The following is a 72,089-nucleotide window of genomic DNA, read 5'->3' as shown; positions in this document are numbered from 1 at the left end:
TCAACGCAAACAGTCAATTTAATGTAGTTTGAATACTGGAATCATATTAATTGGTCCTCTTTAACAAATATTTAAACAGGTTTTTTTTATTTTTTAATAAAATAAAGAAACTATATCGACAATATTAATACCTGTACTCTTTAAAAATTTGGTACATCTTTAAAAATATCTAAAATGTCAGTTTTCCATGGGTATATTGATAAATGAGTTCTAAATTACAAGAAAATGCATTTTCTACGGAAACTTGAAGAGATAGGTAAAAAATGGTATAATACAATATGATAGACAATTAAATTGTGCATCTGATTCTCATAGAATATACAGGGTAAAATAAAAACACTAAATCACCACAATACACCAAAACACTTTTACTTTTACACTGGACGCGCGTTTCGCTAACCATGTTAGCATCATCAGCAGATGATTATAAACTTCAAAAAACAGGGTGTTCCATTTAAATTAAACAAGTTATTGCCGTTTAAAGCTAGTAATTATTTAAAATAAAATTTTAGACACTCTGTACAAGGTAGTATAATTTTTATTATTGCGACACAATAACTGATCAATAAATAAACTTTAATAAATATTTAGTATTAAAAACTTTGATACCCTTGGAGAAATGAAGCCTTAAAATCTTGATTGCAATTTTACAAAATTGAAAATATTTCAAAAACGGTAAAATTTAAGTGTAATAAATCTTTATCAAATTTACCTTTATTTTAATCGTAGAAACTAAAAATGTAATAATATACAGGGTGTTCCATTTAAAGAACTACAACTTTGATATTTTTTATTTATTTGGGACACACTGTATCTTGTAAAAATATTTTTAAATTGTAGCTCTAATAGTCCTTCAACGAACCCAAAACTTACAATTTGTAAAAATCTAATCATTTAGCTACAATACTCCGTGTCGTATGTGGTGAACAACCCTGTATATCGGTCACAGTCTTGATCCCAGGAATAGGTCCTTTGAGAAACCGGGAACTAGTTCCTTCCATTCTGTGGTCGGAATAGTTCATTGGAAGTAGTTCGTTCACGAACTACACACCTCTAATAAACAAAGTAAGTTGGCAGCCAGTCTACTTACATGGATGTTACGAAGCTTTCCAACTCAACTTGAATAAAACAGTTGATACGACCCAAGCAGCGTACGTGATACGAGCGCAGCATCGAAGTGTACTTAATCCAAGTACACTTGTACCGTGTCCACAGGGCTTTAAAGAATCGAGAAAAAGGTTAAAACACTCATTATTTTATCAAAATTACTGAAAAAACAAATTTTCTTAGAGAAGGTAAATATTTTTTGTTGTATTTTCAACAAATTTTATATAGAGTTCAGTGTCCCGATATTTCCGAAACAACAAAAGAACATTAAAGGAAAAACCTTTAGGGTTTATTCGACCCACGATTATTGTACTTTTTGCGATTGGCTGGCACGAACGAAGTGTGAGGTAATCGCCGGTAAGTATCTATACAATAAAAATACGAGATAGAATCTGCCGTTTTTATACAACATCGCAAAAGTAGCTCGGTTTTTCCGATTCGGAGAAAAACATCAAAACGAATGGTAGAGATCGAAAAAGTAATATTTTTTACTCAAGCATTCTCTCTGAAAATGTAACACATTTTCTATATAGTTTTATCGAAATGCTTTCGGAAAAAAATCTTTTGTTTTATTTTGCTACATGGTGGTATTTTTTTTACGTTTGTAAATAGAAACTAAAAAAGAACGCTAGAGAAACAGATTTTAAGAGTGTTTCAAAGTGGTAGACAACGACAGAAAAAGAATAATTCAAAAGGATAGAAGAATTTTAGGTATAATCGAATTATCTTTGTACCGAGCAGGCGCCACTCATTACAAAGACTAAAAAAGGGTTATACGGAGGTTAATCACCATTGGGATCTCGGAAACGGTAATATATACAGAGTTCAAATTGGGGCAAAATTGCGTATATTGACCAATCATTTTCCGATACACTGAAAAAAATATAAGTAATTTCACTAAAAAAATATTGATACATTATAGTATTTCTAACAAGAAAGTTGTAAAAATAATATATTTTTGCATAGTTTCACAAAAAAAAATGTAACTCTACAAAACAGTTTATTAATAATAAATGATTATTACTAAACGATATTATTTTTACAATAAATTCTGTGAGTTTAAAAATTAAATTTAAAACATAATTACAATCTTGTAGTAAAATTCCATGTTTCTAGACATATTCACAAAACTTTTGTGAAGCTACCATAATATATTTAGTAAAAAACGACGCCACGTTACGTGACTTCTTGTGAAGCGCATGCGAATTAAGTAATCGAATGAAAACGAAGAACATTTTAATCTAAGCAGTTTTTTGAACAGGTAGAAGTCTTAGTGCGTGGGTGATTAGCGTTTTTATAATTTAAGGGTAAGTATTGTAGCGTTTTTTAAACAACTACCACTGCGAACGGCAGCTTTTCATCGGAGAGCAGTCGTGGATAAGGTATTTCACTGGAAAGAAAACTAATTAAGAATAATAAACAAAAAAATAGATATTGGGCGCCAGGCATGTACAGAGAAAGAAAACACAGTTGTATAATACTTAAAACTAATGACTATATTTATTCGTGATGAATTCTGATGGTAAATAGCATTGTACAATTTTAATAATTATTATAGTGGTTATTTATTGAGTAAAACCATGTATGTAAATAATATTAAATATGTTCTATGAAAAGACTATGAAAAAAATACAATGCGTGTAACGTTATAGAAGTTATAAGAAGAGTAGCATTACTTTAATTAAATTGTTAAATTTTATGCGGTGTTAAATCCGATGTGTTGCAACCTGTAGATTCTAGAATCTATGTCTCGTTATTCATCTGTTAATATAGCGCAATATTATCTATAGAAAGTAATACTATTACAAGGCGTAATATAATGAAACCTAAAATCTAAATCACATTGTAACTACTGCATCGACATAAATGTTCTTAATAATCTAACCACTAAATATAGTCTGTACGATATTATTTAAAATGTACGTTACTGTTTAAGACTGAAAATATAGAAAATCTAAAACATAAAACTAGAACGTAAATCTACACTTAGCTGTTCTTTATGTAATCTTGCTTCAAACAGTAGCAGCGTGAGGTGGTCTCGCATCTCTGTACTCAGCCATCCAACACAACCAAAGGGGCCAGCATGAGACACCATAAATTGGTACAGCCGTAACTAACTAGCTTACAGCTGGGAACGAATCAGCATGGGACTCAAGCTACATCCACGCTGTGGCACTTAGATGTAAGAAAAAATCGTTCTTACTGGGGACACTCGTCCACTGTACATAAGATAATGTCTGTACATAAGACACTACCCGTACCTTGGAAATAGTCCGTACCTTGGACGCAGTCCGTACCTTGGAAATAGTCCGTACCTTGGATACAGTCCGTACACTGGACACAGTCCGTACCTTGGACGCAGTCCGTACCTTGGAAATAGTCCGTACCTTGGATCCTAAAAATATGAACCTCTTGTTTAAAACCAAACAAGGTCTAATAAACAAAATAAACCTACCTCGAAATACTTCCGAGGGTTCAATAAATAATAAACATGTCCTTTCTTCCATGTGACATTCTGGAGGACAAAAGAAAAGGGACGCCAACGTGCCAGCAAAATACAAATACAAGTTGGGACATCCGTAACTCTACCCTAAAAATATTCAATAATAATATCGAATCGATAAAAGGTAATAACTATCTTTACCTGTAGCCTCGAAATAGCAGCTGATTCAAATTATACAGCAAGATTTAAATAATCACCATTTCTAAAAAGCTGGGATACAACAGAGAGTCAAAACAAAGTGAGGTTAAGCACGGAGAGTTGACAGAAGCGATGTTGACAGCGCGCGCCTCCACAGAATAGTAACAGGGTTGTGTCGAACGATAACAGGGTTGGCGACTAGGGAACGTAAAAATTACGCGTCAAATAAACTATCCGGCCTGAACGAGAGGGAATCCGGTGATGATAGGCCAGACATCATATATTATATATAAAAAAAGACATGTAACGAACTAAAAACGTTACAATACAATTGTCGTTATTAGCTGTCAAACAGTCAAGGTAAGTTTAGTCAAAAAATATTCCATACAAATATTTGTTTTTAAACAGTAGTTAAAAATAATTAGCTATAGGACTTGGACACTTTTCTTTTTTAATGTGAAATGGAAACTTTCAGATTAGGCGAGTTTTATTTATTATTACACATTAAATTATTATTTACGTCTGTGAACTAAGTGAGTAAATGACACTTGTCACATCAGGCCTGAACGAGAGGGAATCCGGTGATGATAGGCCAGACATCATATATTATATATAAAAAAGACATGTAACGAACTAAAAACGTTACAGTATATTATATTAATTATTTTATATGTAGTTTCTGTAAATATAAAGCCAACTCTCTTAGAAAACACAATCTCCATTTATCTTAATTATTTGCATTTTAATTTTAGCGATTTTTACGTAAACATAATTGTTTCATGATCTCTCTATATATCAACATATCCCTAAGTATTATTTATTCTTTCAGACTGTGTTTCGGAGGACAATTCATGCACGTTTTGTATTTAATGCCAATTTTGTTCCTATTTTGATTATGCTCAGAATTCCAGTAAGGTTCTTCTACACAAGAAGCGATGGCAACGAGTATCTCACATACATAAGTCCTGTTTTGTGACTTTTTATTAACAATTAGAATAAATATTATAATTATAAACACGTGTTTTATTAAGTTTATTAATATTTACCAACGCTTTGTGAATTTACAAAAGTAATTGTAAATTCACTATAACGAATGTTTTAATTTGTTGTTACTCTTTAGTAATAGTACAAGAAGTTGACGATTTTAAAAGATAAATTTACAATGAATAAGTAACTCTAAAACAAACATTTTTCACATAAATTCACAAAGAATATAGGTGAATATAAAGATATATTATAAAATATTTACAGACATGCCACAAATTAGCTATACAGCGATTTTTCAAATGAGTTGTAAAACTGTAGTGGCTAGAAATAATCATCAATATTCACAAATTAATTTTTTCAGTGTAGTTGAACTTATCTTTGACAATTCCGGAAATATGGCAGAAAAATATTTTATAGCAGCTACAATGTGTTGTTCCGGAGATATGCACCCAATATTGCAGCAGCTATAAGGCTAGGAAACTGGCGGCATTTAGATTGCTTTGCACATAAGATTTTTTTAATAATTTTTTAATTTAATAATTTGCACATTAATTTAATTGTAGAAGGGTCTTAAAAAAGACTTTTTTTTAATAATTCTTTAAAAGGAGTTCTCATGCTTTAAGCAGATTTAATCAAAGTCAGGAACAAATGGGTCTGCCATTCTTTAAATTAAAAAGTGATGTATATACCCGTTAGATTTCTACCCTCGACATGCTAAAAAGATCTTATCGAAAAGATAATTTAATATCAACATTAGCTCTACTAGCTCTTTTAGAGCATGAAGTAGCATTAAATGCGAGAGAATGGTAAATGATGAAAAATTACCATTTTGGGAATATTTAATGACAGATATTTCTTTTTACAAATTCAAAGGAAACTCACATACATGATTGTAAATTTGTAATAACAATAAAAGAATTACAGCCAATGATGGATATTTTATTGAATGAGATCAAAATTAAAAAAAATCAAGATTTTAAAATATCAAATATAATGAAATTATATCACAGGCCACATTATTAGATCCTCGTTTTAAACAATCTGGATTTGCAGATAATAATAAAGCTAAGGTAACAATTGAAAATTTAAAATTAAAAATTAGGGCTCTTGCAGCAAAAAAATACTCAACAAAACGAAAGACTTTGATGAAAAAGTTAAAAACATAAAAACTCCAAGAAATCCAACAGCACCTACAATAAATGAATTAGATAAATATTTGAACGAACCTTTATTAAATAGACAGGAAGACACATTAACTTGGTGGTTTCAAAGAAAAAATATATACCCTATGAATACGTCAAAAAAAGACTTTGTGTAATGGCTACATCTGTGCCATGTGAACGGATTATTAGCGAAACTGGTCAACTTTTTTCAGAGAAACGCTGTAGATTAAGGAATACTAAGTTAGGTAAAATTATATTTTTACATGTTAATATGTAAATACATGTTAATATGAGATATGAAAAATAGAAAAACAGCAGGGAACGACTGAATAACAGCTGAAATACTTAAGTACGCTGATAGGAGAAATTGGAAGCAAATATATATGTACCACCCGCCTAAGAAGAAAACTTCCACTAGCCATACCCTTTATAGACTTTGAGATGGCTTTCGGCTCGATATATCCTAAGGCAACAATAGAAGCCCTAGCGAAACAAGGTATTGGCAGGCCTAATATAGAGACTCTCGCCAATATATACAGAGAAGCCAAAGCAAGAGTAATGATATAGAAAACAACCCCAGAGTTCCCAACTAGCAAAGGAGTACAACGCGATATCTCCAAAGCTATTTACAGCAACACTAGAAGAAATCTTCCGTCAACTGGACGGGATCAACCAAGGATTAAAAATAGATGGAGAATGCATTAACCACCTAAGATTCGCTGATAACATAGTCCTAATTCCCAACAGTCCTGAAGAACTGCAAGCAGAAATGAATGAACTAAATACTGCTAGCAATAAAGTGGATCTCAAAATTAATTTAGCAACTAAAGTAATGTACAACGAACTAGTGGAAAGAAAAGACAATCTAATAAATAACACAACACTGGAAATAGAAGAATATATATATTTGGGACAACTAATACAGAGCTCGGGATCTCTACTACCAGAAATCAACAGAAGAATTAAGTTAGCATGGAGTACTTATGAATGCAACTCTATCTAAACAAGAAAACATTCGACCAATGTGTACTACCAGTCATGATCTATGCATTCGAAATCTGGACACTGAATAGGGACATCATAAGGAAACTGCAAAAATAAAAGAATAAAGTGGATACGATTAAAGACCCAGGTAATGGATGTCATCCACGGAGTCAAATCGGACAGCAGATGGACCACAAAAATTACAGCATGGTACCCACGAGGAATTAAGAGACATAGAATAAGACAGAACCTGAGATGGGACCATGATATTAGAAAATTTGCAGGGATAACAGCATAGCCAATAAGTCTATTGCTGGTTACAATGGCCGAACTACAAAGAGAGTATCTAAATATGTGAGGGAGGGTACACAGTAAGGGTTGAAATCCCTCACATACTCTTTGTAGTTGAGCTCATTGTTGTCTATTGTTGGCTGTGCGGGTCTAAGTTATCCCTGCTAATTTCCTAATATCATGGTTCCATCTCAGGTTCGGCCTTCTTCTAGGTCTTTTAATTCCTTACCACGCCCTTTCTAATTCGAAGTTCAACAAAACACAAAGTTTAGTTAATCTGGATGAGTTGCATAGAGGCCACTAGCTTTTAATTTTAACAGCCGGGTGGTCGGGGTTCAAAGATCTAATAAAAGGGCGCCACGAGATTATACTCTATGAACTCGGCATAAAAGACGTTACTATTAAGTAGACTTCAACACTAACCTCGAACTGGTGAGTGTAACTACCATGAACTTCAAATATACTATAATTACTTGAACTTAAGTGACTCTAACTTAACTGTGAGACTAGACTGTAAATAAGACTACTAAAAATATTTAATCAATTTATTAAACTATGAAAAAGTTAATATATATAAAGTAATGAATGAAATGTAAGAGAAATGAAATGTGTTAAGAAAAGCAAATTGAAATGTACGAAAAGAAGATAGAATTTAAATCAAATGAGAAATAGCTAAACCTATGACGTCAAACCCCCTTATCTAACTTAATACTAGATACAATCAGGGTGGTTTATACCCATAAATCAAATCTAAAATTATACAAATATCTAAACAGTCTTACTCTACTCGATGTGATATACTTGAAAACTTCCTCCGGCTGAGTTACGGCGTATAGCTACAGGGTTGCTAAGGCGGTGTACAGCAGCTCGGTGTACTGTCACTGGAGCCCACGGATGTCAGCAGAGGTACAGGTAAAAGGTAGGTGTTGAGATTTCAAATGGTGAACATAAAAACCCTCAACGAGGGTTTATGATGTCCAACGGGTAACTCTACACACGGGCAACAGGAACATTCTGGACTGTTCTGTGCTGTACGGTCTGGATCGGTCTTCTTGCTCTTGGAACTGTTCGGGGACTTCTTGGGCACGTGGAATCGGAATATCTGTCGGAAAATTTGGCTATTTTAATCCCATTGCGGAAATTGGTCGGCGGTCCATAAAAATCATCAAAATCCAACCACGTCTCTGACCTAATATGTTTCGGAAGCCTTAATCCTTCTTTACGAAGACCTGCTATTCACCAACAGGGAATGCTTCACGAAACGGCAGCCAGTTCTTCACGACGATATTCTCGGTCGGGGAGTACACAAGAAGTCATGCAAGGATTCGATTTCCTTCACAAAATCAGATTTCAACCGGAAATCTCCCTCCAGGATATAGATAGAGAACTATATATCTTGACTAGTCCAACTCACAAAAAGGCATAAATAAAAAATGATGTTTTCTCCTCAGCCATATTCCATATCCAGTCAATGAACGAACTAAACTCAGAAATTCCACAATTAAATGAACGAATTGCACACTGCGATCCTCATCAAAAATAACCAATTTAACTACGAAATTTTATCTGATAATTATAAAATTTCAATAACCAAAACAAAGGATAAATAAATCTAAAAACATCTGATTTGATCTCACAGTGACAAGTGACGGAGGTGATGATCAGAAATATAGAGAGATGAACAAAAAGCCTACTGCTGGTCGGCATCAGTGACAATATATATATAATATCGCGGTGTATATCGGGTTGCATAATCGTAAAATTTAAATAAAATAATATTTAACAATAAAATTATAGTAAACATGATGCAAAAATAATAGCTATTTGCGATATTTTATGAGCTAGCACACAGAGGTCGTTGCAGGAAATTTGACTGTTACATCCTCCTGAGTACCATGCTGTAATTTTTGTGGTCCATCTGTTTGTCCGGTCTTCTTGCCAGGTGTCCTACCCATTGCCATTTGGGGGATTTGACTCTGTGGATGACATCTATTACCCGGGTCTTTTGTCGTATCCACTCCGTTCTTTTACGGTCTCTCTTGGTCATTCCCAGCGTATTTCTTTCCATATATTTCATTTATATTCCATATATTTCGTTCCATATATATTCATATAACTAAAATTAAACTTTATATTTACAAAGCCTGAACATTAACTTATTCTTAACCTCATAGTAGTTCCATTATAATCACAATGCGGAGTTTCCTTCGAATTAGCTAAACGATTTTGACGGCATTTTCATTGGTTAGACTAGATGAGAAACTCTATTTATTATTATATGACGCCGCATCTTCGTTTGGAGCCGTATAAATAAAGCCTCGCGACGGGCGCCGGCTTAACAACGCCTGTGTCACGAACGAAGTTGGAAGTAATAGCTGGTGTATAATAAAGATGTGTAGTATATAACAAAAATGTGACATAGAACTGCGGTCTTAGGCCATTTAACAAAGCTAGCCGGGCTTTCACGGTCATGGAAAAAAAGCAACAAAAAAGAATGGAAGACACCGAGAAAATACCTAATATTTCTTTTGGTACTGTATTCTTTGTTCAAACATATCACGTTTTCTAAAATATTTTACGGAAATTATATACAGGGTGTTCTTTAATGACATGCTTATGTTTAAAGGGGCGGTTCTTGAACATATTCTAAGAAAAAAACTTCATGTGAATGTATGTCTTAAGTATCTAAACTTTTGGGTAAACACAGGACGGTAAAATTTTCTAAAACTTCTTTCTTTTCTTGAACACGTCTTCTCTGCATCAAAATGCATTTTTTGATATACAATATTATTTGTATCAACAAGTGGCGTTCATGCGGGTTTTATACTGAATATTTTTGAAGAAGAAATGATAGGCCACTGACTTCACTGAAAAAAAATGATTAGTTAAAAAAAATTAGTTATTTTCAAAATCTTCATTAATTTCTAAACAATTTTCTTCTCTCGATTTTTTTCGTCCGACGCGAAGCATAGTATTTGCTCTAAAATTTTAAAGTTTCTTTATTTCAGGATCCAATCATTAAGAAAAATCAATTAAAGAAAATCATACCTACATAATGCCACTTTGTAACAATAAATAAACTTATATGATTAATAGTTTAACTGTTCTCTTGTATAAATACGTTTAAATCATGGTGTTTGTTTACCGTTAAAATGAATAGGAAAAAGAATGGCCACACATTAGTCACATTTAGAATTGCCCGTGCAGTGTAATTACCTTTATCTAATACAATTAGAATTGTCTCGGTAACTTTATTGTTTGGGTCTAATTTATGGAGAAAGGATCTGACATGAATGCGCCCCAAGAATATAAACGACGAAAACAAATATGGCTGCTGTGTGTTAAACATGCCGGAGGAGCGCAAAATATTTTTGTTTTAAATATTAAGAGATAAATAATATATGAAAAGTACGGCAACATGTTTACAAAGCCTACCAATATTAAATTGATTAAAAAAACGAAAATTGTGAAAAAAATAAAGAACTGAATTTGTAGGAGTTTTTGTCTACTTTTATTTTGTATAGAGGTATTAATTCTGAAAAAATTTTACAGGGTTGTTCACCACATAATACGGAGTATTGTAGCCAAACGATTAGATTTTTACAAATGTAAGTTTTGGGTTCATTGAAGGACTATTGGAGCTACAATTTAAAAATAATCTTACAGGATACAGAGTGTCTCAAATAAGTAAAAAATATTATAGTTGTATTTTTTTAAATAGGATACCCTGTATATTATTCTATTTTTAGATTCTACGATTGAAATAAAGGTAAATTTGGTTAAGGTTTGTCACACTTAAAACTTACCGTTTTTGAAATATTTTCAATTTTGTGATATTGCAGTAAAAAATTTAAGGCTTCATTTCTCCAATGGTATTATAGGTTTTAATACTAAATATTTAATAAAGATTATTTATTGATCAGATAATTTGTTGCAATAATAAAAATTATACTACCTTATACAGAGTGGCCAAAAATTTATATTAAATAATTACTACCTTTAAATGGCAATAACTTGTTTAATTTAAATGGAACACCCTATATATTTTACGTGAATCAGATGCACAATTTAATTTTCTATCAAATTGTATTATACCATTTTTTACCTATCTCTTCGAGTTTTCGTAGAAAATGCATTTTCTTATAATTTTTTGTTTATCACTATACCCATGGAATATTGACATTTTAGATTTTTTTAAGCAACATATGTATGTACAAAATGTACAGGTGGTAAAAATAATAATATTGCAAGCCCATTTGTATACAAAAAAAATATTTAAACCTTTGTAATAGAGTATACCAATTATTACTAATTATTAATATATCACCATTATTTCTGCCCAAAAATTAGTTAATTACATACCTACTGTGGATTTGACTCAGAAATCAATACAATAATAAGTTATGAAAATGAATGTCTCTATTGTTATAAATAAGCTTTCGTCAAAAAAATTAAATAAAATTTATAAGGTGTTACTTTTTACAACACTGACTAATACACAGACAAAATTCAGTTTTTAGTATTTGGAACAATTATTATTAATCAACGCAAACAGTCAATTAATGTAGTTTGAATACTGGAATCATATTAATTTGCCCTCTAACAAATATTTAAACAGTTTTTTATTATTTTTTTTTTAATGAAATAAACGAACTATATCGACAATATTAGTATCTGTACTCTGTACGTACTAAAAATTTAAAATTTGTTACATCTTTAAAAATAATCTAAAATGTCAAGATTCCATGGTTATATTGTTAAATGAGGTCTAAATTATAAGAAAATGCATTTTCTACAAAAATTTGAAGAGATAGGTAAAATATGGTATAATATAATATGATAGACAATTAAATTGTGCATCTGATTCTCCAAAAATATACAGGGTGTTCTTCTACTTCTTCCATTTTAATTAAACAAGTTATTGCCGTTTAAAGCTAGTAATTATTTAAAATAATTTTTAGACACTCTGTATAAAGTAGTATAATTTTTATTATTGCAACACAAAATTTTAAAAACTTAAATACGCCAAAAGAAATGAAGCATTAAAATTATTGAATGAGGTAGACAATGATTCAGTATTAAAACTTTGTTATTAACAAGTGTTAGACAACTTACTTAGTTAAGACAACTCTCAGATAGACAACGCTTAAGAATCAAATGGTTGTCTTAAAATGTTCAAGTAACACAAAATTTATTTAGTTCAATGCTACGGAAAGGATGATAATGGTTATCGGAAAATGGATACTTTAACAGTAAAATTTTGATTTTTAGGACTTAGAAAAAAGATTTTCATGTTTTTATTAGTTTTCTCTAAAACGGTATGGAAATTTGGAAAAGTATAAACGGGATTAATCATTTTACAATAAGCAAAATTTTTTATGAAGAATGCATTTTTCTCAAAATGTTAATAATAAAAAAACTGATTCCTCTTGTAAAGACAATCCGGGGTTCTGATTAACTGAATTAATAATGTTCTGATTAACTGAATTAATAATAAAAGCAGAAACTCACTGTATCATATTTTTTATATAGAATATAAAGGTGCTTCAGTCTATAATCAAATTTTCACAAACGTGTATAAAAGTAGGCAATGTTTCACAGTCTTTTAAAGTTGATTTTCTTCTCCGAACTTCCTGACAAAGAAAAATGACTATATTTTCTTAGCTCTGTACCGTTTTATAAATCTCAGCCTAGTCTGGTTGACGTCGAAATAACACAGTTCTTGACGAATAAATAGTGAATAAAACATAACTCTAAAAATATGTAGTAAAAATGAGTTTAATATGTTTGAATGTTTACTAATTATCGATTATGTTCCATATCCATAAAATGTACAAGATGGTGTAGTAATAGAGAACCCCGCACAGTGGTGACTAGTCAAAAGTCATTGGGAAATTTTAAAGTGGTTTGAAACATTTTTATACATATCCAAAAGAAGAAAACAGACTCAAAATCTCGGCGACAACATTATGTAGAGACTAAACCAAAGTACCGAGACTAAAAAAAGAGCCAGATTACGGTAACACAAATGACAGAAACACAGCCCGTATATAATCCAAGGCTGGTAAACAAGTTTAAAGCAGCCAACAACAATAAAAAAAAAATAATTATAAAAAAATTAATTATAATAATTTCCAACATGATCTTGAATCATTGCCATGGGTGCAAATCTTTGAAATAACTGATATAAATGAAAAAGTTCTATTTTTCACTAACAATTTGCTACAAGTTTCTGATAGATATGCTCCAAGAAAAACCTTTAAACGGAATCGAAACCACAAGTACGCTCCATGGATAACAGAGAACATAAGACTTCTTCAAAAATTGCGAAACAAAGCATTGCATAAATTTAAAAAAACCAAAAACCCTGAACACTATGCATATTATAAGCAACTACGAAATTATGCAACTACAGCTACTCGCAATGAGAAAAAAAGGTTATTTAAGAACTAAGTTTACTAATAATATATCTAGCAAGGAAACCAGGACTGAGCTGAGAAAATTAAATGTTATAAAAAATAAACGACTGTATTCCGGTACACTTAGCTAATGTTAATGATATTAACATTTTTTTTTACTTTAACCAGTGCTAATCCTCAACAACCAAGTCAACACGTGCTACATTTTTACAAAAACTTAAAAACTGATTCTCTTAATCTATTCAAGTTAAATGAAGTAACAGAAGACGAATTGACGAAAATTGTTCTTCGATAAAAAGCAAGACATATTAGACCGAGAGCTGGCTACATAAAAAACCTTATCATCGTTAAATGGCTAATTTTTTGTGTGAAGTATCCTTTTGTGTAGCCATTGTGAAATAGTCATGTCTGCCAGCGCAATCCCGGGGCTTAAAGCGGGGGCGGCCAATCGAAAGGGTGAAATTTTGACACTAAAAATATTATAAGGAACACGAGTTATAATTGCTAAATAGCTTTTATTTATTATTAGGAAATGTGTAAAATTGTTGACAGACATTTTTCTCGTGGCTGAAATGCCGGCAGACAACGCGAAAGAGGCATATAATTTTGACAAAAGTAAATCATCGCATACATGCATGTCGGTTGGTGGAATGTCATGTTTATTGTTAATTAATTTAAAAAGCCGTATGCAAAAGGGCAGACAAAAAAATCGTTATTGAAATAATAAAAAAATATATTTATAATATAATCGTATATTATATTTGTCTATACTTAATTGGATGAGGCGGCCAGCGTTCCCTCAATAAAGCGCTAGAGTAATATCGCGCTTTTGATAACTGTCTGCAGCTGATTAAGCCACGATCTTTTTGTCTGCCCTTTTGCATACGGCTTTTAAAATAAATAAATATGACATTTCACCAATCGGCATGCAAATATGCCATAATTTTTTTCGTTCTTCATATTTAATTTTTTAATAATTTTTAAAATTTCATGCCTCTATCGCGTTGTCTGTCGTCATTTTAGCGACTAGAAAAATGTTTGCCAACAATTTTCCACGTTTCTTAATAATAAATAAAAGCTATTTTCGCAATTATAACTCATGTATCTTATAATATTTTTAGTGTCAAAATTTCACCCTTTCGCTTGGCCGCCCCCGCTTTAAGCCCCGGGATCGCGCTGGCAGACATGACTATTTCACAATGGCTACACAAAAGGATACTTCACACAAAAAATTAGCCATGTAACGATGATAAGGTTTTTTATGTAGCCAGCTCTTAGACTATATGGGTGTGATGACCTTAATATAGAATTAATACAACTTTGTTGCCCTTTCATCATTCCATATCTACTTCATGTAATAAATGAATGTTTAAAGAATTCATTTTTTCCAGACAAGTGGAAGCACGCTTATGTCACACCGCTGCCGAAAATTTCCCAACCAAAAGAATTTGGAGATTTGCGTTCAATAAGCATCCTTCCCACCCTTTGTTAAGTTCTGGAAAAAATTGTAGACTTCCAAGTCCGCCAATTTTTAGATCAAAATAATATTCTACCACCAAAGCAAGCAGCTTTTCGAAAGGGATATAGCTGTGCCACAGCTGTGGCAGACGTAGTTGATGATATACTCCGGGCCTGGGATGACGATCAATTTACTGCACTTATTTTACTTGATTATTCCAAAGCTTTTGACTTAATTTGTTACGAAATTCTCCTAGCAATTTTGCAATATATAGGGTTCTCAAATGAAGCTATAGATTTTTTAAGTCCTTTTTAAGTGATCGTCTACACAGGTTCTTTAGGATGGTTTAAAATCGCCGACTGCGTTCTTGAGTGTTTGAGGGCAGTATATTGGGACCATTGCTATACAGGGTCCGGCAATAGTGCGTCAGGCATCTGTAGCTCCTAGAATAAAAAACTTGAGAATTTTGTTTTAGTGCAAACCTAAAGTATGTACCAGGATGTATTTCTGAAAAATATTTTAACTTCTATAGGGTGGCTCAAAAAAGTGTGAGCGGACCTGGATGATTTTTTTTAAATGGAACACCCTGTATATTATTGCATTTTTGGCTTCCTTTCAGATCACTTTACATAACCCTAAGATATAAATAAATATATTTCCATAGTTTCAGAGATATTAAAAAATAAATCAAAAATATATATTTTTCAGCCTTTCTTAAAAAAATTATTAAAAATACAAGAACTGTTCTGAAATCAAAACCATATTAGGTATTTACTTTAGATGGTCTGTTCTTACTTTGCTATAAATATAGTAATCGTAATTCGTACAGGATGTTCAATAATCTACGCCAAACTTTCTAAAATATAAAATATGTTTTCTTTGTTTTTTTAAATGGAACACCCTGTATATTACTTTTTTATTAGATGGAGAGTTTAAAAATGAACATTTTTTGTATTTAGAGTATTTCAAAATTTTTAACGGTTTTGCAGGTACACGCAGTATTATTTCATATGGCGCTTTCAATGCTAAAATACGAGAGAAAAATTATTGGGTGGCTTTGATAAAAAATTACTGTGAAAAATGCCATATGAAACATAAAACCGCAAATATCTGCGAAACCGATAAAAATTTTGAAATACTCCCGTCTAAATTAATTCCCGTCTATTGAAAAAATAATATACATGGTGTTCCATTTAAAAAAACGAAGAAAAATAATTTTATATTTTAGAAAGTTTGGCGTAGAATTTTGAACATCCTGTATAATTTCCGATTTTCATATTTATAGCAAAGTAAATACAGACCATCTAAAGTAAATCCCTAATATAGTTTTGTTTTCAGAACAGTTCTTGTATTTTTAATAATTTTTTTAAGAAGGGCTGAAAAAAATATATTTTCGATTTATTTTTTAATATCTCTGAAACTATCAAAATGTATTTATTCATATCTTAGAGTTATGTAAAGTGATCGGAAAGGAAGCCAAAAATGTAATAATATACAGGGTGTTCCATTTAAAAAAAATCATCCAGGGCCACTCACACTTTTTTGAACCACTCTATAGAAGTTAAAATATTTTCCTGAAATACATCCTGGTACATACTTCAGGTATGCACTTAAACAAAATTCTTAAGTTTTTTATTCTAGGAGCTACAGATGCCCGACGCACTATTGCCGGACCCTGTATACTATTTATACAAGTCAGTTTAAGGACTTTTTGAAATTTTACTTTATCATTTATATGCTGACGATTCCCAATTATACTTTCATTTTCCTCTAAAGGATCTGCTGATTGCAGCAAGGAATATAAATTCTGACTTGGAAGATTTAATGAAGGTTTCAATGGATCATCACTTAAAAATTAATAAGAGAGATAAAAAACTTAGATCAAGAGTAAACAAAGGCCTTAATATACAAATAAATAATATTCCCATTCCTATCACAGATACGTCAAAATCATTAGGCCTTATAATAGACCCTGATCTTAGATTTCATGAACATATTACTGACAAACTAAAAAAAGCTTATAGTGCGCTTAAATTGATCTATAATAAAAGAAAATATTTAAGTAAGGACATAAAAAAAGTTTTATGCGATTCTCTAGTCCTTTCGAACTTCAACCATTGTGATGTCGTTTATGGTCCTTGCTTGGATCAAGTTGATTCTCGCAGGATTCGGATGGAACAAGATTCATGTCTCCGGCTTATTTTTGTGATTCGTCGTAGAAATGGTATGTCACATAAACTTAAAGATATAGGGTGGCTTAATATGTTTAACCGTAGAAAAATGCATACCATTTCTATGAGCTATAAAATAATTAAATATAAATCTCCAAAATATGTTTAACGATAAAGTGAACTTCAGAAGAAATATACACCATAGAAATCTCAGAAATATGCACCGCATAACAATCCCGAAACACCGAAAAGAGCTTTTCAAAACCTTGTCTCAAAGACGATTCTGTTCCCATTTAAATTACATGGGAATTAGTCACTGTTTGCAAATAATTTTGTTTCTCTTGATCTTGTTCTCTCAAATTCTATACAATTTTTCGATCAACCTACTCCTTCAAAAGTTATTCACGGTTAAAATTAACCACTCGGTAAATTACTAAATTTTTCAACTTTTTTGACAAAATTATGATTACTTTTGAAAAATTTAATCTATTATTTGAAAAAAAAAACAATTTTCATGATACCATGATACACAATATTGTCATGGAAAACAATTGAATGCATGACAGGTACTTAATTCTAATACTTATTATTTTTGAGCTTGTGCAGTACTTAATTAACTAATTTTAAGTAAGTTCGGTAATTTTCTGTTATTTTCCTAATATTTTTTTTCTATTGCGTTGACGATTTGAATTCCTTTTTACAAACATTCTTGCCAACATACGGATTTTTTCTACTCAAGCGCACTTCAACGCAAAATAATCAGTTGAAGTTGAAGAATTTAGGAATTTACCGAATGGTTAATTTTAACCGTGAATAACTTTTGAAGGATTATCGAAAAATTGTAAGAGACCTTTTTTGTAGAACGTTCAAAGAGATCAAGAGAAACAAAATTATTGGCAAAAAGTGGCAAATTCCCATGTACAGGGTGGGTCAAATTCGACGCTTTTAAATGGAAACACCCTTTTCTATAGGAGATAGACGAAAACTAATATCGGTGTCTGGAGCTCAATTTTCACCAAAAACATGATGGTGAAAATCTGTTACCGTTTCGGAGTTACGGGGTGTTTTTCAAAAATGTGCATTTTTAACAAATCGCTGGAACTTTTTTGCTATGGAAAATTTTGTATTTCTATGAAAACATTTCCAAAGCATCTTTTTACGTAGAATTTAATGGTTTAAGTATAATTTTTTTAAAATTAATTATTTATGAGTTATCAACAGAAAAAATGATTTTTTATTTGGGACACCCTCTATATTTTTAATTAACTGAAAGTAATTTAAAATTATCTTTCCAAAAATATACCAAACTTGATATTTTGTTATAATCCCCTTCGAAATACAGAATTTTTAAAAGTTCGCCACTTTTAACTAGTAGGCTTTGGACCCCCTATTGATGATATGCCCTTAATGGAATTCGAAAACATATTTTTCCAGCAAGACGACGCACCGCCTCCGAACGCTGAAGTTATAAGCAAATTTTTGCAGCCAAATTCAAGAATAATTGAATAGCTATCCCAGATCCCAGCCGTTGGCCGTCGAGGCCGCCTGACTTAGTGCCCATGGATCTAATCCTATGGATATATTTGCGGAAGAATAAAGGTTCCTTATTCTTCCGTATAATCTAGACAAGAATTACAAATACTCAGCAGTTATGAGAGGGTATCTTTCACCCCTACTGAGTTAGTGAATTCCGCGAGAAATGTTCAAAAATTGCCCCGTCTGTCCATAACAGAAGACGGTCGATATGTCGAACACCTGCAGCAAAATTTCATGTCATGATTTGCTATTTATTTTTATTGTTATTAGATATAGTTTAAATGTGTTGATGTTGGTTAAATATATTTGAAATTGTTATAAAATTCTGCATCTCTCATAGCAAATATTATTTTCGTTTTAATTGATGCTCACTGCTAGAATTTTTTTGCATTACAGCCGAGCCGGTGCCGTTCAAAGCCTACTTATTTAAAGCGGGCGAATTTTTATATACTCTATATCTCGAAGAGGAATCGAGCAAAATATCAAGTGTGTTATATTTTTAGAAAAGTAATTTTAAATTCTTTTCAATAAATTAAAAATATACACGCTGTCCCATCTAAAAAATCAAATTTTCTGTTGATAATTCTTAAATTATTAATTTTAAAAAAATTATACTTAAACCATTAGATTCTACGTAAAGAGGTGCTTTGGAAATGTTTTTTTATAAAAATACAAAATTTTCCATAGCAAAAAAGTTCCAGTGATTTGTTAAAAATGCATATTTTTGAAAAACACCCCGTAACTCCCAAACGGTAACAGATATCGATATGCGGTTTTCACCATCATATTTTTGACAAAAATTGAGCTCCAGACACCGATATTAGTTTTTGTCTATCTTCTATAGAAAAGGGTGTTTCCATTTAAAAGCGTCGAATTTGACCCACCCTGTACTTTATATGGGAAATGAATCGTTTTTGGGACAAGGTTTATTGTGAATATTAAGGGTTTACAATAATCTGTTATTTTTTTTATACAATAAACTAAGAATTTAGAGGGCGTCGTGATCAACTTTGTAAACAACGGACACCCTAACGAACAGGCAATTTGCCTAATATAGAGTAGGAAGTAGAAAATACGTAAGATAATTACAAATAGTAACGAAAATCGAGCATTATCACCCTTATGAAAGTCAACTTATCACCAGTAATTTTTTTGTCTCGTTAAATACCTTTTGTTCTAAGTAAAATATTTTGGAACTTTAAACAAGTATTTAATTAATAAATAATTTTGTTCACATATTATTCTGCAAAAGAAAGTAATAAAAACTAGTATAGTATTGTGTAGATACTAATAAATCATTAATATTTACATATCAATATTTCAAATGTTACGTACCTTACAAAATACAAGTTCAAGAAGTAAATTTAGCAATTCTAAAAATAAGCACATTTCCACCTATTTAAAAAGTATAAACAGAAGAATATAAACAGTCTCCGTGGAACATAGTTTAAAAAAATGAAATCAATAAAAAATACGACAAACTTATTATATAGTTTTTTTACTTTGTATAATTACTAATAAACAAAAAAACTTTTAAAAAAATATTTCTTTAGAAATTCAAAAAATATTCACTCTTTCACCTACCTTTTCAGAAATGTAGCTATCGAAGAGAAAAAAAAGTCGAGTAAAAATACTTTCCGGGAAAACAATAACAAAAACAAATTTTCAGAACCGTATATAAAGCTACGCGATCTCTAAGTGCTGCTCTAAACTAGTTCGTAGTGACGTACGTGCGAACGGACGCGACTCCACCGTCAGACTATCGCGACGTCGTCGAACGTCGCGACGCTCAATCTGCCGTCGCCGTCGGCCGCCCAACTTTCAAAGTTACGGTGCGCCGAACGTCAGACGCAGTGAGAGTGAACGATTTTCCGGACGCGAGACGTGGAAATTTATTTGTGTGGGCCGACAAAACACGTTACATATTTTCCAGGCTTGGGGAATTCGCGCCCGTGTTTTGCTCTCGATCCTAACGTTCCACCGTAACGCTTATTGCGACAGTAATCACACCTGCTGATTAGATCGATAGCTAGATAAGACGTAAAGCCGCAACTATTAACTAATATTAATACCATTAAAATATTGTGTAAGCTTGCAATACCTTATAGTAGATTTTATGGGAGAGAGGGCGTTAATCACCGCCCAAGTAGCATTTTTGAACACATTTTAGGTAATTTTGGAAACCTATATATTTTATATGGATTTATTATGGTTACATGTGTTTCCAATGTGGTGGCACTAGCCTAACTTCTCCTGAAATGTTTAGATGTGGAATCAAAACTTTTAGAGGAAATGTTTTGAAATATTTTCTGAAATTTGTGTCCAAGATGTTCCCGTTTTCAGCAACCACTGTCTCTAAATGTGAAGAAACAAAATACCAAACTAAAATGATCTATGTCTGTGTGTTGATTTCAAAATGAAAACAACCATCAACAATGTCGGCCTCCGCCATAATTTTTTTGTCTTAAGATCTTTGTTTTTAGGTTTACTCGCACAAAAAATGTTTGAAAAACCAAATTCATCGTTTAATTTAATAATGTACTTTACATATTTTTAGTGCCCCTTCTATATATCATTATTTGTTGCTACAAAATATCTTTGTTTGAAATATAGATTTTTGTTTCTATATCATGGTTCTAAAAATAAAAATATATAAATTAATGTAAGTAGAACGCGTTCTTATAAGTTTGAAAGCTTCTTCTTCTTAGGCCGCCGTCTCCCTTCGGAGGTTGGAGATCCAACTGGCTATGATGGTGCGTGAAACCGCACCTCTAAAAATTTCAATTGATGTTCTTCCGAACCAACGACGCAGATCCTTAAGCCAGGAGTTTTGCCTTCTTCTCACTGATCTCGTGCCCTCAATTTTGCCTTTGATGACCAGTCTGAGCACCTCGTATCGATCACCCCTCATGATGTGACCGACGTACTGTAACTTCCTTTCCTACACTGTTGATAGGCGCTCTTTACCTTTGCCCATCCGCCTGAGCACCTCCTCATTTGTCACTCTATCCACCCAGGATATACGCAGCATACGACGATACAAGAACATCTCAAAAGCGTTAATGCGGTTTTCCAATGTCTGATTGAGTGTCCAACTCTCAGAGCCGTAGAGAAATACTGGAAAGATGTAGCAACGCAGCATACGTATACGCAGTTCGAGGCTTAGATCTCGGCTGGAAAAGAGAGTTTTCATGGAAGCAAAAGTACGTCTGGCCTGTTCGATCTTAGCTAAAATTTCACTTTTGGAGTCGCTAGCGTCGTTACGAGGCCTCCTAGATACTTTATGGACGATACTTGTTCTACTACCTTGTTGTTAATTCCGAGGACTTAACATTGTTAACATTGATGTGTAATCCGTACTGCATGCTATGTTCAACGATGCAGTCCATCATGTTCTGAAGGTGTAGAATGTTGCCAACCAGTACAACCGTATCATCTGCGATGTTGAAAAAGAGAGGGGATAATACACACCCCCGCCTCACGCCCTTCCTAATTGCTACTTCATCAGATGTTCCGCCATCCGCCCTGATCTCTGCAGTCTGGTTTCAGTATAACTCGGTGATAATGCGTAAGTCCTCCTCATCCACACCGGTGGTTCTAAGAATCTCGGCAAGTTTTTGATGCGACACACAGTCAAAGGCCTTCCTATAATCTATAAAGCAGGCATATATATCGACGTTCATGTCCCTGCATCGCTGTGTAATAACGTTTAGTGTAAAAAGAGCCTCGCGCGTGCCAACTCCATTCCTAAATCCAAACTGTGTATCGCCAACTTGTCGTTCGCATCTGTTGTATATACGGGTATGAATTATGCGGAGGGATACTTTGAGGACATGCGACATCAGGCTGATTAATCGGTGGTCGTCACATTGAGAAGCGTTTGGTTTTTAGGTAATGGGATAAAAGTGGATTTTATCCAATCAGTGGGTATCTTGCCGGCCTTGTATATCGAATTAAACAGTTCTGTAAGAATCTTAAGGCCCCTATCATCTGCATCGGCGATTAGCTTTAGGGTTTCCGCGAGGATCTGGTCTGGTCCTACTGCCTTGTTTTTCTTCTGAAGCTCTATAGCACGTTTGACTTCTTCCTTTGTAATATCAGGACTAGAATCATTGAGATTACTAGCTATGGGTGGTTGATCGGGCCGTGTATCTGCGTAGAGCAACTCAACATACTCCTTCCACCGATCGAACTTTTCCTCGACGCCCAAAGCTTAACAGCCGATAAAAACATAATATGTTTTTATCGGCGATAGCGTTTTTAACTAAAAATATATTATATTTTTAGTTAAAAACGCTATCGCTAAACACTATACTTTATAAAATTGACATGGAGTCGGACACAAATCATCTACATTATATCATATTTGTGTCTAAAAAGAAAAAAACTTGTGTTTCGAAAATTAACCGACAATAAATGGAAACTTTGTTTCCAAAATGTCTCGAAATCTGTGTAGAAATTACGAACTAGTCACCTGTCAACAACGCCAATCAAAACTTGTGGCCAAAATAATTAGGTAAAACATTTTTATTTACTTATTATATAAGACAAAACATAAAAACATGTATTCCATTGTGGAAAAAGTTCTTTAGCTATCATGTATTCCTCCTGCAGAGTATGTGAGGTATTTTATATAGAATTTGGTTTTCTTTATTTTTTTATATTGACTAAAAATGATTTCTAAATGGTGTAGTAAAATTCAAAAAAAAAACAAATTGGAAATAGATTTGTGTGTCTGGAAACGTTCTATCCTTTTTGTCCTTTCCATTATTAGGTAATTATTGACAAGGTGTCTGCTAATTTTTTGTAAATGATATCTAGAGATTGACCTCGCCAAAATTGACATCTTTGACGCCGTTTTCTTCGATCATACGAATGAGGATCATGTAGAATATAGAATGAGTAGGAGGGGGTTAATCACTGTGACATACAGATCTATTGTGTGCCCCTTCCTTGAGCTATAACTCATCATACAGTCCCAGGGCTTTGACAAAAGCCAGTATATAGGACGGATAAAGGGTATCCATCCATCTCCAATATCAGTTGTGCCAAAGTTAATAGCACGAATGGTTGTCGTCTCGGCGCTCTCAGTGATGAGGTATTCTATGAATGAGGATCATACAAAATAAGGATCCATCCAATTATTTTTGTTTGATTTGTAAAAACGTATTTCACAAGAGTTGTTTAAACAGGGGCTAAAAAAGTTGGAAGTGGTAAATGGAAACTTAATATGGTGAACACAAAAATACATTAACAGTGTCACAAAAAATGAAGGTGAAATAAATGTTATTGGCGATTTGAAATTAATCATACGCAAACTTCAGATAGAAATATTAGGAAAAAACAATGATATAACTCGTTTGAAACGTAGACGTAACAAACGTAACAACATCTTGCGAAGAGGCAACAAGAACAGAACAGGAATACTTGAAAGAAAATGAAACGCTTACGCAAAAAAAACGAGCAACTTAAAAACTCAATAAAAAATTGAAAATTCGAAACAAAAAAGTTAAATCTTGCAATGATGCAGAAACTCAAACAAATAGAATTTTTAAAAGTAAACAATCTCAAACGCTCTGAATCCCATTAAAGCTGCTTCTTCAAAAGCTGTACAGGTTCAGCCAATATGTTAATATCAGTTTACAGAAGCAACAGAGGATAAAGAAAAAGTTTCTTAACGGCAGCCAATGAACACTTGCGCGAAAATTTGGTAGAATTGGAGAATCAATGCTTTCATCGCTAATGACTACTTGAAGAAGAGAATTAACTGTTTTCAAATGAAATCAATCGTGCGAAAAGTGACTTTCTCAGAACAAATAACAAGTAGGATATTTCATGGGATTTAGCAGGCGGCTCTATGGATGTCAAAATGAGGTTGTGTTATAGAAGAAACAGGTACGCAAGATCAGAATCATATTAATAATGCTAAAACACAAACAAGTGAAATAATTACTATTGATAAGAATAATGCGCTGATTGTTGGTGATGAATCAGCAAGAAATTCTTCCATAATCTTAAATTCAATAATTGATAACAATGAATAAATGAATATAATAAAAAATTAAATAAATGAAATAATAAAATGTGCATTTAACTTTTACATGTACTATAATTATAAAGATAATGTAATATTCTCATTGCTTATAAGCAGTAAGTATCTGGAAACAGAATAGTATCAGTATACAGTGTCTGGAAAACAGAATAAAAGGACACAAATATACGAAAAATGCAACAACAGCCTTACATGTACATGAGACTGAAGAGAATCATGAATTTAATTTTAAAAACACAAAAATTTTGACTAAGGACAAAAATTATAAAAAATAACTATAAAAGAGATGATCCATATTAAAAAAGAAAAAAAATCAATTAACTTTAGACAAGATACTATCAATTTGTCACATATATATCATAGCTTAATTTAATATAAAACTAAAGAACGAGTTGAAACATACCAAGAAACTTTGAAAACTGAAGCTACAAATAAACGATGGATAAAATGTCAAAAAGAATGGATCAACGGCAAGTATGGAAGATGGACGTATAGTTTAATTCCTAATATTAGAGAATGGGTAGAGAGACCATATGGTAAAGTAGATTATTATACCACCTACGCCTTGTCCGGCCATGGGTGTTTAAGAAGTTATATATTCAATCGGGCGAAATCACCAGCAAACCATTGTATATACTGCAACAAGATAGATGATGCTCAACATACCTTGTTCGAATATCCAAGATAGTCTGGGTTAAGACATCAGCACTATATAGCTGTGAGCATTCCTTTTACAGCAGAAACTCTGATGAATAGCCTGAAAAGAGGAAAACCCGGACTCTAGCCTATACAGTAATAAAAGGAGCCATAAAAACTAAAGAAGCGCGTAGAAGTACGTACACAGTCCTCACTTCGAAGAAATACGAAAGCGGTACCGGCGTGATGTGTCGTAGAGAAGGGGAGGTGGTTTTAGTCAGTAGGAATCTAACACTACTTAAAAAAATGGCTGCCCTGATATTTTACTGTTAATAGGACACTGGCTAAGTTTTATCAACACTGCTTCATTCAAAATTATTCTGTAATCTTTTCTTATTGTTGAAAAAGCATGGATCATGGAGGAACAATGATTTTAAATGAAAACAATGATGTTATTAGTGTAAATAAATATGACAAATTTTTAAATAAAGGTGAATTTGAATTTGATTTATGTATACAGACATCCAAGGGGTAGCATTGCAGAATTCTTGGTGGGCTTACCGGCTCATTCAACAATTATACTTCCTGCGATTTGAATATTGATTACTAACTAAATAATACTGATAAACACAACTTTGAGAATCTCCTCATATCGTTCAATCTCAAAATATTAATTGATAAATCAACCCGTATAACCAACCACTCTTCTACTCAGATTGATTACCTTTGCGTAAATTTGTTGCAGGAAGCTTCCTCCAAAAAATAAAGTAAATTAAAAATATAGAAAACTAAAAAATAAAATAAGTAAGCTAAAAAATAAAGTAAGTATGCGAAGTAATCTTCAACATCAGTGATTTCCTCTGGTTTATCTGATCACGAAACAATTTTTTCAAAATTAGATTTAGACAGTAGTAAAGTTTGTTTTATAAGGTTTACTCTATTTCCTGTTCCGATTTTATTTATTTTTATTACAAAATTTTAATTATAGATTAACATTACTATTCGATTCTATCAGGCTAAATGAAAACTCCCATAAATAGTAAATTATGTCGCGTAAAATATAAAGATACATAAATTTCTTTTTAAACTCTATGGACTGTCATTGAAACTTTACTGAAAACATCTGCCGGATGTTCGCACAATGTAATTTAAAGCCTTGTCGAGTTTTATAAGTTCTTCTTTCGATCATAACTTTTAAATGTGATTTTCTAGAGGCCGTAGAAACTCGAAATTACATAAAAATGATTCTCCAAGATATAAACTGACATTGTATTTAAAGCTGCGCAGCGAAAAATATCGACATCGCTAGTCATTTTCTGATCTGTGTTCTTGATATAAAAACCATTGCTGCTAAAAGTAAGAGGGAGGTGTTATTTTAATAACACATTTTTTGCAGGCAATGTTAAAGCGAAAACCAATGTTGTGAGCTTAATTTATGATAAAAAATTTATAGAAAAAGTTAGTTTAGAAAGCTATTGAAGTTTAATAATAATGTGTGTTTATTAATAAGACGGCCTACAACATTTTAACATGAATATACATTCTAAATCTTACTTGAAAAAAGACATTACTGGTCCTGTCACATACTGGCGATTAACAAACAGAAGGAATGTCAATTCATCAAAATTAGCTGTAAAGCTATTAAACGTACCAGCAGCGTTATCTGCAAAATTAGAGAGATTTTTTAGTAGCTGGTCTTTGATTCATTCAGACTTAAGAAATCGGTTAGGGTTAGAGAAACCTAAAAATTAATGTATTGCTCATTAAATTCAAGTAATATAACTAACAATGATTGACGGACTAGGATATTAAAATCTTCTTATAAGATATTTTATATTTTTTGTTCTTTGCCTATGTTAAAATGTTATTGTATTTTATAATTTAATATATTTTATTATCAATTATATATTTTTTATATAAACTGCTAATTTTAAAAAAATATTCCCAAAAAAGCGTAAGTAACGTTCACCTGTCAACGTATCCTCAAAAATGTATGGCTCAAGAAGAGTGGAACCAATAATCCCTCACACTTTTTTTGCAGTGCAGTCCTGCTGAAGCTTTTGAAAATGGCTAGAGTTGAAGCTGCCTTTTTCAATTCTTTTTCAACAATTTTTGGAAAACAGAAAAAATATGGTTTGAAATATATATGTATTGACATGAAATTATTTACACTTCTCATACAGAGGGAAACTGTTGACTGGCGATAATATACTCGTAGATCAAGTTGAAAAATACCTTTTAGAAAGTCTTGACAAAAAAGGCCTGCAACAGCTTAACATGAATACATATTCAAAATCTTAATTGAAAAAATACATTACTTGTCCAGTCACATATTGGTAATTAGCAAACAGAAGGCATGTCCAGTTATCAAAATTAGCTGTAAAGCTATTAAACGTACCAACTTTATCTGCACAATTAGAGATACTTTTTAGTAGCTGGTCTTTGATTCATTCAGACTTAAGAAACCGGTTAGAGTTAGAGAAACCTAAAAAATTAGTGCATTGCTTATTACTCATTACATTTAACTCTTTGAGGGGCACCGGTATAAAAATTGTACCCGGAAAATATATGTATTAGTGGGGCACCGGTCTAAAAAATGTACCACCCCTTCAAACATTTTTAGCTAGTTGTGCAATGGAGCATTTTCTCGACCAACGTAATATTGGTCGCACTCTGACGGCTGTTTGTTGATTTAAACTGTTGCACGTGGCAGTTTCGGTTCTGCGATCAGTTTTATTGATAAAATCATAGCGTTAAGGTGGTTGCAAGTGAAAGTCTGCTGAATATGCAGAAAAGTAAGTGAAATCTAATAAAATATAGGTGCTTTTCCTGTAATAATAATATATTTGATCATTTATAACAATAATATTATTTTGGTACAAGAAAAAAATTTTTTTTTTTGTTTTATTTTGGTAGTTTGTTGTGGTACTATAAGTGTACCGTTGCACGCTTAGGCAAATATTCTATCCTCATTATGCCACATTATTTTTTAGATATTCAAGATATGGATTCGTTACCATTTAAGCTAAAAGGTTGGAGTTAGGATGACCTGCAAGATGAATTGAATAATATATATAACGACGCGGAGCCAATACCTTCCGAGCCGGAGTCTGTATTTAGTGAGTCGGAAGATGAAGATGACCAAATACTGTTGGACCAAACTACACCTGCTTTGAATTTTACTGATTCTGATACTGATCCAGAAGATAACGTGCCATTATCTATTTTAGCAACTAATCTGCTTCCTGTACCACCCGTAAACTCTAACGACTGGTCTAAGCTTGTTGAACCAGTACCCCCCTCAAACTTTACGTCAGAGTCCGGAATTAAACCTGTTGTGAGAGAAATGGTTGATCCTACTCCGTACAAACTTTTCAAGTTATTTTTTAATGATGGTCTGCTTGACCACATAGTATTCCAGACAAATTTGTACGCACAGCAGTCTTTCAGCAAACAAAAACTTACCGAAATCTCAGAAATAAAAACCTTTCTAGGCATAAATTTATTAATGGGAATTAAACGATTACCGAGCTATAGGGACTACTGGAGTACTTCTCCTGATATAAATGATGCTTACATAAGTGGATTGATGCCTGTGAAGCGCTTTAGTTGGCTCCTTTCGAACTTCCATCTCAATAATAACGTGCTAATGCCTAAAAAGGGAGAAGCCCACTACGATAAATTGTACAAAGTGCGACCATTATTGATTCATTAGCTGAGAATTTTGAAAGGTGTATGGCTCCAAGTAGGGAACTTGTAATAGACGAGTCAATGATAAAATTCAAAGGGAGAAGCTCGCTCAAACAGTACATGCCCAAAAAACCTATTAAACGAGGATACAAGGTATGGATTTTAGCGAATAAAAATGGCTACTGTCAAAAATTTGATATATATACCGGTAAAGCGGAGGACGCCGAAAAACAATTAGGTGCCAGAGTTATTAAACAAATGCTCAATGGATTGGAAAATAAAGAGCACATTGTCTATTTCGACAACTTCTTCAATAGTACCGAACTTCTGGAAGACCTGAAGAAAAAACTAATTCATGCCTGTGGTACCGTAAATCCATCGAGAAAAACTTTGCCGGTGTTTAAACCGGATCGAAAATTGAAGAGGGGGGAATTTGAAGTTTTTAGCAATCCATCAAGAATTGTAGCTTTTAAATGGAGAGATAAGCGTAGTGTCTATTTACTGTCAAATTTTCATTCTCCTTTTGGAACCACTGAGGTCAATAGGAAAGAAAAGAATGGTACTACAACCAAAGTTCGTTGTCCGCAAGCGCTGTCAGATTATAACGCCAACATGAATTTTGTTGATAAATTTGATCAAAATCTGAATTTGTACAAAATAAACAGGAAATCAAAAAAATGGTGGCACAGGATATTCTTCTACTTTCTCGATGCAGCAGTAGTAAACGCTTTCGTTTTATATAAAGAACTTCATTCGCCAAAAATATCCATGAAAGAGTTTAGAAGAAGCGTATCACAAGGACTAGTTGCAGACCTGGTTATAAAAAACAAAAGGAAAGCTTATAGCTGTGGAGAAACAGTTGCTAAAAAACAGTTTAAGCCATTCATTCCCCTAGAAATTAGGCACAACCAAAGTTCCCATCAACCGGAAAGAGATTCTCGGCGGCGATGTGCAAAATGCAGTACATCAAAACAGCAAGTTCGTACCAACTGGTATGTTCGGTTTGTCGAGTTCCTCTCTGTCTGGGGGCAAACAAGACATGCTTCCAGGACTTCCACACTTTCGAGTAAAATTATACTGGGGCAATGGTACTGTATATGTACCACGTAATGACGTCATTATTTATATATAAAAAATTGTTTTTCATAGTTTTAGAGTTTATTTTGAATATTTATTCTTAGTTCTGTTAAATATTTTTATTAAAAAGTAATGAAAAAAATCATGCCCCTCTAGCACTTTTATTTACTGACAAATGTTGCCCTTCAAAGAGTTAAGTAATACAACTAACAATGATTGACTGACTAGGATATTAAAATCTTCTTATAAGATATATTATATTTGTTCTTTGCTTATGTTAAAATATTATCGTATTTTATATAATTTAATATATTTTATTATCAATTATAACGTATGGTCCTAAAGTTTTGGGAAAATTTTCATCTGGTTTGGTTAAGTAATAAAATGCATTTAATGAAGTAGTCATGGTAATGAAATGTCATCAGTCATGTCACTTCGATAAACAAAGCAAAAGATTTTGGGTTCTGCTTCTGAAAATGTCTTATAAAAGAAGGAAGACAAATTGAAGCAACAAAACACAAAATTGGGATCTCACAGCGAAAACTGGCCAGGAGATTTAATATTGGAAAGACTACGGTGTTTAGTCATGTGTTAGTTAGGTTAGTTATCAAGTAACAGTATTGTCTTCCGAAAAAGGAGAAAAGCTCCAAAATAGTTATACAGAGGCCCAGCTAGAGAGAATTTCGAGATGTTGCCGCGCGCTGAGGCGAGTGCATTTCGTCAACAAGTTGATCGTGATGGACGATGAGAAATATTTCACATTGTCCAACTCTGAGATGAAGGGCAATGATGGGTTCTACACGGACAATTATGAGAATGTCCCTGATGATGTGAGATTAAAAAGTAAGAAAAAGTTTGAGAACAAAATTTTGGTATGGTTTGCCATTTCTGAGGCTGGCTTCATCTCACATCCATACATTGGCGTTGTTCGGGGTGAAGTCTTAAATGCAGAGCTTTATATCGAGAATTGTCTCCCTAAACTTCTCCAGTTTTTGAACACGCATCATGTGGATGACGAAATAATATTTTGGCCGGATATCGCCTCATGCCATTACGCGAGAATCACAAATGATTGGTACGAAGCGAACAACATCAACTTTGTACCGAAAGTAGACAATCCCCCTAACCTACCTCAGGCTCGCCCAGTCGAAGAGTTCTGGGCAATATTGAGTCGGACAGTCTACAATAACGGGTGGCAAGCACAAAACGAAGAACAATTGACGCCGTATATTCAGAAAATTAGAGAAATCGACGCCGAAGTTGTCCAAAGGATGATGCAACGCGTCAGGGGAATTTTTAGGCAAATCGAAAATAATGGTCCCTTGTCCACTGTTTGAATTTTATTTTATAATTAAGATAGTAAACATAGGTTGTTTAAAAATATGATAAAAATATAAAACTATTTTTATAAGAGCTGTCAGTTTCTGAATTTTTTCACAAAACCTTAGGACCCTACGTTATATATTTTTATATAAACTGATAATTTTAAAGAACTGTTCTCAAAAAAGCGTAAGTAACGTTCACCGGTCAACGTATCCTCGAAAATGTATGTAGAGTTGAACCAATAATCCCTCACGCTTTTCTTCATTTGAATAATTCATATTTACAATTTAGTATCTCGATAAAATATTTTTGTTTGCATGTGATAGTTTTACATCTCAGCAATGATGATTGAACTTGTTTCCATGGCTAACTAAGTGATATTACTTATATTTATATTTACATATATACAAGACAAGAATTGGCTATAAATCAGTAATTTTTCGAAAAAAACATATTATGACTTATATTGCTGTAATGCTAAAAAAATGGCGCTTTTTATGAAGTCATGACCAACTATGGTTTCCACTTAAAAAAAACATATGTTTTAGAAAGGGCTTTAGAGAAAAACGGAGAACACAATCTCATTAAGGATGTGTATATCACAATTTTTATTTGAAAACTTTTTGTCTAAAATAAATTATAATGGAATTATGGAACACTTTTAAAATAGCTGAAATTTGTTTTTCGAAATATCTAGTGAGCCATAAACTTATTCAAAAAACCGAAAGGCGTATATACCTACATATGTACTCACAAAGCTGCATAGAGAACATCGTAGAAAACACCCCGTATGTATAAGTTTTAATAGCACCTGTAAAAAATAATAACACTAAACATCACACTTGGTTTACACAAACCGCAAGTTTATTAATAAGTTGAAAAATTCTAGATTGCAAACAAATAGGAACACTGTAAAAAGAGTAAAAAATAACCACTAGGCTAATTATATTGCCCCTATTTTCAGTCATATTACTTTACCCGATATTGATTTCTCTTAAGGTATTTCCCAATTTAACATTTAAAGGCTCCCGGTGCGGAACTTCGTACCATAAACTTTAAAATAAAACACTGCTTATTAGATTATAGATTTCGCATGTTTCTGGCCATTAAAGAAAAACAGCGCAAAAGGTTTCAACGAATAAAATCTGTTTTATGGAAACCTAATCCAACCAAATTTTACGTGGAAGCTTTCCAAACAGCAGGGTAATGTACTAAATTATTTTCATTCCGGTAAATATTGTGTAAATATAAAGAGAAAAATATTTCTTCTTTTATTGTATACAATCAAAAATATTAATGTCACAAAAATAACCCTAAAACTTTATCAAAATTATATACCGAGTGTTTTACGAAAGTGACCCACCTCAATAACTTTTTTTTTCCAGATAAACAAACGAGATTTGGTATGTTACTATATGAAAAAAATTGAGATTGATTGACGTATTCAATTGCCTCCAAAAAAATCCTATATGAGTATTTCGCCAATGCAAGAAAATCTACAAAATAAAATAATTATTCTTTGTAAACACTGCTGCGTTGATCCAACGGGGACTAATAATTGTCAGCAGTTATGAACGTTTCGGAAAGTTTATCTCTTTCCGTCATCGGAAGCAAAAAAGAATACAAAGAATAAAAAAACTATTTAAAATATTTAAAGGCAACTATTCGAGAACTCTTTAGTTTTTTTAACAAAAACGTCTACGAAAACCGTTGACGTTCTGTTAAAATAACATTATATCAAGTTAAACTTCAAAATTAACAATTATGTACTTATAAGATAAAATCAAAAAGCTTCAAACTTTCTGTATGATTATTTTTAATTTGTTTTTAATTTTTACGTATGTTATGTTTATTTATGTTATACTCTTTAAAATCAACGAAATGATTGCCATACATTACTATCATCTACAGATGCATAAGCAATAAATGTCATTTATTAGATTGTAGGTATTAAAAAAGCCTCTTTTATTTTTCTTTTAGAGGCTATCACTTCTTTCATTATAATTTTGGCGTTGTTAAAATCTAGTCTGTGCCCTATGTCCCATGAATTCTGACAAATCTTAGATTTGTGGAAGTCGCCCTTTCTTAAAAAATCTTTATGTTGTTTAATTCGAACATTTAAGGGTCTAGATGTTTCACCAATATAACATTTATCTCATTCGCATAGTATTTTGTAAATTACATTTTTTATTTGTTGTTCAGTATTCATTGGTTTAGTGTATTATAAAATGGATTTAAGTGTATTTTGTGTTTTGAAAGATGTTCGTATGTTATATGGTTTTCCTATCCTTCTTATCTTTTCCGAAATGCCTCGTATGTATGGAATTGTAAGTTGTCTATATTGTGTACTGTTATCATTGTGTGTATTCTGTCTATAATTTGGGGTTTGTATTTCGTTTAATGTTTTGTCAATAAAGTGTTTTTATTCAATTGTTTTTGGCCACTTCCTGTAACACCGAAAATGACTATAATTTTTGATTTTTAAATGGCACCCTCGGTATTTTTTTACTTTTCACAGTTTCGCTAAAAAAATCGTATTTTATATTTCAAAAATAAAAAAACATAACCCCAAAAGTTATGTCAAATTATCGAGCTTGACATTTGAAAAGTAAGACACCTTTATTATGTCTCATCTGTTTGACAATTTGAAACTGGCGCGCGGAGCTTGCCGACCAATGGTACCGTATGTATCACCTGTGTAAGAACTCTATTTTTCTATGCTACGTTTTCTTTATCTGACGTAATAAAAAACAGACATTTCAAAAGCCGGAGCGCAATGGAATTTCGAATGTAAACAAAAACAAGCCGAAAATTCATGCTACCTGCACTTTTCAAAAAGGTTTCAGATAAAATTCAATACAGTATCGCCGTCTAAAACAATATTAGACAGCGTCAGAGAAAGAAGTGGTACGCGCTTATTAAATTAAAACTATTAAAGTTTCTGAGGTTTAATTAAGGTTTTGTGGTAGTTCTGAGTTCCATTGCCGTGCCGAATAAGAAGTTTAATTAAGGTGAGTTTATTTTATCTCACTGAGCAACTAGTTGGTTACTGTTTATTGTTTTTATTGAGATATATTATATTTCTGAATCTCAGATAAATTTTAAGATATTTGATTGAATATAATTTTTAGAATTTAGAATGAGTGGGAGGGGGCTTAATCACTTCGACCTTACAGATCCATTGTGTCCCCCTTTCTTGAATCATAACTCATCATACAGTCCCAGGGCTTTGACAAAAGCCAGTATCTGGGACGGTTTTATAGAGGGTAGTTCTCCATCTCCAATATCAGTCGTACCAAAATTCATGGCACGAATGGTTGTCGTCTCGGCGCACTCAGTGATGAGGTGTACTGGTGTTTCACCATCTTCCCCACAGAATCTGCATTCGCCGTTTCTTCTTAGTTTCAATCTACTGAGGTGTTCATTGAGGAGACAGTGTCCTGTTAAAAACCCCGTGACAATCCGAAGATTGTTCTTACTCAGACCCAGGAAGATCTGTGATTTTTCTCGATCATAAGCCCTCAGAAACTTCTTCGAGTGTCTTAGACCATTGCAAGATTTCCATGCCAGGTTGCGATTGAATATAAAGAAAAGATCATTTGCAGATGATAATATTGAAGTATTTCTTTATAGTGAGTTATTTATAATTTGTCTATGTGACTTTTAACAGAAGATAAGAATATATTTGTGTATTAATATTATCAAATTAATCTTGATTGAATATTAAGAAAATATGATTTGCAGATGATAATATTGAAGTATTTCTTTACAGTGATTTATTTATATTTTGTCTAAGTGACTTTAATAGAAGATAAGAATATATTTCTGTATTTGTATTATCAAATTGATCTTGAATGAATTATGTTTAGCTTTATTATTTTCTACAGTTAGCCTTTGGGGCGTAGTGACCCTGTGTAGCGTAGTTAGACTTGAAGAGTAGTTAGCCCCGTAGTGTAGTTTGACTATTAACTTGTGTATTTTTTTAGCCTGTGTGGCACTTTCATAGCCTGTGTGGCACTTTTTTAGCCCCGTAGTGTAGTTTGACTATTAACTTGTGTATTTTTGAGCCTGTGTGGCATTTTGATAGCCTGTGTGGCATATTTTTTTTTGAATAGTCTGTGTGACTAGCCTGTGTGGCATTTTATTTAAACTTGTATTTTTAAGTTGGACTATTGATAAATCATTCAAGTACCTGTTTAATTTTAAATTCCCTTTATTTTAATAATAACTGGTAACATTGTTTTTGTATTATGTTTCACACCATGTTTTTTTCTTTAATTGCAGGTAGGTCATCTCGGTAGCCATACAAGACTTTTGTTGCTATACAACATTTTTCCATTTGCAGCGCCCAGATCAAAGTTGGCTATTCTCATTAGTAACGTACCATCTATTAGTATTATTATTATTAGTTGTATTTTATGATACACATCATCACAACAATTACACCCTTTAAATTTGTTTTATGGTTTTTATTTTAAATTTGAGTTGACCGCTTGAAAAAAAAATTTTGACCCGTACACCTGTGACATAGTGACCAACCTGCGCAATATCACACCTTGTTTTCTTTTTTTCTTTGTATCATTAGACACTTTTGGTAAAAACAATCACTTTCCGTGCTTCGCACATACCTTAAATTTATTTGCAATAAAATTACTGTTGATGCTTCTATTAAACAAATTATCCAGAAAATAATGTCTATAGTTACTTATTTTAAACAAAGCGTATCAGTTGCAGATCAGTTAAAGCCAACACAAAACTCTCACAGGAAGTACATACCTTAAATTTATTTGCAATAAAATTACTGTTGATGCTGCTATTAAACAAATTATCCAGAAAATAATGTCTATAGTTACTTATTTTAAACAAAGCGTATCAGTTGCAGATCAGTTAAAGCCAACACAAAACCCTCACAGGAAGTTAAAACTTATTCAGTCAGTGCCCACCAGGTGAAATTCCACCTTTTATAGGGTGGAGAGATTTCTATAGCTATCCGTACAGTTCTAACATCAATATTATCCAAAAATCCAAAATGTCCATCTGTACAGATGCAGAAATACAAGTGTGTAGGGAACTTATTATTTATATAGTATTTTAAAGCCCATTGAACAGGTACTCATCAACAAGCTATTTAGCAATTACTGTACATTATTTAGTTAGTTAAAGCCCCACATCTATTAGTATCGGAGTCAAAGAACTTAGCTCTAATCATACTGCACAATGTTTGGGTGAATGCTTGCAGTCTGTTTGTCTAGAATGGGAGATTGATTTGCCAAAAGTGAGCGCTATTATAACTGATAATGGGGCAAATATTACTAAATGTATTACAGATACCTTTGGTAAAAATAAGCATTTTCCATGTTTCGCACATATCTTAAATTTAGTTTCAATAAAATTGCTGTTGATGCTGCTATTAAACAAATTATCCAGAAAATAATGTCTATAGTTACTAATTTTAAACAAAGCATTTTAACCATACCAATACAAAACTCTCACAGGAAGTTAAAACTTATTCAGTCAGTTCAAATTCCACCTTTTATATGGTGGAGAGATTTCTATAACTATCCGTAGAGTTCTAACATCAATATTATCCAAAATTTCCATCTGTGCAGATGCAATAATACAAGTGTGTAGGGAACTTATTCTTTATATAGTATTTTAAAGCCCATTGGACAGGTACTCATCAACAAGCAATTTTGGAATTACTGTACATTATTTAGTTAGTTAAAGGCCTATGTCTATTGGTATTGGAGTCAAAGAACTTAGCTTTAATCATACTGCACAACATTTGACTGAATGCTTGCAGTCTGTTTGTCTAGAACGGGAGATTGATTTGCCAAAAGTGAGCTTTGATAATGATATAACTGATAATGGGGCAAATATTACTAAATGTGTTACAGACACCTTTGATAAAAATAAGCATTTTCCATGTTTCGCACATATCTTAAATTTAGTTTCAATAAAATTGCTGTTGATGCTGCTATTAAACAAATTATCCAGAAAATAATGTCTATAGTTACTAATTTTAAACAAAGCATTTTAACCAAACCAATACAAAACTCTCACAGGAAGTTAAAACTTATTCAGTCAGTTCAAATTCCACCTTTTATATGGTGGAGAGATTTCTATAACTATCCGTAGAGTTCTAACATCAATATTATCCAAAATTTCCATCTGTACAGATGCAATAATACAAGTGTGTAGGGTACTAATTCTTTATATAGTATTTTAAATCCCATTGGACAGGTACTCATCAACAAGCAATTTAGGAATTACTGTACATTATTTAGTTAGTTAAAGGCCTATGTCTATTGGTATTGAAGTCAAAGAACTTAGCTTTAATCATACTGCACAACATTTGAGTGAATGCTTACAGTCTGTTTGTCTAGAACGGGAGATTGATTTGCCAAAAGTGAGCGCTGATAATGATATAACTGATAATGGGGCAAATATTACTAAATGTGTTACAGACACCTTTGGTAAAAATAAGCATTTTCCATGTTTCGCACATATCTTAAATTTAGTTGCAATAAAATTGCTGTTAATGCTGCTATTAAACAAATTATCCAGAAAATAATGTTTATAGTTACTAATTTTAAACAAAGCATTTTAACCAAACCAATACAAAACTCTCACAGGAAGTTAAAACTTATTCAGTCAGTTCAAATTTCACCTTTTATATGGTGGAGAGATTTCTATAACTATCCGTACAGTTCTAACATCAATATTATCCAAAATGTCCATCTGTACAAATGCAATAATACAAGTGTGTAGGGAACTTATTCTTTATATAGTATTTTAAAGCCCATTGGACAGGTACTCATCAACAAGCAATTTAGGAATTACTGTACATTATTTAGTTAGTTAAAGCCCTATGTCTATTGGTATTGAGATAAAGAACTTAGCTCTAATCATACTGCACAATATTTGAGTGAATGCTTGCAGACTGTTTGTCTAGAATGGGAGATTGATTTGCCAATAGTCAGCGCTGTTATAACTGATAATGGGGCAAATATTACTAAATGTGTTACAGACACCTTTGGTAAAAATAAGCATTTTCCATGTTTGGCACATATCTTAAATTTAGTTGCAATAAAATTGCTGTTGATGCTGCTATTAAACAAATTATCCAGAAAATAATGTCTATAGTTACTAATTTTAAACAAAACTTATCAGCTGCAGATCAGTTAAGGGCAATACAAAACTCTGACAGGAAGTTAAAACTTATTGAGTCTGTTCCAACAAGGTGGAATTACCTTTTATTTCGTGGAGAGATTTCTAGAGCTATCCGAAGTTCTAACACCAATATTACTGAAAAAAATCCTAAATCTCCATCTGTACAGCTGTAGAAATACAAATGTGTAAGGAACTTATGCTTATTTTAAAGCTCAATGTATCCAACCAAGTATCCAAAGAAATCAGCGAAGAAAAACACTTAACGTGTAGTAAGATCATTCCAATGGTTAATTGGTTAACTGTTAAAATATACTTTTAAATTTAGAGCTGCTAACATCAGAGACTGAAGAGTTAAATAAATTATCGCTGAAATTTCAAATCGTCGTGGTGCTATTGAAGACAACATCTTAAGCCTTTCAACCCTTCTATAACATAGGTTAAAAAAAATAATTGTAATCCGATTGCTATTATTTATGCCAATAAATTTGGGTGATAAATTATTAGGAATTGATAAATTATTAATATGTGATGCTCAAACAAGTAGTTCTGCACTAGAGCAGAGTTCTCGGAAGTAGGAGACTATTAATATACAAGGAAATACTAACAGTGTATGGTAATATCACAAAAAATTGGCAACTTCACAAAAAATGTTGTTACTAACTAATCAAAATGAAACGTCAATTGATCTCAAAGCTTATTTAAGCCTTCCAATGATACTACTTAAAAATAACCCAGTTACTTTTTGGTCTAATTTTAAATCAAGCGAGTTAGCTACTCTCGGAAAAAGATATTTATGTGTTGCTGGGGATAAGCAGGAAATATTCTAACCTAAACCAGGAATAGGTTGAGTGCAAAACATCTATCACAAATTACATTCATTAGATAGTTTCTACTGATTAGATTAATTTTTAAACAATTTAATTTTACCTAGGACTACAGGGTCTACATATTTTAAATATTCAGTTTCGGAGTATTTATTTCCCTACCAGTTGATAAGGTTTAAATTCTAAATATAAATTAAATTTTTATGTATTACGTAACAAACGTTTTGCGATTTTTATGTATCTTAAACCCACAGCAATCAAAATTTAACCAAAGCAATTAAAATTCAAAAAAGAAGTACACCCGGTGGGAATTGATCTCTTGAACATTAGATCCAAAGCGCGAAAACCTACCCACCACTGCACTGATCCAACAAAACCTGTAAGATTTTTTTGACTTCGCTATTAAACGGCATTAATTTATTTCGTTATTATTATTATTTGTGTAGATATTTTTAAAGAACTTCTTATTTACCTAAAATTTTATATGGATGAGTCTATAGTGGATGATGAAAAGAAGAAATATTTGAATTTATTGAGTAAATATTCATTATTATTTTTGGCAGGTATACATACACAATAGAAACCTGTCACTGCAAACTCGATTGCGAAGACTTCGAGACATGGACGCTAAAAGAGAGAAGCGAGACATGGACGCTAAAAGTCGTGAATATAAATGAAATAGAAGCCTTTGAAATGTGGTGCTACCGGAAAATTCTTAAAATCTCTTGGACCGAACATACAAGCAACGAGGAAGTTCTTGGACAGCTGAACAAAGATCGGGAACTGTTAACCACCATCAAGGCCAGAAAAGTGAGCTACTTCGAACACATAATGCGTGGCACCAAATATGATATTCCTCGTTTGATTATTCAAGAAAAAGTCGAAGGTAAAAGATGGGTAGGTCGAAAGAATCTGTCATGGCTCAGAAATATACGGAACTGGACCGGTCTGGGGGTGGAGAGTCTGTTTCATGCAGGAGAAGATAGAAAACTCTTCCACGAAATAGTCATGGAGACCGTCAACGCCTGAAGACAGGCACCGCAAGAAGAAAAAGAATATTATTTACTGAGTGTGTTTTAATTATTAAACAACGTAACAAAATCTATAATAGTACAAACTTAACAATATTTTAAGCCTTTAAACAGTGCTCGAAGCACTGGTACCAAGGCATCTGACAGGTTTAACAAAAAAAAATATAAATATATATACCTCCATACAAACGAAAAATTAATACACTACTTTATTAATTAATATTACCATTAAATTAGCACTAAATAGTTTAACAATAAAAAAATATAAAATATATCTCTTAACCCAAAATCATAGTAGCATACATAACTACCTTAATACTTAATATTAAGCCTAAATTAATAATTAATCTCTTAACCTAACATAGTACATACCATAATATGTTCTCCAAGATCAAGATGCTAACTCAATCCTGAGCTTATGACTAAATGTATGATAGTTCTTCTCATTCTTTAGGGTACTCGGTAAAAAGTTATAAGTCTGTTGAGCTCGTGATATGGGGTTGTTCATTCCTTTATTTGTTCTGGCCCCTGCAACACATATATCGTCTCGTGAGGTAGTAGGGTAACTGTGAATATTTCCTCTTAACTGCACTTGTATATTTGTTTTTTGCGATTTATATCTTATTTATAAATAAATTTACACTGTTCAAATTTTAATAAGCTATTTAGTTGAAATTTAGTTTTAATTCATTATAAACAATCATAGTGCCGGTTAGTCTACTATAGCAAAAAAGTATTTTTAAAATTTTATTTTGTAACATCTGCATTTTATTGAATCGAACAGTTCTACAAGTACCCCACGCCACAACTAGATACCTAAATCTCGACAAGAGAAAAGCATTGTGAAAATTGTACTTTCATCGGTCAGTCAAGTATCTTCTGAACTGGTACAAAGCACTGATGGTCATTTCATGGTCACCAATTTTTGTGCTATATGTTCATCCCAATTTAGATTATGATCAATTATTAGCCCTAAATATTTTATACTCTAGTGACATTCTCAATTACTGCACCATTAATACTAATACTCGGTAAATTTATGATTTTTTTCTTTTGTTTAAAAAATATATATTTAACTTTTTCAATATTAATTTTCAATCTATTATGGATTAGCCACTTTTTATAACGTTCGAGATCCAACCTCCTTTTCATCTTAACATGCTCATTGTCATTCTCCTGATTTGGGTAACAGAAAAGGATCATCGAATCAAACGGAATCATCCCAGAACCGATAGTAAAATATATATTTTATGGATATCTTCCTAAAGATCAACGTAATGAGCCATCGGCAGAAATGGACCACAGTATAAAACAGAAAGGTGATCCTTTTTCTTTCCTTTTAGGATATTGAAATTATATACTGTAGGTTTGAAATAATCGTCCAGTTGGCTTAAAAATGATGATCGATGACATTTCTCATATAATTTTACTTACAACATTATGATATATATCTTCATTTCTAATGCCCAATTTCTCAAGTAGTAGATATGAATTAGCAAGTTTATAGATATAGCAAGCTTATAGCACTCATATACTACAGATATCTTTCAAACTGGGTTTCTGAACGATTTGACAAATCCTATCTGTTACGTAAGTTATCTAATAGATATCTAAAGAAAATGGGCAGATATCTCTAGGATATCTGCCGATGATATCTGGTGCAAGCGCCTTGTAAAGTATGCCCACTGTTTTGGCGATTGTAACCCAACTTTTTTAAGTATTTAGTATCGTTACAGTTTTTATTAAAGCCTTTTTAGAATACTTTTATTTTTCCCTCTCCGCTTTTTACAGTGTCACATTTTCTTGAATGGATTATTCTAGCTTATCTACGTCTTCAGATGAAGAATATTTAGAATCAATTAGATATTTAGAACAACCAAGACGTTATCGTGAAAGAGACAATCAATATGTGAAATATAGTAAATCTGAGTTTCGGGATAGATTTCGTTTAACAAAAGAAAGTGTAAAATTCTTGGGAGAGAATATAGGAGATAATATACAGACAATTAGTACTAGGAGGAATTCGTTGTCAGTAACAGAGCAGGTTTTAATAACTCTTCGTTTCTACGCAACAGGTTTGTGAGTTGTTTTTTATATTGTATGTTCTTATATATCTTTTACACAATATTTTTGCTTACTGTTATTAATTGGCTTACAATGTAACTAGTTGTTTTTATTTGTTATAGGATCTTTCCAAATTTTAATTGGTGATGATTGTAGGTAATATCCATAAAACTACTGTATGTAGAGTTATAAAAAAAGTAACTAAAGAGATTGCGAGACTTGTTCCACAATTTGTCCAGATGCCTCAAACCGAAAATGAAATTAGACTTGTAAAAGCTGGCTTCTACAATATAATGAGATTTCCTAACATCATTGGCTGTACTGATGGGTACGTACCTATACAGTCACCTGGAGGAGAAAATGCAGAAATATTTCGCAATAGAAAAGGGTACTTCTCAATATAGTCCAGTCGGCAAGTGCATCGATGGCGGGAGCAAATCCGGACAAGCTGGAATAAGATTTTTTTTGCTTAGTGTCGAGAAGCACGTATTAAATTTGCACTCCCCGTAAAGCACGGGCTTGGCCGCCATCTTGGAAAAATTAGCTAAAATTCGGTTTATTTTTCATTATTTGTCATTAACTCGATTTCTAACAACTTTAGTGCAAAATATGTATATATGTTAATTTTCTTGATTTTTTGACTTTCTATAGACTAAATAATTATTTTTAAACAACATGAAAACATAACTCAGCGTTTTCGGAACTTAATGTCCCAAGGAAATTAATTTAAGAATACGATTTTTTTATGATACATACCTATCTGAAATGATTTTCAATTAAACTCCTTCTAAGTGCATTGCCTCCTGCATTGTGCTGAACATTAGGTAAAATGATATCTTCAACCAACTTTTCTTCTACAACACCATCTTCAAAATAATCGTTTTTAACTAACGCAATATTATGCAACACTGCTGTTGCCACAATCACTAGCAAACTGGTCTCCAGTTTAGTTCGAAGGCCTAGAGAAAGACAAGCAAACCTTCTTTTCCAAACTCCAAATGAGCGCTCTATACAATTTCTGGTTTGAATATGAGCTGCATTATAGTTAGTCTCAGCTACAGTGTTTGAATTTAAAAGGGGTGTTGATAAATATTCTTTACAGCTAGTAGTCCTGTCACCTAACAAATATCCACCTTGATATTCCCCAGCTTCCAATGAGGCACAAAGTAAGGAAGCATTAAATATTGTGCTATCATGTGCTGATCCAGGCCATCGACAAACAATGTCCCTTATTATTTATTAGGCCAGTGTCCAAGTACTAAAAAATAGCTTATGGCGGGAGCAAATCCGGACAAGCTAGAATAAATTTTATTTTGTTTAGTTTAGTTTAATGAACCACGTGTTAAATTTGCACCACCTACAAAGCCCGGATTTGGTCGCCATCTTGGAAAAAGTGGCTAAAATTCGGTTTATTTTTCATTATTTATCAATAACTCGATTTTTATCAACTTTAGTGCAAAAAATGTACAGACCAAAATTAAAGAAGAGGAAAAGCTCTATAAAAACGTTGTATGGTTTTTTTTCGTGCGAATGCCCAAAGTATCGAATTTTACGAAAACAAAATTAAAGTTTGATATACTGTACGTGTTGAATATATCCGGGGTTAACTGTACTTGTTTCCACACCACCTTGAGCGGCACCCCCGAGATATAAAGCCTAAAAACTTGTTTGCTACTGGTTGGCAGTAACCTGCTGTCGCGGTCATAATGGAAGAACGCAATTTGCATTATGACCGCAATAACAGACTAAATTTTTATTGTTGCGCGACTGGTGAAAAATCAAATTTAACCGCCTTATCTCTCAGGGAGCTGCCTTAAGGTAAAGTACCCGGCGCGTTTTTTTTAGTGGTTTCAATATTCCATTTCCAATAAGTCTACATGTCGTCAACTTAGGTTTCTTTTGAGGTGGAAGGTTCATCAGAGTTCCTTCGTTTTTTTTATGTTACTGGCTGTTCAATATAATCTTCCTGAATGTCTTCCACATCTGTATCATATTCCGGATCTGGTTCATAAGGTGCAGAATATTCTTTTCGTTGATCTTTAGTGAGAGGAAAATTGTCCTCATACTCATCTTCGTCTAATTTTGCCACCTCCAAACTATTCGAACATGATTTGCCCTGACAAAGTGCACACATTACCGAGCAACGCAAACCTGCTTTACGGCAACTACAAGATGTATTACAACCTCTGGCACATTTACATGAAATCAGATTTAATAATTCTTGGGGAGGTGCATCTTGGGAAGTAGCAATGGGCATCAACCCATTCTTTGAATTTTTCCATCCCCAATCCAGAGGTGATTTTTCATTCCCATACCATAGCTGTATCTGACTGTATATATACGTACGGAAGGAGTGCAAGCGAGCTGCGTCTTTGGTCGGTGGTAACGATGCTAGGTTTGGTAAGCTTTTGGTAATAGATTTTACGAAACACTGGTACCTGTACTTATCTAACGAGTCGCATTTTTTGGATCCATATAGATGAAGAAGAAATCGTTCTCCAGCTTTTTCTATATCTTCTGGGGATGCATTTGGGTCTTTGAAAGTTTGTGCAGCTGTCTGTAATAATTCTTTTTCTTTCTGTAAAACTTTAACGAATTTCATTTTTTCTTTGTCTGTATAATGCGGATGTGGTGTCGCAGCCACTAAATGCGTAGAGAAATAAAATGTTGTCCATAAATGAAGCATCTAGATTCATATTATGGGGTGCATACGTTCAACTTTGCGACTGCCCCTTGCCTGGCTTTAGAAAATAAATATTCGACCGAGACCCATTTAAGGCAGTAAGAATTACGAACAAATCGGTGTCTTCGCCGGCTATAATTACCGTGTCATTGTGATTTGATTCTTCAATTGCAGTGTTGACAATTAATGTGTCAGCATCTTCATCAGCCTGCTTGAACTCATCAGATTCATCAGCAGCGTGCATGACCTTGAGTTAAAGATTCCGCTTAACAACAAGAGTAAGGTTCTCGGAAAGACAAAAACTGCCTAGAATAGAGGAAATAATAACTGCTTATAATATATTTAGCGCGTTTAAACCGAGATAACTTGGAAACGGGTTGTCGCACGGAAAAAGTACATAGAACGTTTTTTATAGAGTTTTTCCTCTTCTTTAATTTTGGTCTGTACATTTTTTGTACTAAAGTTGATAGAAATCGAGTTATTGACAAATAATGAAAAATAAACCGAATTTTAGCCACTTTTTCCAAGATGGCGGCCAAATCTGGGCTTTGTGGGTGGTGCAAATTTAACACGTGGTTCCTTACACTAAACTAAACAAAATAAAATTTATTCTAGCTTCTCCGGATTTGCTCCCGCCGTAAGCTATTTTTTAGTACTTGGCCACTGGCCTAATAAATAATAAGGGACATTGTTTGTCGATGGCCTGGATCAACATATGGTAGCACAATGTTTAATGCTTCCTTACTTTGTGCCTCATTGGAAGCTGGGGAATATCAAGGTGGATATTTGTTAGGTGACAGGGCTTATAGCTGTAAAGAATATTTATCAACACCCCTTTTAAATTCAAACACTGTAGCTGAGACTAACTATAATTCAGCTCATATTCAAACCAGAAATTGCATAGAGCGCTCATTTGGAGTTTGGAAAAGAAGGTTTGCTTGTCTTTCTCTAGGCCTTCGAACTAAACTGGAGACCAGTTTGCTAGTGATTGTGGCAACAGCAGTGTTGCATAATATTGCGTTAGTTAAAAGCGATTATTTTGAAGATGGTGTTGTAGAAGAAAAGTTGGTTGAAGATATCATTTTACCTAATGTTCAGCACAATGCAGGAGGCAACGCACTTAGAAGGAGTTTAATTGAAAATCATTTCAGATAGGTATGTATCATAAAAAAATCGTATTCTTAAATTAAAATCCTTGGGACATTAAGTTCCGAAAACGCTGAGTTATGTTTTCATGTTGTTTAAAAATAATTATTTAGTCTATAGAAAGTCAAGAAATCAAGAAAATTAATTTAATATATTGTTTGCGGACCAGTGTGGACTCGACCTAACCTAACTATATGTCCCGCCCCCAGATGACCTTAATATCGCATTAAAGACACCGTAATGATTCATTCAAACGTTCGAGAACAATCGAGTTCCATTGGAATGGAGTAGTACATACGAGAATATTCGAAACTTTCTCTATTGACCTAATGATCTATGGATTATTCGAGAACTCTTTAGCTGTGGGTATATAAAACCGAAGGATGGGGCCTGAAGAGGACAGAAATAAATAGACGAGTACAGTTGTCGCGCTAAATTCAAAATAAATTCTTTCTAGATAAATAGTTGTAAATAGTTTGCATATAGTTCTTTAAGTATTTTAATCGTTATTATTTGTTACTTAGTGTAAATAAATTGTGACTTTCTATCCACACGGAACCGACGAAAAACGTAACAATATCAATACAAGGTTCAATAACTTTAAATTTCCAAGAAAAATCATATTATGTATTTATATATTATAATTTTACTATTTCTTCAAAAAAAAACAAGGTATAGACATTATTTACAATTTTATTGTTATTTCTTTAAAAGATCTTCTTTTAATTTTGATTCAATTTTTTTAATTTTTAAATCTTCTTATATAATTTACTTCCATTTCATTTTTCAATTTTAAATGTTCTAGTTCAATGGTTTTAATTTCTATTTCTTTATTTTTAATTATTTCTTGTATATATACAATATTTCTTTTTCTTCTAAATATAAAACATTTTTTTTCTTCTTTGGCGTCGGTTTCATCTTTAATTTTTTTTCGGTCAACTAAACGATTTGTCAGTGTATTTAATTAAATGCGTTTCTTTTTTTTCAGTAAATTTTCTTTTTTTGTTGGGTGTTGGTGTAGCCTCAGGAACAGTCACATTTGTTTCAGCTTTGGATGGGGTCGGTTGCAGCTTGGAAGTAGCAGGAACGTCAAGATTAATATCATGTGATATATTATCTAATATATAAATTTAAAAAAAAATCCAAATTTAAGTGAGGATGCAGTCAATAATCACCACATAGGCTAAAAAATAAATAAATATATAAAAATAATATCTAAAAGAATAGTTGGTTTCATTTCAGGTCAGGATACCTATTCTTAACCACTCGCATCTTCGAATATGACTTGCATCTCTGAGAAAGCCATATAACGATATAACAATAATACATGTAATGCGCAAACGCAAAGTTGTGAACGCTGCGCTGTCAAGAAGAGATGGCATTTTGAGTTCCACTTTGTAAACCAGCGTTGAACTCTTTTGCTATTAATTCCCACCTGTCGTTTTTGTTTCATATTAGTTGCATCTGTTTTTTTTTTATTTTCAGTGATATCCGAGTATCCCTGCACAATTTCAAACAAAGATTTTTGCCGAAATCAGTGAAGTTTAAATATGCCCCGATGACAAGTGTAGATGTTGAACGAAGTTTTTCCGACTTAAAATATGTCCTTATTGATAGGAGAATGGGATTTTCTGTAGAAAATTTAGAAAAACAGTTAGTTATTGCTTTATTTAAAAACGATGATTATTTAGAAGTCCTAATTTCATTTATTTTTGTTATTTAAATATTTTTTATTGCAAAATATTAGGTATATAACTCATTATAGTTTAGTTGTTACATAGAATCTCGATGGAACTCTTTAAAGACGGCTGTCAGAGACACGCAAGATATCGACATAGGATATGTACGCACTTATAAGAAGCAACAATGGATGACTGATGAAATCCTGCAACTTATAGATGACAGAAGAAAGCAGAAAACTAGACGGTACAAGGAGCTGAACAGGGCTGAGCGAATTGAATGTCGAAGAGCAAAGAAGCGTTGGCTAGCAGACAAGTGCAGTGAAATGGAGACCTTGCAAAAGAAGCATGATTTGTTTAACCTCCACAAAAATATCCAAGAATTTACAAACACAGGACGTAAACAGTGCCGAGGTATTCTGAGAGATGCTAAGAATAAAACCTTGGTGGGCGTCGAGGAAAAGCTCGATCGGTGGAAGGAGTATGTTGAGTTGCTCTATGCAGATACACGGCCCGATCAACCACCCATAGCTAGTAATCTCAATGATTCTAGTCCTGATATTACAAAGGAAAAAGTCAAACGTGCTGTAGAGCTTCAGAAGAAAAACAAGGCAGTAGGACCAGACCAGATCCACGCGGAAACCCTAAAGCTAATCGCCGATGCAGATGATAGGGGCCTTAAGATTCTTACAGAATTGTTTAATTCGATATACAAGGCCGGCAAGATACCCACTGATTGGCTAAAATCCACTTTTATCCCATTACCTAAAAAACCAAACGCTTCTCAATGTGATGACCACCGGTTAATCAGCCTGATGTCACATGTCCTCAAAGTATTCCTCCGAATAATTCATACCCGTATATACAACAGATGCGAACGACAGGTTGGCGATAAACAGTTTGGATTTAGGAATGGAATTGGCACGCGCGAGGCTCTTTTTACACTAAACGTTATTACACAGCGATGCAGGGACATGAACGTCGATATATATGCCGGCTTTATAGATTATAGAAAAGCCTTTGACTGTGTGTCGCATCAAAAACTTGCCGAGATTCTTAGAACCACCGAGGTGGATGAGAGGGACTTATGCATTATCACCCAGTTATACTGGAACCAAACTGCAGAGATCAGGGCGGATGGCGGAACATCTGATGAAGTAGCAATTAGGAAGGGCGTCAGGCAGGGGCGTGATTATCCCCACTCCTTTTCAACATCTACTCAGTGTTGCCAACCGTAGCGGAATTCCGCTACGCATAGCGGAATTTACCGTCAAGAGCGGTGTAGCGGCGGCGGAACCAAATGACAGTAAGACGTAGCGGAATATTTTAATTCTCTTAGACGCGTGTAATGACGTCAACATTCTAAAACAGATTATTTATCATAAGTATTATGAGCAGTAAGAAGTTATGTGTTTTATTATATATTAATCTTATTTATTATTAACTAAAACTCAAATCAACAAGGCAGCGACATCTATCAATCAATCAATCAACCGGCACTGTGGCGTGCCAGGTAAAATGTGTTAGAGAGCGCCGGGAGCGGTAGAGGGCTCTAGGCTCTAGTGCGCTGATCGCTATTTACTAGTTCTCGGTGGTTCCCAAAATCTTTTAAAGTAAACAAAACAAAAGCAATGTAGGTTGTACGTGTATTTAGTATTATAAAAAGGTATGCTAATATGATTTATACATATATACATGCATTCAAGCAGAATACATATCTAAATATGCATAAATACCACAATAAAAAATTACATAATTTGCACTCATTTCAGGGGCGCAATATGTCTGAGTTATCTGATTCTGATATAGGAAAAAGCGGATCATCTACTCCGAAAAAGAAAAGGGCAATGAGGCACGAACTGGCCAGAGATGAAAAGAAAAGCCGAAAACAACTTTTTTCCAGAAAGTGGATGGAAGAAGATATTTTTAAGCGATGGCTACTACCAACTGAAGATCCAGCTAAAGCTAAGTGTAAAGTATGCCAGTTGAATTTAGGGACCAAAAGAAGTGATTTGTTAAGCCATGGGAAAAGTCAGAAACATTTAAAAAATATGAACTTAACGCAAATAACTAGACCAATTACTGAAATATTTCAGTCTTCTAAACAAGATAAAAATCTAATAATAGCAGATATCAGATTTACTTTGTTAGCTGCATCTCATAATTTTAGTTTTAGTTCTATTGACCATGTAACCGACACTTGTAAATTAAGTTTTAGTGATTCGAAAATCGCAAAAAATATGCAATTAAGGCGTACAAAATGCACAAGCATTTTAAAAAACGTACTTGCATCTACAATTAAAGAGGCATTGTGTGGTGAACTGAAGAATAACAGTTTTTCTATTCTTGTAGATGAAAGTACAGACATCAGCAATTATCGGTACCTGTGTATTTTAGTTAGATATATTTATGAAAACAAAATCAAAACCGAATTATTAGACTTAATTCCCATCAAGGCTGATGAGGGGTCAGCAAAAGGTCTCTATTCCCTGTTTAAAAAATGTCTGACTGATTTTAATTTAAGCGTGAATAATATTGTGGGTTATTGCTCTGATAACGCCAGTGTCATGATGGGGAACAAAGAATCATTTAAGACTTATCTCTTAAACGAAAATCACCATATTGTTGTAAATGGATGTGTGTGTCACTCGGCTCATTTAATTGCTGCTGCCGCTAGCCAAGAATTGCCAAGTAATATAGAAGCATTATTGCAAAATATCTCCAATTATTTTTCTAGAAGTCCAAAGAGACAGTCAGTTTTAGAAGAATTTCAACAATTTATGCGGGCAGCTCAACTTAAAATTATAAGCCCCAGCAAAACCAGATGGTTGGCACTATCAAATTGTGTTGAAAGGCTAATTGATCAGTGGGATGTTCTTTTAGAAGTCTTCCGAGTAGCTGCCTTTGAAGATAAAAATCAAGTAGGCAATATGATATTTAATGAAATGCAAAATCCCTATGTCAAAGCTTATCTTCTATTTTTAAAACACGTTCTTCCGATCTTTAATTCATTTAATGCTATGTTTCAGTCTTCCAAAGTCCTTGTAGATAAAATGTATGTAGAGAGTAGAAGATTTGTGAAGATACTATGTGTAAACTTTGTCAAACCCTCCTGTTATACGAGTGAGGTTGAACTTGATCTATTAAATGTATTTGATCCAAATGTGTTGCTTCCGGTGGAAGAAATTAATGTGGGTTTGAATACCATGAATTTACTCAAAGATTGTATCAAAGCTGATAACGAACAATTTAAACTTAAGTGTTTGAAATTTTATCAAGTAGCCGTTGCCCAAGCATTTAAAAGATTGCCTACTAAAGATAAATTTTATAAAAATATTACATTTGTACAACCGCAAAATGCTCTGAATGTAAATCTAAAACATGATATTGATGAAATTTGTAACACATTTAAAAATAAAATAGACCCCGTAAAAGCTATAACTGAATATAATAATATAAAAATATATTTTTCTGAAGAAGAAAAAGAAAGTCTAACATGCGATGATGTAATTACGTTCTGGACAACTTTGTTGGACATGAAAAATTTTAACGATGAGCATTTATTTAGAAATATCAGCATAGTTGCTCTGATCATCCTTACTTTAACTCACGGCAACGCGGACGTGGAAAGAGTGTTTTCAATAATGACTGATGTTAAGTCAAAAAAAAGAAATCGCCTTTCACCTGATACTCTGAGTGATATTCTCAGAGTAAAAATTGATTTAGCAACCAAAAATAAATGCTGCACGAGTTATGCAATTAGCGAAAGCCATTTTCAAAAATTTAATCAGTTCATGTACCAATTTAAAACCAAAAATGAGGCAACTAGGTCCACCGCCCCCAAAGAAAATGTTTGTGACACTGACACGTCTGATTCAGATTAGAGCACGATTAGAGTTAGTTAATTTAAGTGTATGTTTATCTTTTAAAGAGAAAATATATTTTTGATTTATTTTCCATTTTTCCAGATAAGGATTTATTTGTGATTTATTGTTTATATTTATATGTTACAAAATAAAAGTGCTTATTTTGCTGTAATTTTTTTTATATTGAAAAAAATCAATTGCCAAATGGTATCTATATAAATCATAATTCCAAAATAGACTAGATTTGTAGTGAAATTAGAAATGACACGACCGTAGCGGGGAGTAGCGGAATTTGTGTAGTGACGTAGCGATATTCGTAGTTTTCTGGTTGGCAACACTGCATCTACTCCGAAGAGGTATTCCGTGAGGCACTAGAGAGCATTGAGGATGGTATCAAAATCAATGGTCCCCTGATCAACAATATTCGCTTCGCAGATGATACGGTTGTACTGCCCGCAACATTCTACACCTTCAGAACATGATGGACTGCATCGTTGAACATAGCATGCAGTACGGATTACACATCAGTGTTAGCAAAACTAAACTTCTTGTATTTTCCAAAACACCGGGAAAGACTGTCCTCAGAATTAACAACAAGGTAGTAGAACAAGTATCGTCCATAAAGTATCTAGAAGCCCTCGTTAACGACGCTTGCGACCCCAAAACTCAAATTTTAGCTAAGATCGAACAGGCCAGACGTATTTTTGCTTCCATGAAAACCCTCTTCTCCAGCCGAGATCTAAACCAGTACTCTACGGCTCTGAGAGTTGGACACTCAGTCAGACATTGGAAAACCGCATTAACGCTTTTGAGATGTACTTGTATCGTCGTATGCTGCGTATATCCTGGATAGATAGAGTGAAATGAGGAGGTGCTCAGGCGGATAGACAAAGATAAAGAGCTCCTATCAATAGTGAAGGAAAGGAAGTTACAGTACGTCGGTCAATACATCATGAGGCGTGATCGATACGACGTGCTCAGACTGGTCATCGAAGACAAAATTGAGGGCAGGAGATCAGTGGGAAGAAGGCAAAACTCCCGGCTTAAGGATCTGCGTTGTTGGTTCGGAAGAATATCAAATGAAATTTTTAGAGGTGCGGTTTCACGCACCATCATAGCCAGTTGGATCGCCAACCTCCGAAGGGAGACGACGCGGCGGCCTAAGAAGAAGTTTAGTTTGTTCATATAAGTATATAGTTTATGTTGTTCAGGATAATTATTTTTAATGCTCGTTTACTAAAAAATATTAAATTAATAAAAAATATTCATTTTTTTTTCATGCTTTTTTAAATTTACGTGCATATTTATGTGCTTATTTTCGAAGTATTTTGGGCCTTTTAAATGCTTATTTTAGGCTTTTTAATGCTTATAACTCCGCGCTCTATTCATAGTTATCGACTCGATAACGCTATATGTTGAGAAACCGGGCATAAGCCATCTATGACGCCGTTTTTTTCAATTTTGTAATATAAATTATTTTGACTCTTGATATGTAGTTGTCACATTATTCTTTTAATTTTATTATTTTTTTTGTGGAAAAAATATATTTCTGTTTTGTATTTGATATGTATGTAAACATATCTTTTAAATCACAATTGAAAATAACTAAAGAATTAAAATTTTTTAATTTTTTAACCTTCCCGCCATACGTGACGATATAGTCCGTAGTTCCTATAAGCAATATTGGGGGCGCTAGCAGTAGTAGACTTTTCAACAGTGTCAAATTTAAACGTCAATTTCACTTTCCAATATTTAACAGAGCGCTTGCACTTCTTCCGTAAAATGTGTTTTGTGATTTAAACCTTGGGCTTCCCTCAAAACCTTCGGCTGGTTTTGGCCGAAGTCGAATGTGCTATTACACAGGTCTACAAAAAAAATATTTTTTTTTGGTGCTCATAATTCCGTGTTATAATTTGGTTAACCAATCTCCAAGAATGTAGAGGGGCGAAAACAGTGAAACTACGTGCAGGTTGATAAATATAGGTATTTACCAAAAATAGTTACATATCGATATATTTAATAGTAATTGTCAAGTAAACTCTTATTCCTGAATCTATGCCTTATATAAAGAGATATTAACTTTTTGCTATATTTTTTCAATTGTGTATGTTGTAAAAAATTACCTAAAAATTGCTTCTTTTTTGTTTTTAAGCGTCAAACTCACGAATCATTTATTTAATTAATAGTTGTGAAAATAAAGATAATTTTGTAACTAGCGGAACATATTTCAATACGTCAAAGGAGCATGAAAAATGTCACTTTAATTGCCAAAATTAGAAAAAAATTATTTTCATCACATTATTTTATTTTTTGGCCATTGTGAAAAATTTAGTAGAGAAGAAGGCTGAAAATTACGAGGAATTAATTCTAGATCTGTTAATGAGCTTTAAAAATGTTCGATGTAATATTATGATACCTTGGGTTATCAAGGTATTATCTACACAGGTACTTAGATACGGGAATGGACCCTAAAGCCTTGGATCAAGTCAACCAGATGCTGTCATATAAATATACCTACAGGGTGACAATTTGAAAACGAACAGTATTTAATATTACCTCTACCGATGGTAGTATGAAAATTTGCCGAAATACGTCAATTTACATATCAAGGGGGACAATTTTTGAGGCATTTGTTGTCGTGTTACTTTCAACCCTTTGACCCCCAGGGCACCTACCCCTAAAATTTTAAATGACAACCCCTATTTCTTTTACCATTTCTGTGCTCCTTATAAAATTCTCCAAAAAATAATGCAGTTTATGTAGAATTCTATAAGAAACACAAAAATGGTAAAAGAAATAGGGGTTGCTATTTAAAATTTTAGGGGTAGGTGCCCTGGGGGTCAAGGGGTTGAAAGTAACACGACAACAAATGCCTCAAAGATTGTCCCCCTTGATATGTAAATTGACGTGTTTCGCCAAATTTTCATACTATCATCGGTAGAGGCAATATTAAATACTGTTCGTTTTCAAATAGTCACCCTGTGTATAAATGTTCACTTCTACGCTGTTTAGATGGTATCAAATGTTTTATCAAAGTTGACTTGGACGGCTTCGAAGCATCCAAGTAAGTTGGAAGCCAGCCTACTTACTTTGATGCAACTTTGATATTAAAACTTTGATCAAAAAGTCAATACTATACAAGCAGCGTACAAGTGAGACGCGCGCAGTATTATTACAAGTACAGTTATATGCCAACATCCAAGTGTGCCTAGTCCAAGTACCTTCATCGTGTCATCCGCTCCTTTTTAGGACCACCAGGGTAGAAAATAAAAAAAGTAGCTTTTAGCTTGCAGAATAATCTCATTAATTAATTTAAAATTGTTGATTTTCCTTTTTTGTTATACCTGAAATTTCTCGAAAACTACACGTAGCATTAAAAAAGGAAGTATACTGGTAGAATCAGGGTATCTAATATACTTAAAATCAGTTTTAGTTTTGGCGGCACCAAAATCATTGTAGACCTGTGTTATTGGCTGAAGGTGGCCGAAGCCGAAGCTTCGGTGAGACTTTAGTGGCGACGCTTTGGAGCCCTAACTGAATTATGCAACATTATAGCAGCACATATTATATATATGCAGCCAAGTTAGACAACCTTTCAAATACTCTTTTATTTTACTTACTTTATGGTCGGACCCGTTCTGTGTCTAGGAGCTATTGTCGGATCTCCAGGCATCCCACACTACCCTGTCATCGTCCAACTCCGTCAAACGTTGCGTGAGGGTGAGATTTTGTTGAGCGGCCATATTAAAGATCTCAGTTATAGTTTGGTTTTCGTCTTTGATGGAGTCAAATTCCTGTTGCAGCTCGTCTACTTGCGCTACGTAATACTCGCATCGACCCGCGAACCATGCTCTCACACCTGAAAGAAATAACAAAGAATTTGTCGCCTTGATCAAAATCAGAAAAATTTACAGAATTAAAATGTAAGCCCACGGCCACGCAGAAAGCGGTTTGCGTTTTTTGCGTCTCAAGCGCTTTTTGCGATTTTACCGTTTTAATTAGTAAAACGTACGGTGCAGTACGGCACCATAGTACGGTGCAGTTAGATCCAAACTTCAACATCTAAAGTAAAAGTTTCCCTTTAGCTCCAAATTGTTCTATACAGTCCACATATTGTTTGGTAAAAAGTTATACCATTTTAAGCGTCGGGTTTGAGGGGGAGGGGGGAAGAAGTTGGTAAATAAGTCCTTTTTATCAGTTTTTCTTAAATATTTCGGAAACTATGCAGTTTAGCGCAAAGTGTTATATACAAAAATAATCTACATCAAATTGCGATAAAAATGGTCCTATACATAATCTTGCTAAAATGAATGGTTCCAGAGTTACAAAAAGTGTAAAAATAGATTTTTTTGTATTTTTTAGATTTTTTGGAAAAATAAAATTTTAACTACTGTTTAAAGAGAAATAACTAAACGATTTTATTAAAAATTATTGTACAATCGTCTTTTAGTCCAAAAGAGGCTTAGAAGCGTAAAAATACTGAGAGTAAGATAGTAAGGTTTAATAAAAGCGCGGCAGTTAAAACAAAGTCGGTAAATAGAGACATAAACCCCATTTTGTTTTTAGCGTTAGTTAAAAATTCACTTTGGTTGATATTAACATGGATTGAGTCTTCTACTTTTAGTTCAATGTTAGTGGTAGAACGTTATCTACGTAAGTGTTCTTCATCTTTTGTGTTGCCTTGCTCGTATCCATCAAAAACAACGATGGCTGGACCATAATGAACAATTATGTAATCTGCGTATTGCTTGCATATCTGTCTGAAGGTAGCTGGGCGTCGCCAGACAACTCTATGGAGCAGGTGGCCTCCATCAATGATGTAGGATACTTTATCTGAATCGGTGTTGATTGATGATTCATTTGAATCTGGAACCAAAACAGTCACCATTGAAGATTTGCTTCCCTTCCTTATCAAGCCAGATTCATCAAAGAGGGATGGAGGATAAGCACATAATTCAAATTGAAATATTTCTTTAAGTCTCTCATCACTTCTTACTGTGGACACCATCCGATGTCAGAGAGTGTTATGGTGCGTTTAGACTTGAGCACGCACGAGCTGAGCTTGCGCGCACGGCATTCGTTCGCGCTCTCGGCTCCGTTCAAATTAAAAACTTATTTTTCGACAAATGAAGTGATCCATTTGTGCGCGCACAGCAGAGTTGTGTAGGCGAAAATAATGGACTACCAAGAAATAGTCGAGGCAGCAGTCATTGTTATGCACAGCTTAATTATTAAAAAGAAGAAAAATCGAAAACATCGTCGCTGATGGCAAACACAAATTTTTAGAAATCGATATAATTTACTGCAACAACTTAGTGTCTGAGGAGGGCTATGATCAGTTCAAAAACTTTACAAGGATGACCAGGCCCGACTTTGAATTTTTACAAAATTTAATAACACCAAAAATTACGAACAAAAGATACAAATTTTAGAATAGTAATTTCATTAATATCGACATATTCAATATTAATTTTATTTACAAGGTCTTGCCATGCGTTATTTTTTTTTTTTTGATTTTTAATAATACAAAGTATGTTTAACATCCCATAATATAGGCAACTTTTTATATTCTTCAATTAATAATAACGAAGATTCATTGATCCACTTCATATATATGTTATATTGGTCCACCCAGTACGTTCACCCGGCAGGCCACATCCTATTGCGACACGTCCGGCGCGCGTTGCGAAATCGCGAACGTATCATAATAATATTCTATTGTTCTCACGATTATTGTCAATCTAATCATTATTTTTATTTAAAACCCAATTATTTTTGTAAATGTATGTCCGTTTGAATTTTTATCGTTGAATTAAAATAAATTAATAAATAAAATAAAATATTATAAATGTGTTTAAAGAAAATATTTTTTTTTTAAAAAGTGAATCTCATTATTTGTGATCTAACATATTCATAATTTTAATAAAGAAAACGAAAAAAAATCACACACGCACGCACGAACTCAGACAAAACAAATTGCTGATTGCCGTGGGCTGTATAGAACAATTTGAAGCTAGAGGGAAACTTTTACTTTGGATGTTGAGGTTAGACCGTTTTTTGGACTAATTGCATCACACTATTAAGCGTTTTTTTTCGATTTGTGTCCTTTAAAAACACGCAAAAAACGCGGCAGGTCTGCAGTTTCTATCAAGATGTCAATTAGTAACGTCGCAAGCTCGTCGATTCCCGGCCCGTTCAACAATCAGTCCTGTGAGAAAGAGATAGGCGAGCTAGGCGCGGTTAGCATTGAAGAGACGGTGATAAAAGATGCTGGGATTGAATTGTGGACGGGCCAGGGCATATATTTGGCGACAAACACAATCTACTGCTAGTGCCAATGGTGTTTGTAAATATAATTATTATTATTTGCCATTTATTTTACGAATTTTAGTTTATATGTGTATAGTTTATTTATGTTGTAGTGTTGTGGTTTGTTATAATTTTAATATAATATAATAAATAATTATATAATAGAATAGTAAATATTACTAGTTATTACTATACTATTAGGACATGATTTATGAAACTTTTTGGAGTGAAATTTCTTAACGCGCGCTGGGAGTAAAAAGACAAGTACGTGCGAACATAGTAAAGCGATCTGCTCGAGCGGTTAGATCGAGCGGCGAGATCGATTCAAATAATTTTGTTTTCGTCGCTCTGTCGCGCTGTAGAAAATGATAGATTCTCAAAAATTAATAGATTTAGTATTTGTAAGAGATTTTATGGGATCAGAAAGATAGTAAGCACCAAAACCGGTACATTTTAGATAAGTTATGAGAAGAAGTGGCAACAAATTTTCGTAAAGGTTATGAAACTTGCCACACTCTCTCCGGGTTTTGAAGATTTCATGTTGTAGTGTACAAATTTCATGTACACTACACATTTTGGTTTGTTGGTTTCGAATAAACCAAATGTTTGCGACACTACTGTCCAGACTTTTAGCCACTGTTAACATTTTAAATAATCAATAAGCAAATGAAAATAATAAATTTGTACAAGTACCTCGCTATCCCTCGTCGCTCAACTATATTTTAGCACCTCGAGGCTTGCTACTATGTTTTTAGCCTAAGGCGCCACTAGGTTTTTAGCCTAAGTCTAAGAACATAGTGGCGCGACGAGGATAGCGGCGAGCAAGCAGCGCGATACCGCGTCGAGCAAGCCTCGAGGTGCTAATACATAGTAGAGCGGCGAGCAGATCGCTTTACTATGTTCACGCGTACTTGTCTTCACAGGTTTGTTTTGGACGCGACGTCGCGCTGCTTGCTCGCCGCTCTCCTCGTCGCTCCACTATGTTCTCAGCCTTAGAAATACGTAGCGACGCGACGTGTATTTGTGAGCAGTCCACGTGTTTATCAAAAATATTGATATTTTAATATAAATTTTGTAAAAGTGAATCAAATTATTACGTGTAAAAAAACATTTATTACACGTAAAAAACTATTTTTATTATTTTACGCCAATAAAGCTCCATACTCACACTTGGCTCCTTCGTCCCTTCGTCGCGTTACTTCCCTTCCTCACTTCACTTCGTTCCTTCGTCTCTTCGCTTCCTTCCTTTGTCCATTCGATGCTTGGAAATTAGTCGATTATGTAACAACAGATCACAAAGTATTTTTAATATAGCAGCTACATGTTTATTGCGAAATATCTAGTAACCTCTAAAATTTTTAAAAAATCCGAAAGGCGCATATTTTTTATTTTATAAAACTGTAATTTATTGTCGTGTCAAAAATAAAAATTGAATTTTAGAATTTCCAAGAATGTGTTAAGCTCCAAAAGAAAATAAATATTCTAGCATCCAATGAAGATGAGATCCAAGACACCGAAAATCCAGATGAGGAACACCAAGAAGATGATAGCGATACCGATGAAGAAGCTACTAGACAATACAATAAATTTGTAGGATTGTACAAGACAAGATCAATAATCGATTACTCGGAAAAAAAAGTGGAATTTTCCAATTCACAGCCTCTGGATAAATCAAATAAAAACATAATAACATTCTTTCGCCAAAATAAACTGGAACAATTACATGAAGAAATAATAGACGACATTTTTGAAAAAAACTACAACTTTAGCCAATCAAAATTAAATATAGTATCCAGTAAAAAGGTAAAAGGACGAAAATATTTTATTATCCCAGTACCGTTTGATCCAGGAACTGTAGTAGCACACTTATTTTACGGACTTTTAAAAGGACAAGAAGAATTTAACACAACTAACACACCTACTGTGTAGAAAATAACCTAGATTTACCTATCTTAGAAACACTATCTTATATTTTTGCTGACAAAGACATAAAATTAAGAATATGCCAAAACACTGTCAAGACACCGAGCGAAGATGAAATACCTATTATATTGGAACAGTATCACAGAGGAAAAAACAATTTACACCGAGACATAAATGAAACAGTCAGACGACTTAAAGTAAAATATAATTGGCCAAATTTACCGAAAGATGTAGAAAAATTTTGTCCATTCGATGCTTGGAAATTAGTCGATTATGTAACAACAGACCACAAAATATTTTTAATATAGCAGCTACATGTTTATTGCGAAATATCTAGTAACCTCTAAAATTTTTAAAAAATCCGAAAGGCGCATATTTTTTATTTTATAAAACTGTAATTTATTGTCGTGTCAAAAATAAAAATTGAATTTTAATAATATATTTTTTTAATAAATCCGAATATTTCAGTATCATGTACAAGATACTCGTATATCAGTGTGAATGTACAAGACGAGTAAAGTTTATTATGTCATTTATATCGAAACTATGAAATATGACATACTAATTAAACGTTGATGTCAATCCCCATTTCTTCAGATATTTTTGTAAAGGCATCATGCACACTATTTCTATTTTTTTATTTTTGTCGCTACAATTAAATAAAATAAATATAGACATGTATTTCTTCACAAATATGAAGACAATATTGTCTTTTCCTTCCATTTTTAAGACTATTGTGCGTGAATCTATTTTTATATCGACTGGTGATTGCTAGATGTACAGGGTGTCCCATTTTTGTGTGTTTTATGGGGTTTCTGGTTTATAAGTAGATATATAAAGATGCCGTTTTCACATTATTGTTCTACTTATTATGAAATTAAATATGATACACACAGATTTATCCTAGCCTTCTTAGTTCAAATTTATTTCTTATTTCTTTCTTTTATACTTTTTATTTTTTAATTAGTAGAAATTTTTGCATTTTTTGATAACCTTTGTATCTCGATTATCTTATAACTTATCGAAAGGGCAAAAAGGGTCAGTGATGGGCGGTGGTTAAGTACCCAATTTGTAGATAAATAAAATCTGAGTATACAGGGCTCTTTGGCCTAATGGCCTTTTTTTCTTCTTTTTTTGTTGAACATGAATTAGCATAAATAATGCTTTTATGTATGTGGTTACCGTCTTAAGCTTGGACTAGACAAAGAAGGTGTTTATTTATTTACACAAGGAGTGGAGATATAGAAAGGTAAATAAATGTGTATCAAAAGTAAAGTCAATTTATTTAACACAGATTTATTGTTTTTTTTGTCACTTAGCTATCTACAATATTGTGCACGTTTTGCATCTGAATATTAATTATACAGGGTGTTTCAGAAAACATGTCCCGTCTCTCGTGGAGAGATTCCTCACGTAAAAATAAAATTTATTTTTCATATCAACATAGGTACGATTCTGCTTTGTTTCGCAGCTGCAGGGTGTTAAAGGCTTAATAGTTTTTCGATTTATCATAATTTTTTTCCAAGTACTTTTAGTGATTTGAATGAAATTTTGAGGGTAAAAGTCACTATAAGTCCTACATCTTTTAATGCTAAAAAAGTGTCGATAAAGTCATCAGGGACGTGCATATGGATAATAACTGGAATATCTTACAAAAAAAAAACATGTGCGCCACTGACTTTTTTTCTTTTGATATCAAAATTGAGTAGGCCGTTTAATGCCAATAAAAAGTGATCTCTTGTTATTTTGTCGAATTCGGCCTCCTTGCTGAGATAAACGCAATTTTATTAATCACAATTAATAAAATTAAAATAAAATTAATAAATTATATATTTTACCTAATTTATTATTAAATGTTATTACTATTAGTTATTATTACTATTAGTCCAACCTACAGCAATTTCAAATAAAAAAAATTATGGTATTTAAGATAATTACAAACAACCTAATTTTACAAACTTATGTTCTTTTTTTAAACAGGACACTCTATATATTATTTTTTATTTTATTTGCCTTGTTATGACCTTTCTAAAATTACAATATACTCTATACTTATTTATTTAGGTACTGCTAAACGGCTCTTATTTTATTTAACTTAATTTTACCAGATAATTTTGCTTTGCATCGTGATATTTTGATAAACTACACGGAAACTGAACTGTGCTTCTATTAAATAACATGCCAACAACCAACATTTAAGTATTTTAGAATGCCCGTAACAAGGAAATAAAATAATATACAAAATATCGCATTTAAAAAACATAAGTTTTAGTCATTTTTAAAAAAGACAAATTTCAACAAAGAACTAGTTACGTCATTGCATTCTACGTGAAAAACTGTACAGGACACCGTTTTCATCTTTTCGATAAGTTATGATACAAAGGGGATCGAAAAATGCAATAATTTCAGATTCGCCCTGTATTTTAGAAAGTAAGAGAGCTAGGACATATCTAATGTAGCATCTTTAGTTTCATAAAAAAGTAACATCGTAATGTGAAAACCGCATTTTTGTATTTCAACTCATAAACGAGAAAACCTGCAAAACACACGAAAATGGGACACCCTGTACAGACGTACTGCCAAATTAAGAAATCAACTACGAATGAAATCCAAGATTTTGTCTTCGTGATAATTCCTTTGCTACTTCGTCCAAAAACCGACAGTACGGGGAAGGAGCGTTTTGAGGAAGTAAACGAAGGAACACACAGTCGCAAAAAATCCACAATTTCCTATAGTAAATATAGGATTTTTGGACGAAGGGACGCGACGAAGGAAGGAAGTGAAGTAGCGAAGTGTGAGTATGGGGCTTAAAACTGTTACACGTAAAAAAACTGTTTTTTACGCATATAAAACTATTTGTTGCTGGTAGAAAACTACACTGATAAAAAAGATAGACTTGAACCAAAGTCGTCATCGTTCTTGAAAAGAAAAATTTAGTGGCAAGAGAATTTATTTTAGAGTAAAAGAAAATATTTTGCCTGAAGAAAAACTCTCAAGAAAACTTCTTCTCTTGAAAAATTCGAAAATTTCTCTTGAATCTATTTTCATTCAACCAAGTGCAAGTTACTTTGTTTTAAGATAATAACAAAAATACGCTAGGAAGTACTTCATTCAAGAAACATGGCCATTTTTCCAATAGCTAAATACTCTTTTGATGAAAAATAATAACAACACGCAAAGACGATGACGAAGGACGGTACCTATATACAATCAGTCGGCAGTCCGATCAGTCTCACGTCGCATTTCATAGGTCGCACATCATAGTACGCACGGTTTTTGTTGCTTGGAATTTTCCACTTGGAATTTTGCATAATCTGCTTTTTAAACGTATATCAAATTAGTGATCGTTATTAACATGCATTGTCATTTTTTATGGCCAAATTTTAGGATATATGGATTCTTTAAAGGAGTTTCTGAAAAAAATGGAAATTAGAGCATTTATTTGCTATATTTGAAGGTAAGAGACATTTACTTAATGCACCTGTTTAGATAATGCATGCGTGACTATAGATAGAATAAGAATATAGGTATCGATTGTTTTATGCAAATAATTACAAACATTTTAGAATTTCAAGTCGTCGTATTAAAAAATCCAAAATGTGACCAAAGCTTATAATTTTAATAATTTGTTTGCTTTACTTTGATTAATCGTGATGTAGCATTTTTTTGTAATTTTTAGGGTGATGAACTACCCCAAAAAATACCAAGGAGTGAAGAAGCAGAAATAACTACCTACTATCGAGGAAAATAATATAACTTTACTTACTACAGACTAGGAAAACCTAAATTTATCAGAAAATAATATACCTCGTAATATGCCTGTATATGATGTATAGACTTCTCTTAGATCAAAATAAATTTTAGTTGAGTCAATGGTATTCGCTATTGGTTTAAGAAAAGTGTCTATTTAATCAAGAAATGTTTTTCAATCAAGAATTTTTGCATGAATCCAAGAGACTATTGTTCTTGTAGTAAGAACTTCTTTGCATATTAATTTTGGGTCAAGAGTGAAATACTTTGGACAGATAGATTCTTCTATTCTCTAAACTAATTTTTTAAAGCTTATGAAAAGATAGTTAATGCTTTGGGCAAAGAAACGTCGTTCTTGGCCCTATTGAAAAGCGCCAATCTTTTGGGTCAAAGTCATATTCATTTCGACTTAGAGAGCCTATTTTCAGTGTATTTTGTACGCGTATAAAACAATTTGTTACGTGTAAAAATCTATTTGTTGCACGCAAAAAAACTATTTTTTACGCATCAAAAACTTATTGTTTCTGATAAAAAAAAACTTTTTTACCCAAAAAAAATATTTTTTACGTGTAAAAATCTATTTGTTACAGGTAAAAAACTTATTGTTTCTGGTAAAAATCTTTTTTATCCAATACGTGTAAAAAACTATTTTTTACGCGTAAAAAACTATTTGTTACAGGTACAAAACTATTTTTTACGCGTCAAAAACTATTTGTTTTTGTTAAAAAACCTTTTTTACGCAGAAAAAGGGGGACGAATTTTTTTACGCAAAGAATTTCCCCACGAGAGATGACACATGTTGTTTGAAACACCCTGTATAGACATTTTTTAGCATTAAAATATGTCCCACTTATAGTAACTTTTACCCTCAAAATTTCATTCGAATCACTAAAAGCATTTGGAAGAAAAAACCCCCGTAGCTAAACAAAGCAGAATCGGACTTATGTTGATGTAAAAAATAAATCTTATTTTCACGAAAGGGAATAGAACAAATGCGTATCTCTCGTTTTTTTTCGAGAAAATCACTATAATAAAGAATTCTTTTAAATATCACTTACTAGGAAAGGTTGCTACGTCCTTCTTCAACAATCTAATCTCACGTCTCAATTTCTTGTTGTCGTACTTGCTCTTCAAATTGGTCAACGCGACTTCAGTAGTTTTTTCATGTGATTTCAGGACAGTTCTCAACCTGTTTATTTGTTTCCTCTTCGTTGACAACAAGCCCTCCAATCTGACAACTCGATCTTGCAACTCTTCAACCTCCTTGGTGTTCCCCTCTTTAGCTGGACGTAAACCAATAAAAATAAACGTAAACCGTGTGAACAACACCGATGAGAAACAAAAAACCGCGTTTTATTTTAGGGAAAAATGTATTTGAAACGTTTTAAACAACTTACTTAAATGTAGGGAATTGTCCATTTTCTATTGAAAAAAAAGAATGTTGACTATTGCTTCTACGGCTTATTACTTACAGAGTTATGAAATGATCGAACTGTGAAAACATAATATTCGCACTGTCTATCAACTAGGGAATGATGATTAAGAACTGAACTTGCAACCATGCATCACAACTTTTGGCAGGCCTTACCGTTTCTTAAATAATTTCTAAGACTACAAATAGCCACTTACTGTCCAATAGTAGATGACAATGCTTCGGGAAAAAAGGTCAATAGTCTCGAGGACTTTTTCTGATGTGAGAATAAACACGGACATGGTCAATTAACAGCTAAATTACTTTACGACCGAATTTCCTCATCGACTGATAATAAAACTAATAATTGGTGATAATGTTTCTGGGTCGTTTTTGTGTCTTTAAAGGTAAATGAGATTTTATATGATAGGCCATTATTTCGGTCGCAGGTAGAGTTTCCATAAAAGTTGTCAGAAATTTCGACCAAGTGAGTTAACGTAAAAAAAAGATACGACTGTTGATGCCGCAAAAAAACGTATATTTCGACATTCTCACTCTCTTTTTAAATGGAACACCTTGTATATTATTCCATTTTTAGATTTTACGATTGAAATAAAAGTAAAATCAGATTTATCACACTTAAACCTTACCGTTTTTGAAATATTTTCAATTTTGTGAAATTGCAGTAAAAAATTTAAGGCTCCATTTCTCCAAGGGTATCAAAGTTTTTAATACTAAATATTCACTGAAGATTATTTATCGATCAGGTATTGTATTGCAATAATAAAAATTATACTACCTTATACAGAGTGTCGAAAAATTTATATGAAATAATTACTAACTTTAAACGGCAATAACTTGTTTAATTTAAATGGAACTCCCTGTATATTTTACGTGAATCAGATGCACAATTTATTGTCTATCAAATTGTGTTATACCATTTTTACCTATTTCAAGTTATCGTAGAAAATGCACTTTCTAATAATTTAGACTTAATTTATCACTATACCCATGGAATATTGACATTTTACATTATTTTAAAGCAACATATATGCACAAAATGTACAGATTCTAAAAATAATAATATTGCAAGCCCATTTGTTTACAAAAAGAAAACTATTTAAATCTTTGAACCAAAAATTAGTTAATTACATACTTAATTGTTTTAATTAATAAATTATTCTAAATTAATGTGGATTTGACTAAGAAATCAATATAATAAGTTATGAAAATAAACGTCTCTGTTATTTTAAATAAGCATTCGTCAAAAAATGTATGATGTATTAAGGTGTTAGTTTTTACTACACTGTCTAATACACATACAAAATTCAGTTTTTTAGTATTTGGAGCAATTATTATTAATCAACGCAAACAGTGAATTAATGTAGTTTGAATGATGAGTTGATCATTTTCCTCTTTAACAAAAAATATTTAAACATTTTTCTTTTATTTTTTAATGAAATAAGCGAACTATATCGACAATATTAGTATATGTACTCTAAAAGCCTTGTAAAAAAACTTGTACTTAAAAGCCTTTTTTGTTCTCTTTAAATATAATTATGTATTTAAAAAACCGAAAAGTTTAAAACCGTTTTTTTATTTTTTCATCCCCTCTGTATGACTTTATCACACAAATATTAGAATTATAAACTCGTGCTAGATGGTTCTAGGACAGATTTCCTTTATTACCTTTATTAGGGTAATATTTCTCAGAACTTACGACCGAGAAAAAAGTGACAAAACTGTTTACCAGCAAGTCAACAGCAATAAAAAGGAAGGCTTCACCATACTTATAAGGGTAACTCTGCTGGACAAATACCTCCACCTATGGTTGTATTTAGGTATGACCGGGTTCCAAGGGAAATCGCTATGAGTATTTCTGAGAATTGGGGGACAGGAAAATCTGAATCCGGGTGGATGTCCGGAGAAACGTTCTTTGAGTTTATTACAAACATTTTTCATCCTTGGCTACTAGGCAACAGTTCCACAAATTCCAACTGCCGGCGTCCTCGTTCGCGTGGAATGGGAAACGCTGAATGGCGTCATTGCACATAGACGCGTCTCAGTAGGCTAACGGCAGCAATGGTGCCCAGCGGGTAGGAGAGATGGCCTGCTGGGTAATAGAGCTCATACTGCATCATCATCGAGCTCGCGGCATGCGATCCGAACTCGAGCACTGAGTGCAACAACATCTCAACCAAACCGGCGATATGGAAGGGTGTGAAAAGGAACATTTTACCCCAGGAGGTAGCCCAACTTTGGGAAATCCTCCCACCTCCACTGAGGTGGCCGAGCCCCATTCGGATTCTGGGGGGGGCTCATTTTCACACGACGACAGTGATCCAGCAGTGGTACACTTGGCTGCTGGATCTTCCCAAGCCACAAGTGCACAGGAGAATGCTACCCAAGGCAGCAAAGGCGCCGGGAGTATCTCCTCTCGACTGGAGAATATGGAGATCGGAGGGACAACCGATGATGATCTCTCCATAGACTCCGACTCCGAGGAGGGGCTGCTCAATCCGGAAGCCGACGCAGGCCAAGGGAAAAGCATCAAGAGGAAAAGTCTAACGGCGTTCCAAAAGGCCAAAAAAGTCTACCGGAACGCTCAGACTTTTTTGAAAAAGATGAGCTTGAAGAAGAAGGAAGACTTGACCGAACGGGAAAGAAACCTCATCAAGCTCAACGAGAGAAAAATCTCCAAATTCGAGGCTGACCAACAGTCAAAGAAAATGGAGGTGATTCCTGAGGAAGGGGAGAAGCCGTCCTCCAAATCGGTGAGAAGGCTTCAGAGGTCCGACGCTATTGTGGAATCTCCAAAGTCAGCAGACCCCAAAAAACCAAAATCTGAAAAGATACCGGTTAAAAGGGGTCGGTCTGGCGAGGGAGAAGGAAACGTAGCAAAAAGGGCTAAACCCTCGACTAGCTTCGATTCGCCGGACGAATGTCAGGTCGCTGTCATTGATCGAGCTGATCTAGATGGCAAAATGACGCCCGAAAGGTGGATGGCGGTTGAGTCGAGGATCCTGATGGCTATCGCCGAAAAGGAGGGAGGCAGCGACGAGGAAGTGATCTTCGACGGGGCTGGATGGCAGAAAGGTGTCAAAGTTGTGGGTTGCAGCAACAGGTTGTCGCGAGACTTCCTAACGCAAGTAATCCGCAACTGCAACGACATCTGGCCAGGAGCCCGACTAGAGGTCATTCCCAGATCGCAACTGCCCCTAAGAAAAACGATCTCATTATGGATCCCTCCTCCAGTACCGGAGAAGGATGAGACAACGATGAAGATCTTGGCGAGACAAAATAAGAACCTATGGACACAGGACTGGAGGGTAGTCTCATCAGTCGCCAGTCCAAACGGAAAAGGAAGGGATATAGTGATCGCCATTGACGAGGCATCACTAGATCGCTTGAGGAAATCGGAAGGAAGCATCAAATTTGGTCTCGGGGCTCTAAAGGCGAGGCTTCCTAACGACAAGAATGGCACCAAGTCAACCAGGGCTGCGGGTGGTTCAGATTAATCTGAACCACTGTGAGGCCGCGACGGAGGATTTGATGCTGTTCATGAGTGAAAAGAAGGTGGACGTGGCCTTAGTCCAGGAACCATGGATCGCAAGAGACAAAATCCAGGGACTGAGGTCAAAAGAATACATTCTACTTCACCCACAGATTACAGGTAAAAAGAGAGCGTGTATAGTAGCAAGAAGAGCACTAAAGCTTACATTGCTATCCCATTACAGCACAAACGATCTGAGCGTGGCCACGTGCGAGGACCAAAAGGGGTTCAAACTTCTACTGGTCTCAGCATACATGCCATACGACGAAGAGAATCCCCCGCCGGAAGCGGTCCGAAATCTGGTTCGAGAAGCCAGAAGAATGGGCCAACAGCTGGTGATAGGATGTGACGCCAACGGCCATCACGTCCAATGGGGAAGCAAGGATATCAATGAAAGAGGTGAGTCAATAATGGATTTTATACTTTCTAATAACCTTACTATATGCAACAGAGGCAACGTGCCAACGTTTGCAAATAAAATTAGGCAGGAAGTTTTAGATCTAACCTTGACCACGGAGGGACGGGGTTTGATAGTCGAGGATTGGAGGGTTGATCTGGAGAGATCCTTCTCCGACCATAGGAGAATACTCTTTAGGATTAAACGAGAAGTCCCGCTTGTTAAACCCTATAGGAATCCTAGAAAGACGGACTGGAGTAAATATGAAAAACTCGTGAATAGGTATTCTAGCGAAGGGGAACTAACCCATATGCCGGAGAAATCGAATCGCGACTATATAGACAATACGGTTGAGAAATTAGGAGAAGTGCTTATTAGAGCTTTTAAAAATTCATGCCCTGTTAGCCGACCCCGTAAAAACACCAAACCGTGGTGGAACGCGGAGTTACGGCAGACTAGGACAGGAATAAAGAAGCTATACAATAAAGCACAAAAGGAGAAAACGGAAGAAAGTTGGGACGTTTATAGAAAGTGTTTCAACGAATATAAAAAGAAAATAAGAGAGGCTAAATGGGTATCGGTAAAGGAATTCAGTGAGTCCATCAGGGACACCAACGAGGCGGCCAGACTGAGGAAGGTACTGTCCAAAGAACCGATGGTACCAAGCAACATCAGGAGACCAGACGATTCGTGGACTGAATCCAACGCCGAGACCCTCAATCTTCTAATGGAGACCCACTTCCCTGGCTGCAAGGACCCTGAACCAAACGAAATCGATCGGCAAGAGCCGAGAGACGACAATGGATCAGGGGACGAAGCAGAGAAGAGGGAGAAGATCAGCAGGACCATCACAGAGGAGAGGGTAGCATGGGCAATTCGTTCATTTAGCCCATACAAGTCGGCAGGAGTGGACGAAATAACACCAATCATGCTGCAAAAAGCTCCAAGGAGCATCAATACCCTACTAACCAGGATCTTCCGGGAATGCCTATATTTGGGGCATATTCCAAAGAAGTGGAGAGAGGTAAAAGTGGTCTTCATACCTAAGGCGGGTAAACCAAGCCACTCTTTACCCAAGGACTTCAGACCTATTAGCCTATCATCGTTTCTACTGAAAACACTAGAGAGGCTGATAGATCTACATATTAAGGAGACTACAGATATTGAGAAGCAATGTGCTGCGCAACACGCATACCTTAAAGGTAAGTCAGTCGAAAGTGCTCTGCATTCGGTAGTAGGTACAATTGAAAAATCCCTCAGGGATAAGGAATACACATTAGTGGCTTTCTTAGACATAGAGGGTGCTTTCAATAATGTAAAGACAGAGGCGATCAAAAAAGCCATGGAGGAACTAAAGGTAGAGCAATTAACCATCAACTGGGTGTTAGAAATGCTAGAGAACAGGACTATCACATCGGAGATGGGAAACAGCTCAGCCAAAAAGTGTGCAACAAGAGGCACGCCACAAGGAGGGGTATTATCACCTCTGCTGTGGCTGATTGTAATGAACCCGATCCTGACCTCTCTGACAATGAAGGGAATTAGGATAAAGGCATATGCAGACGACGTGGTAATATTGATCGTTGGCAAAGACTTGCAGACGATCAGTGACATCATGGAATCTGCTCTGAAGAAGTTAACGGAATGGGCAAAAAGGAATGGTTTGGGCATCAACCCAGACAAAACCGAGCTCATTCTGTTTACAAGAAAATACAAGATACCCAAGTTCACGCTACCAAAGCTGGAAGGGAAGACACTTGTACTTGCTAAGGAGACAAAATATTTAGGAATCATTCTGGACTCGAAGCTTTCCTGGAAAAGGAACACGGAGGAAAGGATGATAAAGGGAATAAATGCATTCTATGCATGTAAAAACTATTTGGAAAGAGATGGGGTCTGCAACCGTACATTATACACTGGATGTACACTGCTATAGTTCGACCAATCATCACTTATGGAGCACTAGTATGGTGGGAAGCGGTACTTAAAGAGACTAATAGAAAAAGCCTCACAAAAGTACAGCGATTAGCAGCTCTAGGTACAACTGGAGCAAGGAACAACACAGCGCAAGCTGCGCTAGAAGCAATTCTGGACTTGCAATCAATCGACTGGCTCGTAAAGGATCTGGCCGCTAAGGGTGCCCTAAGATTAAGGGAATCCAATCTGTGGAACCAGACCAACTACGGTCACTCGAGGATATTGCCAGTGATAGGGAAAATCATGGTGAACCGAGTCCACATCTGCTAGACCAGAAAACGGACTATATGCTCACCAAACATGATTTTGGAGAAAAGATAAGAATTCGCATTCCGACAAGAGAAGAATGGGAAAGCAACCGAGTAATGAACACTCAAGAGATAGCAGTCTACACAGATGCTTCCGCAAATTCAGGGGGCACAGGTGTGGGCATCTTCTCAGAGAAACTAGACATCCGACGATCTTTGAGGCTATCGGATGGCTGTAATGTTCTACAAGCAGAGGTTTACGCCATAAAGGAAGCGGCTAGTTGTATACGAGAGAAAATTGCTGATAGACCAATAGGGGATATAGTGATATACTCTGACAGCTTGCCCGCATTAAGAAGCATCACCATGCAATCAGTGAGATCGAAAACTGTGATGGAATGCCGAGAAGCACTGTCCTGGCTGCGTCGGGGTGGGGCTACTCTGTGCTGGGTGCCAGGCCACAGCAATGTGGTGGGCAATCAGGAAGCAGACAGACTCGCCAAAGACGGGGCCAGGGGA

At 33.9% G+C, this 72,089-nt stretch overlaps 5 protein-coding genes across 5 annotated transcripts in view; 4 read left to right on the top strand and 1 right to left on the bottom strand.

Moving 5' to 3' along the window:
* Window positions 1–20,910, bottom strand: part of LOC115890887 (serine/threonine-protein phosphatase rdgC) — a 494,608-nt gene extending 473,698 nt beyond the window's left edge. Inside the window, exon 1 of the mRNA XM_030911238.1 lies at window positions 20,343–20,910. The gene's annotated coding sequence lies outside the window, so the exon portion shown is untranslated. The remainder of the gene's footprint in view (window positions 1–20,342) is intronic.
* Window positions 20,911–29,181: 8,271 nt separating this feature from the next.
* On the top strand, window positions 29,182–30,246 carry LOC115890914 (piggyBac transposable element-derived protein 4-like). Its single transcript, XM_030911276.1, has one exon. It carries the CDS (start codon window positions 29,182–29,184, stop codon window positions 30,244–30,246), a length of 1,065 nt encoding a protein of 354 aa, XP_030767136.1.
* Window positions 30,247–30,950: 704 nt separating this feature from the next.
* LOC115890913 lies at window positions 30,951–31,550 on the top strand. Its single transcript, XM_030911275.1, has one exon. The coding sequence runs from the start codon at window positions 30,951–30,953 to the stop codon at window positions 31,548–31,550; it is 600 nt and encodes a 199-aa protein (XP_030767135.1).
* Window positions 31,551–46,037: 14,487 nt separating this feature from the next.
* LOC115890911 (putative nuclease HARBI1) lies at window positions 46,038–46,466 on the top strand. Its single transcript, XM_030911274.1, has one exon. It carries the CDS (start codon window positions 46,038–46,040, stop codon window positions 46,464–46,466), a length of 429 nt encoding a protein of 142 aa, XP_030767134.1.
* Window positions 46,467–49,352: 2,886 nt separating this feature from the next.
* Window positions 49,353–52,100, top strand: LOC115890902 (protein FAM200A-like). The gene is made up of 2 exons (XM_030911254.1): window positions 49,353–49,802; window positions 49,909–52,100. The coding sequence occupies exon 2, from the start codon at window positions 49,918–49,920 to the stop codon at window positions 52,018–52,020; it is 2,103 nt and encodes a 700-aa protein (XP_030767114.1). The 5' UTR covers window positions 49,353–49,802; window positions 49,909–49,917; the 3' UTR covers window positions 52,021–52,100.
* Window positions 52,101–72,089: the final 19,989 nt, after the last annotated feature.

The sequence above is a fragment of the Sitophilus oryzae genome, unplaced genomic scaffold, assembly GCF_002938485.1.
Source record: "Sitophilus oryzae breed Bouriz unplaced genomic scaffold, Soryzae_2.0 scaffold_937_pilon_pilon, whole genome shotgun sequence".
NCBI classification, from domain to species: Eukaryota; Metazoa; Arthropoda; class Insecta; order Coleoptera; family Curculionidae; genus Sitophilus; species Sitophilus oryzae.
The sequence above is the reverse complement of the archived record's forward strand: the minus strand, read 5'-3'. Positions and strand labels throughout refer to the sequence as shown.

Coding starts and splice junctions, on each gene's coding strand:
- LOC115890913 (XM_030911275.1), top strand. CDS start 30,951: ATGGACGATGAGAAATATTTCACATTGTCCAACTCTGAGATGAAGGGC.
- LOC115890902 (XM_030911254.1), top strand. CDS start 49,918: ATGTCTGAGTTATCTGATTCTGATATAGGAAAAAGCGGATCATCTACT.
- LOC115890911 (XM_030911274.1), top strand. CDS start 46,038: ATGTTTAATGCTTCCTTACTTTGTGCCTCATTGGAAGCTGGGGAATAT.
- LOC115890914 (XM_030911276.1), top strand. CDS start 29,182: ATGGCTCCAAGTAGGGAACTTGTAATAGACGAGTCAATGATAAAATTC.